General features: G+C 38.5%; 1 protein-coding gene across 2 annotated transcripts; it reads right to left on the reverse strand.

Moving 5' to 3' along the window:
- On the reverse strand, window positions 2,987–19,806 carry LOC109232311. 2 transcript variants are annotated; one of them, XM_019398038.1, is made up of 13 exons: window positions 19,502–19,806; window positions 16,840–16,935; window positions 16,551–16,637; window positions 16,231–16,277; window positions 13,540–13,597; window positions 11,275–11,388; window positions 10,998–11,114; window positions 10,176–10,287; window positions 9,690–9,751; window positions 9,126–9,233; window positions 8,696–8,907; window positions 4,140–4,326; window positions 2,987–3,805 (listed from the first exon to the last, which is right to left on the reverse strand). In XM_019398038.1, the coding sequence occupies exons 2-13, from the start codon at window positions 16,919–16,921 to the stop codon at window positions 3,744–3,746; spliced, it is 1,248 nt and encodes a 415-aa protein (XP_019253583.1). In that variant the 5' UTR covers window positions 16,922–16,935; window positions 19,502–19,806; the 3' UTR covers window positions 2,987–3,743. The 2 variants fall into 2 exon arrangements, with proteins under 2 accessions (XP_019253583.1, XP_019253582.1); XM_019398037.1 differs by having other exon boundaries at window positions 9,126–9,239.

The following is a 72,089-nucleotide window of genomic DNA, read 5'->3' on the forward strand; positions in this document are numbered from 1 at the left end:
CCATTTCTCTTTCATCCTCATTAATACATTTCCATTTCTATATTGATAAATTTAGAAATGTGCTTGACAATAGTGACGGCTAGATGACCACCATGCAGGTTTGGTTTGTATTTTAGTTCTTCTTTCTTACTATTTATAATTGGTTATTAGATAATTTTAACCAAAATGATAGTTACGATCAAAATACTGATTTTGAGTATACAATTTATATTTATTTATATTATATTAAAAGGAGAGTAGTATGCATTGTGGTTAATCCAAGTGGCAAGCTAAAATAAAGCCACTTGGCAATTTTAGGACAACATTAATAATTAGAAGTTATATATAGAAATACAATTAATGGAAGTAGTTTAATGAATCTTATACATAATCCAAATAGATCTTAGATAAATCTAATTTATATATCTACATTTATATTTATAATTATATATATTTATATTTATATTTATATTTATATTTATATATTGATCCACTCATAAATTTTCTTCTATATTAGCTAGAAATATATAGGTAAAAAGTTAATTAAGAAACTATGATAGAAAAAAATAAAAAATACAGAAAGACGTAAATTGAGATAGCATATGACAACTATGCTTTTGATTGAATTAAAATATAAAATAAAACTAAAATTTACTTCAGATATTAAAAATTTATTAACTATAAAAACTGAAAAAAATTCAAGCAGCAAAATAAAATCTTACACAAAATATATAAATTATTTATAAGATAAGAAAAAAATTAAATAATCAGTAAAAAAATTATTTTAATAACAAGAATAATAAAGTCATATTAATATTGACTAATCGGGCAAATAAATATTTTATACGTAAATATTACTACAACATTTAGTTATAATGTGTTCAATCAATTAATAAATTATTTTCTATGATTAATATTTTAATTGAGTGTAGTTAGTTTAAGTTTAAAAGTATAAAATATTTTTTTTGAAAATGAGGTCCATTTAAGAAAATAGAATGACAATAATTATTTGAATTTGAGATGAGATTCTTTTTTAAATATGATAAGAAAAATCATATTTTGGAATATGAACAATAAAGTCAAAGTTACTATTGAAATATTTTTTAAGTTTTATCTATATTATATTAGAATGAGTGCTGTAGAAATAGATATTAAATTCAAATAGGCTAATGAAAAGCCACATGACAATGTAAAAATATTAGGTACTGAATAAAATAATAGCAAAAATAAAGAATAAATAGAGAAACTTGAGATTTTTTATCATATAGAAAAAAGGGTAAAACTTCTTTAAGTTTGAGATGAGAAAGGTTTTTATATTATGCTAAGAAAAGTCACAATATGGATAAGTCAACATAACTCAAGTCTAATAGATAAAATCTAAAATTAAAAATATTAAATAATAAAAATAAATTAGAGAGAATGTGAGAATGTTTATATTCATAAGTTAAGAAAATAAAATAAAGTAAATATACAATAATTAACAATATTATTAACAAATTTAAATAATTTAAATTTTTTGAGCAATATTCTAAAACAAAATAATGTGCTCAAACAAGACAGATCACAACATGACATGTTTGTACTCTTTAATAGTGATAGCGAAGCGAAATACAAATACTTGATCAAGGGGTTATGTTGCTATAGATATAGAAAAAATAGGTTGTCGATTGCGATATTTGAACAATAATTTCATATCCTGCTTCTTAATTAATATATAATGATTGTATAATTATTATCTGGGAGGTTTAGTTTAAGGTTATCTGCACATGATTCAAACAATATACATCACATTTTGATATAAATTGTATCCGCACATCGTGCGGGTGTTAATACTAGTTGATTTAATAAGTGTATCTGATATTCCCTTCGAATTCACCCTAAATCTAATTTCTCTTGCTACTGACATTCTCCATTTTTTGAAATTCTTAACCTAATTTCTTAATCTTTATTATACCATGTATATTATTATTATACCATGAATATCTTTATTATACCATGTATATAATTACATATGCGCACATAAATAAACAAATGCGATGTACGTTATACCATTATTATAATGTGTATATAATTCTTACACACTTAACTAAAAAATAAAAATCTATAATATACCCTAAATACATGATAAAATATAATTATATATATTCATACATAACTAAATAAATACTAATTTATGATATACCATTATTATGTCGTGTATATAATTTTCTACGCATACTAAATTAACAATCACAAACCTACAATATACCCATAATATACTAATTCACTTAATTGGAAGTTCAAGGAAATGCCTTCAATGGTGCAGATTATTTTGTGTCTTCCATTGATGGTATGTCTAGTTTTGTTTGAAAAGACGGAGATCATGTATAGAAGGTTATTATTGGAGAGTTTAATTAGGAGATTTGTTGGGATTTGATTGACTACAAGATGGAAACTGCTAATATAATATTTTTGCTGCCTCATTTGTTATTCAATAAATGATGCTAAGATTCTGTAGATATTTTTTAAATATTGTCTAGTTATAAAAGTGTCTCCTATACCTTTGCACTTTCAAGTAGATACTTTCAACATTATCTACTTAAAATATCTACGGGCAGTAGTGTAGAGGAGGCCATACAAATACCTACTCCTAGGCCCTAGCAAGTAAAGGATCGTAGTGTCTTTATCTTGAGGAACGTCTTGATGTGTGCACCCTCCAATTTAATTTTGTGTGACATTATCAGACTTTAATTCAATCCATTTTCAGAGCTAACTTGGACTAACTAATTCATTTTATAAAATTAATTATTGATACTCCTGTAGATTGTAGTACACCTTATAAAATAATAATAAAAATACACTAAGAAAGTGTTGATGAAAGTTTACTTAATTTGACCGTGTCAAAAAAGATGCCACCACTCTGGAGATCAAAGATTTGTCATAAACCTTTGAGGCAACTAAACAGAAATAGAAAAAATAAAATCTGTTTTTAGGACTAGATTTTTGTACAAAAACCCAGTGCCACCACTCTAGTTTTTCTGTTTCACGTCTTTTTCACCACGGCTACAGACGCAATTCCTGGAAATGGACCTTCGGGGGCATGAACCCATCTATATCTTTAACAACTAGTATTTGAAACTCCTAATTGCATTATAAACAGAGCAAATTATGCAATCTTCCACTAGTATTTTTGTTCTTGTTTTTGACTAGCAGCACAAAGCCACTTACCACCAAACATCCGATAATAGCAATACAAATATGAGTATCCCTAGCAGCTGGATTCCAAATTGGTGCACTCATAGGCTGCCACTTATTGATTACTTAGGACAATAAAGACCAAACTTGTCAATAGCGTCAGCCAAAAAGTCCCTATCAGTGAGTTAGTATTTCCTTTTTCCAAAACAATAATGAAATATCAAGGCAATTGTAAGAGATATCATTATACTTCCCAGGATTTTCCAAGACTATGGACATTAACAAAAGTGAATATTTTAGTGATTGGCGTTCTTTGTACAAAATGATTATCCAAAAGGATATCTGAAAGTCACTAGGGTCTGCATTCTCAAGCATGTTGTATATGGAAGATTATGTACAATTGGCAGTTAGCTTTGTGAGTCAGAGAAAAAAGGAAACTTCATGTACCAAAGTCTAAATCAAAGGAAGAACGACTGTACCGTCTTCCATAAGGGAGTCAACTCTAGAATCTAGTGGAGAAGCCTAGGATGGAATAGTCCTACCATTCAGCAGAGTCAGTCAGTGGATGTATCCTACCTTACAAAGTTCCCTTAGTAATTTTGTACAACTGCGCAATTTCCCTCAGCCTGCTGCATAGGTTGTAGCTGCTTGCCTACAAAAATATGATATTTATTAGTGAAGCCAAAATAGAGGCCATAGATTTCTCTAGTCATTTCAGATAGCCGCAATAAATTACAACTCCTAACACAATGGTGTCCATACTAGAGTGTACAATTCCAGAGGGAATACAAGAGCATTTTAAGATCTCAGGGTTATCTAACCAAGCAACCTTACGACTGCATAGCAATATTCCTCTTCAACTGCAACACCACTTTTTGCTTTATCACACAATTTAAGAGGTATATCGTGGATGGAATAGAAACTCTATTATCTTGGTTATCTTTGAAACCTAATTATTGAATAAACAGACCTGGATAGACTAATACCTGGGTGGCCTGCAAATGAAGTAGAATTCGAATTATAGTCGCTGTTCGTCACGCCAATGGAGGTGATTGTTAGGACATTACTCACAGGAAACTGGGATGTGATGTTCATAGGTGGCGGACATCCTCCAGAATCAACCATTTGAAGTACATTCGGCTTTTGGACCAGTGGAAAGGAATGATCATGTGCCTGTCCCACAAGCCAACATTAGCATTTGCCGCCAGAAAAATGACCAAGATCAATATAAATCAACTATGCTTCGATAACCATCTAGTTGGGGTCAGATAACCAATATCAATCAATTCAAATCAACTACACCATAATCCCGAACTATTGAGCTATATGAATCCGCTATAGGAATACAAAGATCAGTAATATCCCAAAAAAGATATCCTTCATTATTCAGCCAAGCACCAGAAATGTAGGGTTGAGGCATTTTACTCACATATACACAGGAAAAAAGGAAGACTTTACACATGGAAGATCATACAACAACAACAACAACGACCCAATAAAATCCCACCACGGTCTAGGGAGGGTAGTGTATACGCAGACCTTACCCCTACCCCGAGAGAGTAGAGAGGTTGTTTCCGAATGACCCTCGGCTCAAGAAGACGAAAAGAAACAATATCATTACCGACAACAAATACCATAGGAATAATAACAGCATCATAAAGACCAGAAAATAGATGAAAAGCAAAAGCGATAACCAGTAAATAGACCCGGCACTATGAAAAACAAAAGAGTAATGAGAACACAACATTAACCACTAGTAGTCTAGGACAACAATCCTATCGGACTAGCCTCACATAGGTACGAAGTAGAAATAGACTCAACTACCTCCTAACCTACAGCCCTAATACTCGACCTCCGCAGCTTCTTATTAAGGGCCCCGTCCTCGGAAATCTGAAGCCATGCCATGTCCTGCCCGATCACCTCTTCCCAATACTTCTTAGGCCGCCCTCTACATCTTCTCGTGCCTTCCAAAGCCAGCCGCTCACACCTCCTTACCGGAGCATCTGGGCTTCTCCTCTGTACGTGCCCTAACCATCTGACCTTCGCTTCTCGCATCTTGTCATCAATGGGAGCCACACCCACCTTCTCCCGAATATCATCATTCCTAATCTTATCCATCCTAGTGTGCCCATCCACCTCAACATCCTCATTTCTGCTACTTTCATCTCTGGATGTGAGTTCTTAACTGGCCAACACTCAGCCCCATACATCATGGCTGGTCTAACCACTGCTCTATAGAATTTACCTTTGAGTATCGGTGGCACTTTCTTGTCACACATGGAAGACCATAAAACCAAAAAAATTAAAGATTTTAAATATGGAAGAGCTAAAAGAAAAAAGAAAAAAGAAAAAGAATCCGATAGTTTAAGAAAAGATGATCCTTTTCAATCCAAATAGTTAAGGAATTGAATTAAGGTTTTAGGTCTAGGGGATAGTTTAAATTAATACATTTTCTTGAAGGAATCAAATTTCTTTAAATCCTTTATGCAGTAAAGGATTAATACATTTTTTTTTCCATCTCAAAAAAATGTATTAATCCTTTATTTACGTTTGAAAGTTTCAAATTCACTAAAGCATTCTTGTGATTTGAGCTTTCAAACTTCACCATACTGAAAAGAAAAAGAACGGAAGCCTCATTCAAGTACGAACCAGGTAACTGACACCAACATTTTCAAAGGGTATGGGATTATCCTCAATAATGTGATTTATCAGTATCTGATTTCAGGACAAATTATCTCGGCTATGGAAAAAGAATCTCTGCAACTGTGTATTGAATATGAATAAGTCCCAACTCAACCACAAATTCTACACCAGAAGAGGGAAGAAAAAAAGACGTCGCACCCATAAGATGAGCAACGACAACAACCTCAAACATCCTGAAATGCCAAGCTAACATAGAATTGAATTAAGGTTTTAGGTCTAGGGGATAGAGCAAGGACCAGGTCAACTGGATCAGAAGCAGTATAAATGTATTACATCCTGGAATTGACAAAGACAAAATTTATTATCAGGATAAAACAACCATCACCGCAATTAAAAGAACCCAGAAAAGCTATTAGTAGAAGATTTAACTGTAACCATTTTCAACAGGCTCAATGAAGGGTTCACACCCTAATTGATGAAGAAAGAACTGAGGATGGATTTATTATACTTCAGGAAACCCACGAGAAAAAGACAAGAACACGCTGCAAAAGACAACACTACCTTCTGGCTCATTTGCTTTTTGTAACTGCATATTTACAGCCAGTTTGGTAATGAGATTCCATAGTTTTCCTCCTTTTTTTTTGTGGATCTAGTACTCTACAGTTTTCCTCCTCCTTGTTGCATCCCCAGGAAATAATTAGCAGACAATCTGACATCTAAAGATCAAGAGGTGGCATAGTCTCGCTCATTGAAGGAGCACTTGCAATGAAAAATATTGGTTGCATGCTAAATGAATATAAGTTCATCTGTCATTGCAATCTCAAATGGAGATCACAGTTCTTAAAGGCGAAAAGCAAAAAAGAACTAAAGTTTGCTTGTGTTTTAGTGCAAACCACAGTTAAATGGCCTTCTGTGAAGAAAAACACTGATGAACAGAAAATAAGGAAATAAGAATGCAAGAAAATAACTACAAAAGTAAATAATTATTTGAACAGAAGAATTTTTTTATAACCAAAAAAAATCTTCTGTTCAAGTAAATATTACTTTTGAGTTAATTGTCCCACTTGTGGGATTACACTAGGCATGTTGTTGTTGTTTTGAGTTAATTGTAAAAACGACAATTAAGTAAAATATATAAAATAGAAATCATGCAGATCAAGTTCATGACACATTTTAAATTTATCATCTAGATGTAAAAATTACCGGCTTAAGTTTTTAGTGACTAGTTTCTTTTTTACACTAAATTCTAATTCCATATACCTAATCACTAAATAGTTCATTCATAACTCTTTGTTAAAAACAAATACATCATATTGCCAGATATATATTTGTCTAATGTTGCCCCGATAAACTCACAACCCACTAGCAATTAGGAGCATGCAAAAGCAATAAAAGCACCAACTAAGCAAAGGAGAAGCTCCACTTGGGCTTTAACTAGCTTAAGAACTTAGCAACTTTTTAACACTGAAGGAGAAAAGAAGCACTAGAATATGAAATGCAATAGGCACTAGATTCTCATGATAAGCACTGTGTTTTCATTCATATTCTGTCAATGTTACAGGATTTTCTATAGGAAGTAAACTCTAGTAATAACTACTTCTATGCCTCAATCCCAAACAAGTTCGGGTTGGCTATATGAAGCCTTAGGCCTCATTTGTTTGCACTTAATGGAGGTCTGAATCTTTATCATTCAGATCTCAGACATTGAGTGCGTTTGTTTTTAAAGTTTGAATCTTAATTATTTAGATCTTAATCATTAAGTGTGTTTTTTTTTTCCAGACATTGAGTGCGTTTGTTTTTAAAGTTTGAATCTTAATTATTTAGATCTTAATCATTAAGTGTGTGTTTTTTTTTTACTTCACAACCACTTATGGGTCTGAATAGGTCTGTATGATTAAGATCTATAACAGAGACTTAATTTCATTAAGATGCTATCATCCATATTCATTATCAACTACCACCACGGCACCACCACCACCACACTACCATCATCCTCAATCGTAGCCGCCACCATTATCGACTATTACCACCCACCATCTCCACCACTCCCACCACCATCATTCTCAACCACAATCAACACTCATCCACCTCAACTACCATAACTAACCACCCCATTACCATCAACAATCACAGCGGGCACTGCCCATCATTATAACCTACTACCACCCACCACCACCTTCCTCAATCACAATTACCACCACCACCCGCCATTATTAACTATCACCATCAACTACCACCATCCTCAATCATAATCGCCACTACTACCAATCACCACTAGCTACTACCTTGAACCACCACCATCAACCAAAACTACCACCAACCACCGCCTCTAGTCGGCATCCACCTATTAGCCATCACCACCAACAACTATCATATTTTAAAAAACTATATATTTTATTGATAGAATATTTGATTAATTAGTATTTCATTTGAATTTTATGTTTATTAATTTTCAAATAAAGATAAATTTTATTCATTCAGATGGTAAATCAAACAGTCTTAATCATTTAGTATTCAGATCTTAATACACATCTTAATATTGAGATTTGTATTCAGATTCAGATGTCTTAATCTTAATACACATCTTGAGATTCAGACGTCTTAATCTTAAAAAAAACAAATGAGGCGAGGTCATCTCAATACAATAAAAAATGGAAATAAAAATTACTCGAAGTTCCCTTTAATTTCTATTGGCATATAAAGCTCCGACATGACTAAAAGATTTCTGTAAACATAGGAAGGAAGTAATCTTAGTAACTTACCACTTTTTCCAATTACAAAAATTTTGATGCATGAATTTGATGAATGGTAATTATCCGAAATAGAAATTAGCCAGGACGGCCTGAGGATGAAGCAAATATAACAACCTCTTCCGAAAGAAAAAAGAAAGAGGTCAAACCTTCTCCTGCTGGTAATCAATTTGTATATGGGAGTTGTTGCTATGATACAATATGTCAGCTGGCATAACATTACTTTTTAAGACTTTTGGACAGGCAAACTCGCTGCCACTGTCATTACATGATCCCTCATGATACAGATAGCTGAGAGCTGATTTGAGACGATGTTGTCTTTGAGAATAATACATCTTAGTTGCAAGTGGATGTGGAACATCTGGAGGTCAACAGAATACGAGCAGTACCATGTAAACATTAGCATTAGAAGTTAAGAAAAAAGACACTGTAGAAAATTACTCAAAGAAGAAATCACCATGAGCATTAGAAAAAGTGACATGGGAAATTCTTTTGATTACAGAAGTTTAGGACTTTGTCTTTCTAATATGGAAAATATGGGGTCTCTATGAGCAACTGAAGGAAAAATGTGAATACTACCTTCAGCCCTCGAACGAAATTTTTGGACTTGAGTGAGAATTTTAACTGCGATAGCAGGACTACCAGTATTGTCACTGCCTGCACTTGACCTTTCTTGATGCTCTTCACCTGAAACTTCAAAATAGAAGCTATAGATGAGCCATTTTAAACAATGAGAATAGACCCCAACACGAATGCCCTCTATTTTCTCCTAAAAGAGTATAGAGAGTTTTCCCATGTGCTAGCTAACTATGTGAATCGCCTTCAGGAGGTAAATCTGTCTTTTGCAACCCTTCACCCCAAGAATAAGGCACCCAAAGAAAACACTGAATTTGTTACAGGAAGTACTCTTGTTACCACTCAAAAAGTTCGATAATGAAATTTTGAATAAGACGTTTCACACAATATGTACGGAGTAAAGCCTAACAAGATATATCCTGGTACAACAAACAGAAGTGTGAGTGTTGAATAGAAGCAGATTTCAGATTTTTTACCTTTGCTAACGCCAAAAAATGGAAGTAACAAATATCTTCATTCCAACTATACAGGAAGTAAATATATGAATAAATATAAATCTGTCCTTACAGGGAATACCCTCTCCCGAATTTGCCGACCAACTCTTAGTAACAGTATTTGCTGCACCAAAACTACAAAATGAAGAAAAATGCCATTAATTTATGAAATCAAGAAAAAGGATATCCCAACAAAATTCAAAGAAATTAACCACTTAATTTGACATGTATATGACTTTTCCCGATGCACATATGTCTTTACAATTTAGGAACTAATCAACTGGTAAACTAAAATGACCTGAACTACCTATAAAGCAAGCATATATCTCAATCTTTAAGATGAAATAATAATATTGCATTTTCTTCAGTCATGAGGCATCATCAATAGGTTAAATGGTTTTACTGTCAAGAGACAGCACACAATATGCTCCAATTTTAACAACCATTTGATTCCAAATAATTGTAATAACTAAACATCAAAAGACAGTTGGAATTATGCATTCAGAAAGATGGAGAAGAAAATGCATGAGATTGCCTACACCAAGGGATAAGTGCATACATCTTGGAATGTTTTTCCTGGTGTGAGATTGCACCTTCTGAGCAATCTACAAGTCCAGGACTAACCATGGAACAACTTCTCATGGTGGCCGCATTTAAGTGTGATGAAATTCCTGCAGTTGTAGGGAAATGAACCAGGAAACCACCATAAGAACCATACCAAGAGGTAGCTTTTGCAAAATTACTAAATATCAAGCTCCTTGGACTGCAAGGGAACAGAGTAAGGCAATATAGAGGGACACACAGGTAACTGCATAATCATTTTCGTTTGGTGACGCACCTCCTAAGAAATAGAAGCTCCTCGAATTGAAGTTTCGCAACCCTCTCCCACCTAAATCGTAACATTAAAAAAGGGAACACTTTGTCCTAGCATTGAAAAAGAACTTCTTCCTCCGTTTCACTTTATATGATGGTGTTTGACAAGGTACGGAGTTTATGAAAGAGAGAAAGAAAGACTTCTGACACATATCAATAGTACCATTGGAACTTGTGGTCTTAAAGGATTCCACAATATTTCCATAGCTATAAGATCATGTCATCAACAGTAAAAGGGAAGTTAAAGCTTATTTTGGAACAAACTAAAAAGAAAAAAAGTGGCATATAAAATTAAATAGAGGGAGTATAAACTTTCCACTAAAAATGCGCATTTTAATTCATCAAACAGAGTGAGGAACATAATAACAGTACCAAAGAAGCGTCAAGTTGAAAGTAAGAAACCAGAGAATACAACTAAGCTAAATCCTATGAATCGTCAGTAAAATAAGGAACATGACTACTAGGATCATAAGGAGAACAAAGAACATGAGCAAAAGGAGGATGATACTTTTATCTTCAGGAAAGGAAACAGTTGAAAGATGCTCCTCTGAACAGCATGGCAATGCAGCAAAATCACTTTCTAACAATTCAAGTTTGGCTTTCTTTCTGACTGATCTAGGTTGGTCTATAGGAAATTAAAGATAGCAAATCATTATTAAGCAGCAAAAGAGAAGTTAAGTATGCCATCAGATCTAAGCTTACAGAAAACTGCAGCGATGATCTCATGAACTTTTCTTCAAGAGCATGAGACAACAAAAGACAGTGCTCATATAGGTAAAGGATACTAGAAGATGCAGTTAGTGACTTTTTTCTCTCTTTCCTTGGACGTTTCTTGTGTGCTGCACCACCATTGACCTCCAAAACAATATCTTCTGCGGAGTATAATGACTTACAAAGCTCTGAAAAGATAAAACTGTACACATTAAACATAATGAAGGATATTCATTTAAAAAATTGGAGGATAGAGAAGGCAAAAGACAGAGTAGGTTTAAGGCTGGTCATCACTTTCCAGACTAAGTTAAGACAAAACTCAGCCATGGTGATATTATCTTTTTTAACTTTTGGAGAAATTAATATGGATTGTGCAAAGACTCAGCCTACTCGGCAATTTAAGGGTCTTTCTGCGTACATCAACCACCCAAAGAACGAGGTTGATTAGTCCACGAGGAGAATAAAAAGATACTGTTTATATATCAAAGAATTTAAGGAGAAGCATCGGAGAGAAGGTACTACTACATATCAATCACAAGTTACTTAGGATTGGCAATCCTCATTATAAATTTGGCTCTGTTTGAACCCGTTTTGTTACAATATTCAATAATTTAGTGTACATCTCTAAGTCTAGAGGCCTTCCTCATTTTCTACTGATCTACTAGGGAAGGACAATGTGACATTTATTCTCAAAACACAGGCAACTGTCAAGATGGTTTTTGTCAAGCTTGAAAGCTCAAATAGAAAATCAACACATCAGCAAGAGTTTTAAGATAAAATCTAATGGAACACATTTATGTTAAAACTAGAAAAGATTGAGATGGTAAGGAGAGATGGACACAGTCCACCTTGTGCAACTAGTTAAAAAGGGAAGGGTAATAAGGATTAACTACTGTCACTTAACAGAGTACATAGTTCTTTATCTGGGGAGGGTAGTGTGTACGCTAACTTTACCCCTACCTTGTTGCTTATCAATGACGGCATTTGGTTTCTCGTCCAGTAAATTAACTTTATATGTTAACATATCCAGGGGTGTAGCCAAGTGATCAATGGAGTGGGTGTAAACCTTAGAGGCCAGGATTAAAATCCAGTAAAGAGAATATACCAGGTGATTTCTTCTCATCTGCCTAAGCCTTGGTGGGCATAGTTACCCGATACATGTGCTGGTGGGATATAACAGGTACCTGATGGAATAATTGAGGTGCATGCAAGCTGGCCCGAATACCATCATATCATAAATAAATAAACTAATTTCATGTTGACTCTCTGTATCATGTCGACAAATTATGATATCCCAGTCATCATCATGCTTCCCCCCTCTTTTTAAAATAGGTCCTAGCTAGCATGTGCTTCAACGATGAGACATTCTTTTGTCATTGTGAACAGTTACTGTAATTCATTTAGGAAATGGAACAAAATTCCAGACAAGATATGGTAGAAACATTAAAAATATGTAATTAGTTAGAGCATTCATTTGCACAAATTAATTTTGAAGAGTCTCTAAAGGGGTTTATAACTTCTGGGTACTCCACTCCCTCTTCCACCAATATCTTGCCTCCTTGTCTTTGATGCACCTCACTTGATCCAGGTCCCAAGCATTTCTCCCTCATGGAAAGAGATGGCTATAAGACTAGTGCAATCAGGTAATCGACCAAGTAATCCACATACACGATAAAAAAGTATTCCAGCCCTGGTGTACTTATCCACTGGCACTGAAGGAGAAGAATGACAAGGTCTGCTTCCACACTAAGGATTGCCGCTTAGTCCCAATCCAAGAGCAAACAAGAGACGCCAGAGAGGGAACCAAGCACGAAAGTTGGACTGTTGGAGATAGTGTTAACAGTAATAATTAAACAAATAAAAGTATCCTCTCAGACAGTTTGGAACTTCTAGATGAGATGGTTAAAGAACTCAATACAGTTGGTCACACAAGCTTTTTGAGAATATACTTGTCCCAAATTGGCTAAGGGTCTCCAACGGCTCCAGACCTCGACATACAATGAAAGGAGAATATGATCTATAAAAGAAATGAAGAATCCCAGAAAATCCATTACATTGTAATTGTGGCACTAAGAATAGCATTTTGGAGTTACTTTAAAAAATAGACATTTACGCTGTCTTAGAGAAGAAATCCTAGAGGGAGGTAATGATTTTGTGACTAGTATCCTATAGCATATCATGTATGCTGCTATTTCCAACTATGATGAGTCCATGCAAATGTAAACAGAAAGAAAAAGCATCTATTAAAGTGCAGAAATAAAACTATGCAGAGCAATTGATGTATAACTATAGCAACACTAGAACACATGATGTTTTAAATTATTAAAAACAGAAAAAACCTGCGTGGGCAACGTATTGGCTGGCCTTTATTGGCTTCTTACAAGCATTGCAGCATACCTTAAAAACAAATATTCAAGAATCAATTACTCCAAATACATGAGGCTACGACTGCAGTGCATTAGGAATTATCATCATGCAAGCAATCATGTAAGTCCTTATGAGTTTATCATCACCTGGTTATATATGTCAAATATTCTTTTTTATCAGTGTTAAATCTACTATAGGAGAAAATTCCTAACAGATGTCAACCATATGTCCTTGTACGAGTTGAGAGTAAACTCTTTGCTGCTAGACTTACAGAATATGTTTGGAAGGAGACCAAAACTAAAGCAAATACTGCCATTATGAGGACAAGCAACAAAGTGAAGGGAGATGAGAGAGTTATTGTGCACTCTTTCCATTCCAATAAGATTGGGCTACTTTTATTTTTATTTTTTTGAGTAAGAAGACTGGCCTACTTTTACTCTGCCTAAAAAAGGTTCTCCTATTTCCAGAAATGGAAAACTTTTTCCCTCCAACAATTCAAACTAATATAAACTATTACAACTCTATTATGTTAACTTTGATGCAACAACATTTTAACTAACTACTTCATTTTTTATAGTTTTCAACTACTATTTTGAATATTTCGACATCAAATTCTCCCACTTCCAACATTTTAATAGTGTTTGGAAATTAATGATATTCTTGTCCAGTAACAATGTCTAGAGACAACTTTTTACTATCATCATCACGGATCCGTTTGAACAAAATCTGATGTCCTAAACAATAAGGTTTTGAGCAAACAAAACGATGTGGAACCCACCTGTTGGGTAGAACAAAAAAGTATCACAAAGTGTTGACAAGTGTGTGTTTCGTCACATTCTGCCTTTTCAATCACCCCTCCCCCAACTTCTTCATGATCTTTGCTTTTTCTTAAAACAACTTTTTTCAACATATATGTACTATATCTCTCTCTACATACACACACACACAGCGAAAAGAAAAAACAGAAAGATATTTAGTTGGTTCTAATGAATTAATCTCATCCGTAGGAAAGCCTCAAACATGATTTATAGCTTTAATAAGAAATTCAAAAGACAAACCCAACACTAGTTCCTCCAAACAAACACAAAACCAATTCTTTCAGATCCTAACGTGCTAACTGTTCTACAAAACAAAACAATTTGGTTTCTAAAACCGAAATAAAAACCAAAGGTCTCAAATTTGAACTCCAAGTAAGTCTTTAGCAATAAAAAGTCCACTCACTTTTGCTGATAGGATTATTCATTAGGAGCCATAATTTAACTTTTCTAATCCATTATGATGATTGAAGGCGCTAAAATTGAATAAGGTAGACTTAATAAACACATGGATGAGAATTGTTAGAAATGACTTTCTCAAAAGGTGGATTAATTTAGAGTAGAAGACAAGATGGACACAAAGGATCTATATATACGATACTGGAAGTAGGAATCAGGCGTAGTTGTTAAAATTAAACTAAGTGCTTACCAAAATCCTTTTTATTCTGGTTAGAAACTTCAACATCCATGTAAGGATAAATGTGAATTTTGAGAAGGACCATAAATTTTGTATTGTGGACTCAAATAGAACATAATGGTTATGGAGGATTGATATTCTCAACCCGAATTATTTTGGGATTGAAATCTAATTGATTGACTGAATAAGAATTTTGTAACAGTTGCTATTATAACTTCATATTAACATATACCGTTGCCCCTCCCCTTTATTTAAAGGTCTAATATCTTCTAATGGCAGCACCGCAGCAGCCAAAAGAATATCTTCAATTTATTCGTAACTTCATACTTTTGAAATACTACCTTCAATTTTTAATTTAAAATTCTATAATACAGTAACACTTGAGCCAAGGGTCTATCGGAACCGGCCTCTCTACCTTCACAAGTTAAGGGTAAGTCAGCGTACATATTACCCTTCCCAGACCCCACTTGTGGGATTTCACTGGGTTTGTTGTTGGTGTTGTTGTTATAATACAGTAACTAATATCTCTTCATATGTGTGAACTCAATCAAGATATCAAAGTTCCAAAGGACTCACTTGTTCTACTATACCCACGAATATCATCACATCAAGTCCTAAGGTAATCACTTGCCAAATTATATGACCCTGCAAAACTAGCCCTTTCTACTTTAGTCCATCGATACATTTTATCAACAGAGCAAGCGCAGTTGTTGTTTTTTCCCTAACTACCTTTTTCAAGCAAAACATGAAACAGAAGTTCCTCCTAGATTCTCTTATTTTTTATTCCACATAAGATGGGTAATTTATCAGAGTAGATGCTGAAGGATGTGGTTTCTTCAGCAGTTTCTCCACAGACACATTCAGATAAAAGTCATAGCTGAGTGTTATAAGTAGCGGTACAACTACTTGTGACCCAATTTCTGCCTTAAAACATATGGCAGTCCATGCACAGCCCTGCAGATAAAGCTTATTTAGCTATATCCGAGGTTAAAGAAAACATGTATGGTACTGCATTTATATCGTTATCATTCTATTTTTCATGTTTTTAAATACTGACAGAGACAAAAAAGGCCATACTCTCTTCTAAACTGTGCGCACCAATGTGAAGCAATTATGGGATGAGAACTTGTCTAGCAATAAAATTTTACAATGATATCAACAAGTACGATGATCTTATTCCAGAACTAATAGGTGCACTTTCTGGACCTTACCAAATGCAACGGATCAGTAAGTGGCCTCAAACCAAACACGTGCATATCTGCAAAAAGAGCATGTCAATGTACTTGAAGAATAAGAGCAAACAGTAGATGAGTTAAATGGTAAACCGAATGATACACCTGAAACTTCAAAGCTTGCTGCACCGAGATTTCTTAAACTAGTATTTACCTAAGTGTTAAATTGTGAATCTAGATGAAAAAGTAGATCTTTATCAATAAAGCATGTAAATCAAGCCAAGATCACCATGAACTTTTTCTCAACTTCCCCATCAAGTATCTGGACCAGAGGTGCAAAATCTAGAGAACATAAGTACCTTCTTCATCAATCAAATTTGCTTCATCTGCCTCTCTCAATTCTCTTTGAATGTACTGAGCAGCAAATTTAAGGCGGCCTGCTTCGTCTGCCAAGGAAAGAAGGCAGTGAGAAACAGAGGAAATAATCTCAACAAACAAAAGAAAAAAAAGATTCAGTGGGAAAAGCAAATAGAAGGATATAAGACAACAAGGAGTACACTGGACCAGGTCTCTATTGCGAACATGATAGGGCACAACTAAATGCACATAGAAGCACACAAACAATCTAAATTGAGTTGTACTATTCACCTGAAGCTGCTTGTTGGATATTTCCAGCTATAAGAAGCCTTGCCAAGGCTTTCATTCTCCCACTTCCAAGAGGACATACCATCGAGCTTTGTGAATCTGCAATTTAAAAAGATAACTTTCCAGTAATTTGAAGAATTTTATGCTAGAAAACTATGTTTGATTAAGTTATGTACTAAGTGAACAACCTATAATTCTTGACTCAAAGGAAGGACAAAAAATACTACATGCAGAATAAAGAGCATAATAAGACTTCAAATAGGGGACTTCCACCTCATGGCTACAGTAAGCACTCCTAGCCTTACAACTTACAAGAGCCTTTTCAGGGGATAAGTAAATAATTCGAGCGACCATTTACAAGTTTCTTTCATCATTAATAGTTCCAGTAGTATACATACCCGCGCCATGCGCGGATAATATTCAGAAATCAACGGCAGAAAATGTTATAAGTAAAAAATAGTAAAGACATATGATACTTCTTTTAACTAGTTTTGTCTTACCATTCAAAAAACTAATTTTACAAATAGCACCGATTCTAAGATGGAACTCTGTCTATGAAAAAAAAATATTGCAATCGAATAGATAGTTTTCTAAGTAATATATCATGTATGAAAAATCAATTATATATTAATAAAATTACAAAAGTATAAACATATTTAGTAGAATTTGAACCAAGGGGAACTATATATTTTATTATCAAGGTGTAAGGACATTAATAAACAATTCTTTCTTTCTTTATCCTGTAATCTTTGTCTATTATCCATCTTTCAAATAAACCCCTATTATGCCAATCCCTAAAATTGCATGTTTTCTTCCTTCTTTCCTTTTCTCCCTCTCTTCTACGATTAACTGAAAAAGATTTTGCTCCCTTTTTGGTAGTCTACGAAGTATAAAAATATACATTATATTCCTTTCTATCTCAAGCACTGAGATATGATTACCTTTCGAGACTCTAGTAATTATTAATATTAGATATTTTTAGTGTTGTATAGACACACCAAAGCTTCTTTGATCTCATATGATTCAGAGTTAAATTATTAATAATGTTATGTGATTTAATAATCAGAACAATTTCTGTCCCAAAAAAGATGCAGTTTTGCTGCATCATTACTTGAAAAAAGATAAACTATGCTCAACCCCCTATTCTTAAAGAACGCTAGCCTTAAAGTTGTAACATCACGGAAATATAAGACAAGAAGGAAATGGGTAACAAAAAGAAGTCGTCGGGTGTGGCAAGGTCATGATAACAAGCTAACTTCTGGATTACAACAACAACAACAAACCCAGTGTAATCCCATAGGTGGGGGAGCTAACTTCGGATTATGAAAATCAAAATTTTCCTAAGAATGTAGAAGTAACCTCGACCCATAGACTCGTGTAGTGGACCCCTTTGTTAAGAAGATGTTACAAGTGCTTTGTTGTTGTTGAGTGTAAAACCTTTGATAAGAGTGTCACCCATAAAAGTAAAATAAAATTGAGGAAGTTGCCCGTATTCAATCAATCTGTTAATCAACAACTTAGTCAATCCCAAATTAGTTGAAATAGGTTATAAAATTCTCTGTATCCATTCCGCTCTGTCGAGTATTTGGAGGATTAATCATAGTTAGACCATGTTACGTTGGATATCAACCCATGGGAACCCTACCCCAAGTAATACTCTGGAAAAGCTAATGTCAGGCAAAATTAGAACTTACAGCAACAACTACTACTAATGTTACTACAACTATGCCTCAGCCCAGACAAGCTGGGGTCAGCTATATGAATCCTTACCGACCACGTTACTCCATTAAAATCATCTCATGCCAATATTATGCAAGTGCAAATAAAAGTACTAGAAGTTCTTTATATTTCGTTAATGTATAAACCTCCGAAAGGTTAAACCACTCCTAGAAAGCATAAAACCTACAGCACAATTGCTAATGTCTAAAACATATCCTCAACTAATATGTATCACCAATATAGATATTTTGCTTCCATTATACCCTATCTTTTTCCAAGTCAGCGTGGATCCCCAGAAGTTGTAGGCCCTTCGAGATAACCTCATCTTCTTTTTAACACCTTCCCTCATCATGGTTTCACACCGATGGACCGGTGCATCTGGAGGTCGACGCAGGACATGACCAAATCATGTCAAGTGACCTTCTCTTATTTTACCGTGATCTCTGCTACTTGAACCTTCTCGTGGATGTAATCATTTCTAATCTTATCTAATCTTGTATGAACAATACATCCATATTAAATTATCGACATTTTGTCCAATAAAATACCACAAGTATCCATTCTCTACAAACAAAAATATCAATGATGAAAAGTTTCACTTATCCAACCAAAGATGTGATGTTTGATAAAGGAAATCCATAATGCATGTCTATGTAGCACTGCGTGAATGAAAAAACAAAATAAAAATCAGTGAGTGTTCCCACAGAACTGGTATGTCAAGTACATTGATCATGAACTGCACATTTGGCGCAATGCCATTACTAAAGCGCCACATAAATTGTGTGAAATTGACGAAACAATTGATGAGTTATACTTCGATGAATTCATCATAAAACGCATATAGTAGAATTAAAAATAAAATTTTCTTTTCAGAAAATTAAAATCAATTTAAAAACGTAAAAAAATAAAAATAAATTGAAAGAAATGGATAACATAGCGACATTACCAGAGTTCACGTTCGGCGATCAGTTAGAATTTCTAAAGAGCAGATTCGGTGGGTAAACGATAAGAATTGAGCGAAATATAGAGCAAATTCGGAAATTCAGTTTGAAAATGCAAAAGAGGGGATAAATGAGGAGAAAAATGACAATGCTGATCATTGAAACCCTAGAATTCCATTGAACGAACTCGGCATATTTGAGTGCAGAATTCACGTAACCGATGAAAGGGGTGAAGGGAAAAAAAAAAAGAAAGAAGAGGTGGCAAGCAAGGAAGCCAAGCAGCGACGAATAAGCGAGAGCAGTTTTAAGGCATGTTGAAGTGTTTGAGTGGATAGTTGAATTACTTAAGGAAAAAATTTATTAGAATCGGGTGAAAATCATTTATTACTTTAAAAATCAAACTCCCTCTCAATTTTGAACAAGTATTATTTTTCCTCTCAATTAACTTTTTAAAATACCTATTTTAACTTCTATATTATCAATATAACTTCTATAACAATTAAATTTCATTTTCAAAACAAAAAATAAAAAATGATAATCAAGCATGTAATTTAATAATGTTGAATAACGAAAAGAACGAGCAGAATAAATATTAAAATATGATAATTTGCTCTAATCAATACCTTTATTAATAGCAATAAAATTTTAAAAATCTGCTTAAACAATCAAGAATTAAAAAAAATGGTGAGAATCTTATAATACCATTCATGTAATAGAAATTTTTTAGATTAAGTAAAAACATATTTATAACAAACTCCTAAAAGATTATATACTTACTACTGAGAAAATATAATTTAAATATATACTTAATGCGCGTTATATTATAATAAAAATCATAAAAGTATGGTAGATTTTGTGATAAATTTATAAAAGGACTATTCTAGTTATAATTTTAACAAATTTATATGTAATTATAATTTATAACAAGGTATAATATAGGTAAAATTATAGAAAATATCACATAAAATAAAAAAATAGCATTACATAGAGGAGGGAATTGAAAATGACAAGGACAAAATAGACATGGCGTAGGATAAAGGGAGAAGAATGATATTGTTCGAAGTTGTAGGGAGAAATTGACTTTTAAAACAAAGTTAGGGGCGCAAATGATTTTCACCCATTAAAATCTTATATCAATGAATAAAAAAATTAAATGATGTACAAAGTCAATAACATAAAGTTACAAAGTTTTTTAGGATTAGCATCAGCTCGTCTTTTTTTTTTTTTTTTTTATTTTTTATTTCTGTGGTTCTTCTTCTTCTAGCTTTATGGCTTATTCTAAGTTTTACAATAACAATTTTGATTTAAAAAACAGTTCTGTGAACTAAACTCCTATTATGTGCGGGGTCCGGAAAAAAATCGGACCATAATTTTTCTTTTTAATCATAGAATGATTAGTGTTCACACAACATATATGAGTAGTGGTATTAGTCTTTATTGATGGTTGGTTATCTAAAAATAACTTTGGTGCATTTCATTATAAACTTCATTTTCATTTTTAAAGCAGGTCATGTTCTTTCTTTTGGAGTCTTCAGTGAGTAAAGGATAGGACATTCATCTAAAGATGTGCTGAGCGAAGCCTCTACTGAAAATGATCTCCTAGTTGTACCTTCCTTTCCTTGTAAGGAGAGGTATAATTGTTTGTCACTTACATTTACATTTTTCAAATGTTATATTGTAAATTTAAAGTCAATATATAGTTTGAAACATTAACGACATAAGAATTTCCAAAAAGAAGACATAGGATTCCAAATGACTATTTAACCTCAATATTTTTCATTATGCAAGTCAAACATGCTTGGGACATGATTTTCACCTCAGGAACTTATCTAATATTTCACTTAAATTGAAGAAATTTATGAAAGTGTAAATAACTTATAACCAGAATGATAAATAAAAAATAAAAAAAATATACAGTGGCAAGTATATTTTTATTAATGTTAAAATGTTTATGCTACATATGATAGTTACAAAGAAGAAAACTTTAAGAAGAAAATTGTTCATCAGATGCATGAATGCTGCTGGGGCATTGGTCAGCCCAAAAGACATCGCAAGGAACTCATAATGACCATAACAGGTCCTGAAAGCTGTCTTAAGAATATCCAAGTCCTGAATCTTCAGCAGGTGATACCCAGACCTTAAATAAATCTTGGAGAACACCCTCGCTCCCCGAAGCTGGTCAAATAGATCATCAATACGCGGCAAAGGATACTTGTTCTTGATTGTGACTTTGTTCAACTGCCTATAATCAATGTACATTCTCATAGCACCATCCTTCTTCTTCACAAACAGAACAGGTGCACTACAAGGTGACACGCTAAGCCTACTAAACCCCTTATCAAGGAGTTCCTGAAGCTGCTCCTTCAACTCAGCCGGTGCCATACGGTACGGAGGGATAGAAATGGGCTGAGTGCCCGGCACCAAGTCAATACCAAAATCAATGTCCCTGTCGGGCGGCATGCCCTGCAGGTCTGCAGGAAACACATTCGGAATATCAGCACCAACATCCCTCACAAAGGCCAAATAAGATAAACAACCCTTCCCAACCATCTGCTAGGCCTTCAAATATGAGATCACCCTACTGGGAATATAGTCTAGAGAACCTCGTCACTCAATCCGTGACAACCCCGGCATCGCCAATGTCACTGTCTTAGCGTGAGAATCTAAAATAGCATGACATGGAGACAAACAATCCATACCCAAGATCACGTCGAAATCAACCATACTAAGCAACACGAGATCAACTCTAGTTTCCAATCCCCTAACCATCACTACACACGACGGATATACACAGTCCACAATAATAGTATCACCTACCGGTGTAAATACATCAACAGAAGAAGCTAACGAGTCACAGGGCATATCCAGGTAATGAGCAAAATACGATGATACATATGAATAGGTGGAACCAGGGTTAAATAATAAAGAAGCATCTCGATAACATACTGAGACAATACCTGTGATCACTGTGTCTGAAGCAATAACATCTGGTCTGGCAGGGAGTGCATAGAAATGGTCCTGGCCGCCACCTGATCGGCCTCCCCCTCTAGGGCGACCCTTAGCTGACTAAGCTCCACCCCGAGCTGGCCGGGCGGGTGGTGAAGTAACTGGTGCTGAAGTCGTAGGCTGGCTCCTCTGTTGAGCTGGACCTCCGAATAGGCGAGGACACTTCCTCCTGATATGACCAAACTCTCCACACTCGTAGCAACTCCCCGGTGTTGGTGGTGGGGAATGAAGGGAATCCTAAGCACCGAGATAACTAGTAGAAGGGCCTGACATAGATAAGCCCCGAACCGATGGAGCACGGGACGAACTCTGAGCTGGTAGGGCACTGAGAGATGACTGGACCTAATGAGAACTGTGTGACCCATGGCCAGATGATGCACCACGGTGAACTGTACGAGCCGTCTGAGCATGCCTATAGGGACGACCCCTGCCGTGGTGGAGCTGACCCTAGAAGGAACACCACTAAAACCACCCGATCCACGAGACCTCTTGGCCTCCCTCTCAACCCGCTCCTGGCTGCGGACTATCTCTATCTGCCGAGCAATGTCAAAAACCTCATCGAAAGTAGCACCAGATATCCTCTCTCTAGTCAAAAGCAACCGCAACTGAAATGTGAGGCCATCAATGAACCTCCTGATCCTCTCCCTATCAGTGGGAACCAACCAAACTGCATGACGGGCCAACTCAGAAAACCTTATCTCGTACTGCGTCACAGACATATCATCCTGACGTAACTGCTCAAACTGTCTGCGCAGCTCCTCTCTACGAGATTGCGGCATGAACTTCTCCAAGAAGAGAATGGAGAACTCCTGCCATGTAAGTGGTACTGCACCGACCGGCCTATGCCTCTCATAATCCTCTCACCAACTGAAGGCACCCCAGAGAACTGAAAAGTAGTGAACGAGACCCCACTGGTCTCCAGATACCTACTGTATGGAGAATCCTCTAACACTTGTCCAAGAAACCCTGGGCATCCTCCGCCTTTGTACCACTGAAAGATGGAGGCTGGAGTCTTCCAAACCTCTCTAATCTCCACTGCTCATCATCAGACATAATAGGAATCACATGGGCCTGAGCAGCTGCAACCGGCAGGCTGGTAGTGCCCTGGTGTCTGGAGTCCCTGCATCACCTGCTCTGGTGCGCGGGCGAAGGGAGTCTGAGTACCTCCCCCGGCCTGAGAAGTGGCTGCTGCGGTTGGAACAGAGATCGCCTGAGCAAGACTGGTGCACACGGTCAGAATCTGAGCTAAGGCCTCCTAAAAGCCTGGAATCACGATGGGCACAACTGGTGCCTGAGCTGGCCCCACTAGCTCATCCATAATGGGACCTGTTCCTGAACTGGGGCAACTGGTGGATCTGCAGGTGCTGCCCTAGCTGATGTACGAGTTGCACCTCTGCCCCTACCGCAGCCTCTACCGCGACCTCAGCCTTTCGCGGCCCTGAGTGGTGGTACTAGTGGTTGTCCATCCCGTCCAATAGTACGTGTCCTCACCATTTGTGAGAGAATAGAATAACAGAAGTTTAGTTACCAGAATCAACAGATTCGCACGACAAGAATTCAAGAATGTGAAGTTTCCTAAGGGTTCGGTAGCCTTTCTAAGATAACTACAGACGTCTCCGTACTGATCCGCAAGACTCTACTAAACCTGCTCATGACTCGTGAGACCTATGTAACCTAGGCTCTGATACCAACTTGTCACGATCCAAATCCTAACCTGTCGTGATGACGCTTATCGCGGTACTAGGCAGGCCGACATTTCCAAAATACTTCCAATATTTAATAGAAAATGAATTGAGAAATTTTAAATAACTAGAGATTCCATAAAAATGGGGTAAAACCCAAAACACAAATGCGGAAAACAGTTCCCAAATCGGGGTGTCACTGAGCTCATGAGCATCTTTATATCACCAGTCTAGAAAAGAAATGTCTACGAAAGTCTGGATCAAATACAAATAAGAAAAAGACAAGGAAGGAGAAACAAGGACTGTGAACGCCGGGCAACTACCTCGTAAATCTCCGAAGATCAACCGTGCACGATATCAACGCCCACCATGTCCGAAAACACTTTGATCTACACACGAAGTGTAGGGTGTAGCGTGAGTACAACCAACTCAGTAAGTAACAATAATAAATAAGGAGCTGAAAGATAGTGACGAGCTACACAATTGTAGTACATTTCCAGTAATCTCAACAAGAAAGTAGACATGCTTTCAAAATCCGGCAATTTAAATCAAATCAGTTTGTACGTGCCAAGTTCGAGTAAAAAAAAATCGGGATATAATGTCTCCCAGAAGTCTCAGAACATTAACATATAGCAGCTATGTACAACAACAATGAAAGCAAATACAGCCTCTCAGGGCAACAGTCACTCAATCTTTCTCAATAGCACATCACTCTGCTCTCAGCCCTCAATACTCACACTCAATAGGTACCTGCACTCACTGGGGGTGTACTGTAACGCCCCAAACTAGGGGAGGCACGACTGGCACTCGATACTGTATTCGATCGAGTTAGCCACTAAACATACAAGCTAACAGTCACGCCCCAAAATCCGAGGAGCGCGACCGGCGCTCAATCGGGTGAACCCGACGGAGCAAGCCTTACCGAGCATTTTCTACCCCAAATCAATATGGATACGGGACTCATGCCTTTGATTAATTTAGACGATAACACACGGTGTACACCACATTACTGGTTCACTTCATATCATAAAAATTTATCGTACATAAGCTAGCTTCAAGGATTCTATTAGGGTTACAGCTTAAGGAGATTACAAGGTTAGGATTACAACATATACATACAGCGGATTCCCCGGGCACCCATACATAACCCACACTAGTGTCTTTGGAGCCTCTAAGGATACAACAGATAAGCATGACTAGGCCGGCAACAAGGCCCCGGCTATACCTCAAAAGTGAAAGTTGTAATAACAAAAGATACACCATATGGCCCCATGGAAGAAAAGGGGCTCACCGAGACTTTGAGTAGAAGAAACGCTCCGCTACACACGGTCGGCACCGTCCACTATGGAGCCACCTACAATCATAACACGAATGTAGCGCCCCCCGCAAAAGGGACGTCAGTACATTTGAATTGTACTGGTATGTATAACTAAACACCATTTTACTAGAAAGAACTACCAAACAGATACAAGCAAATAATATGGGCAAATCAAAGAAGCAATTCATATAATCTTTCATACAATTTCCACAACATTGATTAGGGCATTTCTGTCACGTGTTCACCACTGTTCTCATTACCACCGCTATCCCAAGCGGAGTCCGATCACGACCCGACCGGCTAGGTCACCTCATTGGAGGCATTACTCTCAATCAATATTTCATTTCCTTTATCCAGAATCCAATATCAGCACATTACCACCATGTGTGCGGCATGGTGTCCGATCACGACCCGATCGGCTAGGTCACCTCGTTAGAGGCATTTCTCCATTCTCATTAGCCAACACTTCAAGTCTTTATTCCACACATAACATAACAATTCCTGGGGCACTCATGGCCACCATCATCACATCGTTTCCCTTTTTTTTTGATGTTCATTTTACAAGTTGTGAACATATACACATATATTGAGGATACTTCAAATTGCAATCACAGGTAAATGAGCACATAGTTAGCATGAATAATTCTTTGTTCCAATGTTGGCTTATAGCCCAAGTATTTCCATACATAACTCTACTTTCCGTCATTATCAAATTGTCAAGATTGGCACATTATTCACGTTGGGGCACATCCTTCACGAATATGTACAGATAATTGCATATCAATTAATGCGTAATAACAAGCAATATGCTAACCAATTCAACTCTTACCATGCTTTCATAAATGACAACGGAGCTCAATTTCTAATAAAAAGGGATTTTAGCCATACATACCTTTCTTAAGCTTTCCCTTAATTACTACGATATTCCGGAAATTCTAGCAACTTCAATCTATTTTGGGACATAGCAAAATTGAACACAAATTAGGAAGATAATCATAATTCTAGCTCATTTGAGCATTTTATCAAATACTAGTTGAGTATCTTGATTTCAAATCCCCTTTTCAAGATTTTCTTCATTCCTTAACCCAATCTTTACTTATTTATGTTAAACGATCTTCCCCTAAACCTAAGTTGTACATGCATGTATACATAATAGCATTACACCCAATAATCATACCTCAATACCCCATCTTATACTCCAAACTCGAAATTAAAACCTAGGGTATAGAATCTTACCTCTTAGATGAAGAACTTGTGATTGGGTTCTTTGATTCTTGAAGATTGATGCAAGGTTTGGATGATTTAAATGTTGGGTTCCTCCTTCTCTCTCTAAAATGCTCTCACCTCTCTCTAAAATCAGTAGAAAATGACCCCAAAATGAACTCTAAAGCCTATATATTAAAATGGGGTACGGGTTATAAAAAGTTAGAAAAACTTAACCTCGGATGTCANTCATGGACTCCTAGGCAGTGCTCACACTGGAGGGGCAGGACCCTAGATATCTAAGAGTAGGAGTTGAAAATAGTATATAAAAGTAGGAGGTAGTTTTAGGGAAAAAATAGTTTGGATTTTTAGAAGTGAATAGAAACAGGTCACAAGATCAAAAACTACAAACAGAACCACATTTAACAGATTGAGTCCAGACATGAATTCCAGTAGTTACAATCACCAGGAACACTGGAATCATAGACAAAACAGAGTCACAATGAAGTCAAACAAGGCTTCACATGGTTGGAATTGACATAGTCCATTAACTATTACTAGGTGAGCATATAGACATGTATTAAACAGAGAAATGTGCTGAAATCAAAATGACTAATCAAACTACCATACAGAACAGGGTGGAGCAGTGGGAATTATACATGCTAGTTTCAGAATGAGTAAACCAGTATCATGGGAAAAACAGGGACATGCTATCATATAGAACAGGACAGGACTTAAGTCATGCTGGTTAAGGGAAACATAGGGCAGAACAGAAGCATGTTGGAACACTAACCACACAGCCACATGGGACAAATAGGTAACAAGACTAAAGAATACTAGTTAAAATAAACAAGAAGCATATAATAAACGTGTACATGTTGAGGTTCCGAGTGCACTAATCATATAAGTCATAGAGAATAGGAAATGAAGCATAGTAGTTGAGAAGGAGATGGCTAGGAGACAAGTATCAAAGCAGAAGTATACTGAAACACATAGCACATAGAAGAGATTATAATAACAAAAATAGGGGCATACCAGTTAAGAGATAGCAAACAGGAAGGTGAAGGCAAGTTGAATCCAATAGTCTAACCTTGTGTCACGCCCCAAAATCCGAGGAGCGTGACCGGCGCTCAATCGGGTGAACCCGACGGAGCAAGCCTTGCCGAGCACTTTCTACCCCAAATCAATATGGATACGGGACTCATGCCTTTGATTAATTTAGACGATAACACACGGTGTACACCACATTACTGGTTCACTTCATATCATAAAAATTTACCGTACATAAGCTAGCTTCAAGGATTCTACTAGGGTTACAGCTTAAGGAGATTACAAGGTTAGGATTACAACATATACATACAGCGGATTCCCCGGGCACCCATACATAACCCACACTAGTGTCTTTGGAGCCTCTAAGGATACAACAGATAAGCATGACTAGGCCGGCAACAAGGCATCGGCTATACCTCAAAAGTGAAAGTTGTAATAACAAAAGATACACCATATGGCCCCATGGAAGAAAAGGGGCTCACCGAGACTTTGAGTAGAAGAAACGCTCCGCTACACACGGTCGGCACCGTCCACTATGGAGCCACCTACAATCATAACACGAATGTAGCGCCCCCGGCAAAAGGGACGTCAGTACATTTGAATTGTACTGGTATGTATAACTAAACACCATTTTACTAGAAAGAACTACCAAACAGATACAAGCAAACAATATGGGCAAATCAAAGAAGCAATTCATATAATCTTTCATACAATTTCCACAACATTGATTAGGGCATTTCTGTCACGTGTTCACCACTGTTCTCATTACCACCGCTATCCCAAGCGAAGTTCGATCACGACCCGACCGGCTAGGTCACCTCATTGGAGGCATTACTCTCAATCAATATTTCATTTCCTTTATCCGGAATCCAATATCAGCACATTACCACCATGTGTGCGACATGGTGTCCGATCACGACCCGATCGGCTAGGTCACCTCGTTAGAGGCATTTCTCCATTCTCATTAGCCAACACTTCAAGTCTTTATTCCACACATAACATAACAATTCCTGGGGCACTCATGGCCACCATCATTACATCGTTTCCCTTTTTTTTGATATTCATTTTACAAGTTGTAAACATATACACATATATTGAGGATACTTCAAATTGCAATCACAGGTAAATGAGCACATAGCTAGCATGAATAATTCTTTGTTCCAATGTTGGCTTATAGCCCAAGTATTTCCACACATAACTGTACTTTCCGTCATTATCCAACTGTCAAGATTGGCACATTATTCACGTTGGGGCACATCCTTCACGAATATGTACAGATAATTGCATATCAATTAATGCGTAATAACAAGCAATATGCTAACCAATTCAATCCTTACCATGCTTTCATAAATGACAACGGAGCTCAATTTCTAATAAAAAGGGATTTTAGCCATACATACCTTTCTTAAGCTTTCCCTTAATTACTACGATATTCCGGAAATTCTAGCAACTTCAATCTATTTTGGGACATAGCAAAATTGAACACAAATTAGGAAGATAATCATAATTCTAGCTCATTTGAGCATTTTATCAAATACTAGTTGAGTATCTTGATTTCAAATCCCCTTTTCAAGATTTTCTTCATTCCTTAACCCAATCTTTACTTATTTATGTTAAACGATCTTCCCCTAAACCTAAGTTGTACATGCATGTATACATAATAGCATTACACCCAATAATCATACCTCAATACCCCATCTTATACTCCAAACTCGAAATTAAAAACCTAGGGTATAGAATCTTACCTCTTAGATGAAGAACTTGTGATTGGGTTCTTTGATTCTTGAAGATTGATGCAAGGTTTGGATGATTTAAATGTTGGGTTCCTCCTTCTCTCTCTAAAATGCTCTCACCTCTCTCTAAAATCAGTAGAAAATGACCCCAAAATGAACTCTAAAGCCTATATATTAAAATGGGGTCGGGTTATAAAAATTAGAAAATTAACCCTCGGATGTCAAGTCTGCTATAGCAGAATCCACCGCAGAATGGGTATGCGGGCTGCAGTTTCGTCGCAGAACTCGTTGCCCAAAACTGGGCTGTTCTGTCTCAATCTGCGACCATTCTGCGACCGCAGAATGGTTATGCGGTCCGCAGAGTTGAATCCGCGATCGCAGATTTCACGCAGAATCGCATTTTTCCAGCTTTTGGTAATTTGATCATAACTTTGTGTAGGAAGGTCCAAATGACGAACGGTTTAAAGCGTTGGAAACTAGACTCGAAGACCTTTCATTTGATAGGTTATCCATCACCTAGAACCTAAAAGATATTTAGATATGCTCGTTCAAAGTAGGGACTAGTGCAAGATCGTTGGGAATTTTAGCCTATTATGGACTTTTTCCAATTTTTCTTAGACTTAGGCCTTTCCTTGGATCCCAAATTACTTACCGTAAGAATTATACACATATTTACCAAATCCAATGGATGTACACCATGTTAATAGCACATAAAATATTATAATAAGCCTATGTGACACCACGAAATCTTAAATTACTTAGCGAAAATTTTCGGGGCCTTACACTAACTAAACTGGGGTCCCAACAGATCGGGCAGCACACTATCTGAAATACTAAGCCTGGACCGTTAAGGTCATGACCTGAATAACAATAAGCCATATAAACAAAGGTAGACGAGCCAAAATAATAAAGTACTAGCTGGCCGACGAGGCTACGACTGGAGACATATATGCCTACACACATATATATACATGCCAAGCCTATGGGCTGGAGACTGGAAGCTGCAAAAAGAAACCTAGAATACTGTGTCCACAATAGCCTCTAAGAGTGTCATAAGCACTATCGGGATAAGTCCCCGACTATACCCAAACTGTACAACAAAAGTAACCATCCTATGAAAGCTCCAGGAAGAGGTGGAGCTTACCAACTCACAGCTGAACCCCGAAATCCTAACGGAGGGGTCGATCAGAGTCCCTACCTGGACCTGCACGCACGAAACAAAAATGCAGTGTCCCCAGGCAACGGGACATCAGTACGAATAAAAATGTATTGGTATGTAAGGCAGAAAGTAGAATCATACATAGCTGATGTAAAAAAAATAATAATAGAGATACCACCTGACACTGAAACTCTGATAGCCTCCATGGCCGACATCCGACCTCATAGTAATCAAATATGCATGGTATGCTCGTGTAATTGTATGTCGTGAATACATATATAATGATGCAAATGCATGACATACCCAACCAAATGCTAGCAATGGCGGTCTCTCCCGGTAGCTAACCGGTATCATATTGCCAACCTGTGGCCATCTGTACAATATATATAGTCTTTCGGGCAAATAGGCCCCTTACCTCCGATTATAGCTCGAAGTCCATGCATAATATGCCATGTATGATATGAACTTTGAATGCACATAATAGGCCATAACAAGAACTTAGCCAATCTTGGCTCATTGGTACACTTATTCTCATAATCTCATAATCACCTTCGTATCGCATACAATTGTCTCGTGGAACCTCATATGTTTTTTTTGAATAAGCTTGACTCGACTTTTAGAAAGATAACTTTACTCTAAAGATGTTCATAAAAAGCTTAAGGTAATTCACTTAATCCTTATACCTAATTTCTTGATGATTAGTAAAAGAAAGTATTTCAAAAATCAAGTGTTTTAGTAGTTTAAACATAAAAATTATATTTGAGATTTTTGGAAATCGACGTGTCACTTTAGAGATTTTAAAATACACTTTAACAAGGAAGAAGGACTGATCGCAAATGCTAAATGCCTTTATTTTTAAGTCACACAACCCAAAGACGAATAAGAATTCATATATATAGACATATAGTTAAGAAAACCGACAAAATGACATATATAGATGTCGAATACCCTATTTAACCGAATGAGTGGAATATCAACCTAATAGCATCATGAAAATACTTCAGCTACGATCCCAATGCCTTTCACAGAAGGTCTTTCTAGCAATAGAATAGTAAAATATCACATTTGACGTCTTAGGAATTTCCCAGAATTCGTGCTAAAAGGAAGGACAGAGCTTAGCCTTAACATACCTCTCCAACAAACGTCCGAATGCCTGTAGTTACTTCACGAAAGTTGTTCCTTACGTCCTAAGCTTCGCAAACACTATATATATGCAGCTTATACGCACCTATAAACAGTTCATAATTGAGTTTAAATAGGCAGATTTTCCATATGACCCTAACTTGACGAAACGTCCGTAGAACTTTGTAAAAACGATCATAAAAGAGTCCCAAGATGATTACCTTGGCAAACCAAGTATAAATCCTGAAGAACCAGCAAGAACAACAAATTCCTATCTTCCAAAAATAGCTCCAAACACAGCTAATAGAAGGGGGAAACGATTGCAAAGCGTAGAGATTGCATTTCTAGGCACGGGGGCAAACTTTAACGATAGAAATCGTTAAAAATGCACCTTAATCACTCAAGAACACCATGGAACCTTCTCTTCAGCTTGCTCACTGTTTTGGGACTAAAATGAAATGTTTTGAGGTCTTAAAAGTCGAATTTGCCGACTTATACTACTTGTTTGACCCGACCCAGTTCGCGACCCGGTTTTAGCCCGGACAGTCCGCGGTAAAATAGTCACAACTTTTTACTCCAATGTCGGTTTGATGTGAGGCTTTATTGGTTGCGAACTAGACTCGTAGAACTTCGATTAGGCAGGTTGTGGGTCCCATAACTCTTTATATATTGGGAGAAATGATATGATATATTTGACCCAAAGTTTAGAAAATTTATTAGAGAAATTTACGATAACTTTTGCCGACCTTTATTTCGCAACTTGCTTGACTCCAAAAAGTAACATGTGACCAGTGTGATATTATAATACCTCATAACACATTATTCTTAGCATATTAGACACTCTTAGTCTTATCCCACAGGTGCAAGTTAACTTAAACCTTCCGAACGCGCAGGGTGCTACCTGAGCCATTTCTTTAACCACGAACCTTTGTTTAAGGGATTCCTTTGACCTAAAGCTTTAGTTTAGTTCCTTGATATTACCACACATTTTCAGTCTTATTCTCCTAATGTGCTATACCCAATCATATATACCTAATATAACCACGCCACGTTACGTATATTACGTAAGAGAAGAGAGAAAAAAAAACACATGGGGTCTCACATGTACAGACTCCGGGGGGGCTCCTTCAGCCCAAGCGCTATATCGTTGCGGCGTGCAGCCCGATCCCATAATATATAATAGCCATAAGGCTCGTTGCGGCATGCAACCCGATCCATATATATATACATATAGCTCACAGCTCGGCACTCAGGCCCTAACTCAGTCACCAACCTCTCCAGTCTCTCGGGCTCTCAGAAATCATAAAAAAAAATCAGCCCAAACAGAGATAATGTAATGTATCAACAAGAAACGAGAAGAGATTGAGATATGATACGCAAAAAAAACTGTGACTGAGTACCATACATCAATTAGCAAATAATTCAACAAGTACACGACCTCTGCGGGTCCCAACAGTATCAACGCACAGGCTAAACATGATTTCTAACATGATTTGCAGTCAAATTACTTTAGCATCAACATATAGCCTAAACATAATCTCTAGCACAATTGACAGCTCAATTACTTTAGCACGTAGAGATTTCATGGTTACAGATAAGATCAGGTAACTACACAGTACCACAGAAATAACAGAGTCACAATTCACACGGTGCATCCCCCCCGCCCGTCACCTCAACACCAGTCACATAGCACGTAATTCAGGGTTTCATACCCTCAACACCAAGTTTAGAAGTGTTACTTACCTCGAACAAGCCAATTCTAATACCGAAAAGCCAAGCAATACTCCAACAATGCCATCTCGCGTGCATCGACCTCTGAACGGCTAAAAACTAGCCAAAAGCAACTCAAATACATCAAATAATGCCAAAGGAAACAAACCCATCGATAAATGTTGAATCTTTAATCAAAAGCCCAAAATCATCCAAAAGGTCCAACCCGGGGCCGCACCTCGGAACCCGACAAAACTCACAAAGTCAACAACCCATTCAATTACGAGTCCAACCATACTAGTTTCACTCAAATCCGACTCCAAATCGATGTTCAAAACTCAAAAATTCACATTATGAAACTTTAGGCTAAAACCTCCAATTTCTCTTTAAAATTCATTAACCAATTGCCAAAAACGAAGATAGATTTATGGAAGATCAAAACCAAGTGTAGAATACCTACCCCAATCCTTGTGATGAAAATTGCTCCATTCCGAAGTCCATAGTTCAATATGTGATAAAATGACCAACCCTCGAACTTATAACATTGTGCCCAGTGATTTCCGCTTTTGCGGGCACAGGAGCCGCTTCTGCTACAGGAACTCCGCTTTTGTGGTCTATTGCGCTTCTGCGACCATCTGTCCGCATCTGCGGACACGCAGGTGCGGAAAAGGCCTCGCACCTGCGACCTCTGCCAGTTCCTTTCTTGACCACTTCTGCGGTCCAATTCTCGCTTCTGCGGTGCCCACTCCGCAGGTGCGATTACACCAGCAATTGCAAATCTTCAGCAACTCTTCAATTTCAACCCTTGTTCCGAAAATCATCCGAAATTAACCCGAGGCCACCGGGACCTCATCCCAAACATACCAACAAGTCTTAAAACATCATACGAACTTATTCGAGCCCTCAAATCACCTCAACCAACATCAAAAACACGAATCGCACATAGATTCAAGCCTAATGAATTTTGAAACTTCCAAATTCCACAACCGACACCGAAACCTATTAAATCACGTCCGATTCATCCCAAATTTTGCACATAAGTCCCAAATGACATAACAAAGCTATTCTAATTCCCGGAACCACAATCCGAATCCGATATCAAAAAGTCCACTCCCAGTCAAACTTTCCAAAAATCCAACTTTCACCATTTCAAGCCAAATTCGACTATGGACCTCCAAATCACAATCCGGACACGCTCCTAAGTCCAAAATCGCCCAACGGAACCATCAAAACTCCAATCCGAGGTCAAATACTAAAAGTCAAACTTGGTCAACTCTTCCAATTTAAAGCTTCCTAGTTGAGAATCATTCTTCCAAATCAATTTCGAATAACCTGAGAACCAAAACCGACGATTCACATAAGTCATAATACATCATACGGAGATACTCATGCCCGTAGACTACCGAGCGAAGTGCAATTGCTCAAAATGACCGATCCTGTCGTTACATCCTTCCCCACTTAAACATTCGTTCGTCCCCGAACGTGCCTAGAGTTGTTACAAAGCTGCGAAACCGCCGTGTAACCTTACCATGCACATACCCGGGGGTGATCCCACGTCACCCTATCCCATATAGGTCTGATAACACAACATAACTAAAAGTTCTTAAGTCACCCTAGCCCATAAGCCTTAGAATCCAATTTCCAACATCCGAAATTTTCTATAAGATCAGAATCTCGCATCTACACACTGTATAAGTCTGAACAAGCTATATCAAGCCATATCCATAACCCAAGATGTAATCATATGATATACCGCATAACTCAAAATACTCATAGCAAGATCTCCAATCACAGTAGCCGCCCAAAACAACCAAATTTCGGTAATAAACCTCATGTTAAACAAAACCTCATTCTAAAAACCTTTGTACACTGTCGATGATGAAAGAAACACGCAGAACTCCTAACCATTTATCAGATCAAACAGTCATGGAACTCCCTTTCCTTTGACAAAAAGTATAGCTAATTTCTAAGTCGACTTTCGATATTTATCCTTCCCAATATACTGCAATCAAATCCGATAGCACCCATCCTAGATTCAACGACCTTGTCTTATCAAATGCCAACTACTCTACAGACATGCCACACCAATACAACCTTAAACCATAAACCATGCAATCCGTGCACCAACATGCAACCATTCAAATGTACTCAAACATGGAAAATGAATCAAACGAGAGAACCATCTCGCAAGCTCAACGAGTATCACCACAACTCAATGCTAAGAACCCATCACACCGCAGAACCAAACACACGAATCTAACATAAAGGATCATATCTCAACATAACCCCGCTGCTATGTGTGACCCCATACAAATACTGGTCCATACGAAATACCTCAAGCCACCCCGCTCAAGATCAATAACCACGCAAATTCGACATTAAGTACCCATAGTGCATTACCATAACTACGGAGAAGCAAATGACGCAATGCCACACAAGCTCGAAAGAACATAACCGATGCGCAATCAATCGTGGAAAACCCAAATACCCATCTCGCTCAAATTCCGCAATAAAGCCCAAATAGAACCGCACCATGTGTGCATATAACCAACAGATCACAACCCCTCGTTGCATGGAGGAGTAACACATAGAACATATCAGATATGAATAAAAATCAATTCTAATCGAATGGCACATCCGTCATAATGGCAGTATGAAGCCAACCAATCCGACCCGGTGTAGAGTACACATCCTCATTAGGCCTACCAATGGGTCCCCAAATCAACCATGGTCATCCACAAATAGATAATTAACCCGCCGAAGGTCCACAATGACCTAACCATAACATATACTATCATCTTGCTAGCCTTGGCCACATCTTCACAGTCCACAACCACGAAATAATCTGCTCCTGAAAATTCTCTGTCTCCAAATCCATAGAACACACGAATCACCATATCTGGTCTCAATTCCACCGCCCGAACATCTAACTCCTCTCTCATACACGACCATCCTACGAGGAATACTTCTATAATTCTTCTATGCCACATAGAAAAATTTGAATATCAGCAATCGATCAACCAGGCGAGTACCGCAATACCAATGAAGCATCCGTAAGTTATAACACAATGCGCCTTCCGAGATGCGCACCCTTCTCAGGGAAGACCAAGTAGTTATAGCATTCATCTAAACATCGAAAACTGTCCATGCCGTCTAAGAATTCAAGACTTTCCCTTCAAAAAATCGAATCGTGACCTTGCACATCCGAATATTAATCACACACAACACACCGCATCAATCATGCCATCATGTGAAAAACACAAGAATATCATAATCAACTCTGAGTCACAAGCGGAATACATACCCGATCAGTCAGAAACCTTCTGTTTGATCTCATCCAGGAGAAAATTCCAATACATTACATGTTCCTCATGCCAGTAGGAAAAATCCATCTCAAACCGTGGTAGAAATCATCGAGAACTCTTCGAAGCCCATTTTCACATAACCAGGCCATCAGAACTGAATCTTTCTAACTCAACCAAGCCACGTAGGTCGCCAAACCCAAGATTATTGCCACAAAACGCTTGTAGAAACTCATTATATCATAAGTACCCAAAGAACCGATCATATTCATTTCTGTGCCGATCCAATCTACTACTAACTGTCCCATTTCCCCGAGTTCCTTCCGAATTACCCTCAAGTTGACACTTCTCCTTGCCAGAACACCACGATCCTTACGTAAAACTCATCACACGAGGTCCTAAACAAAACCACATTCCCTAAAGCCCATAAGCTGCTGTATTCTCTCTTAAGCACCCCAAAAGTACCACAACCGAGATACTCACTCTGAAGAGACCTCCTGTGAATGTAGAATCCATAGTGATATAGAAATACCGCAAGTCCCGACATCATCCGATGCCAATCTCAGATTCTAGCCATATAAAAATCTGCAAAGTTCTCAATTGCTACATATAAACCTTGAATCCATTAGAACCATTATCGAGTGTCATCCACTCTACTCAAATCTCAATTTCACCACCCAAACAGGCCGAACGATCTATGCCCCATTAGCATGACAACACCCAAAGAAGTAATCCCACCTTAACACAACCAATCAAATTCCTACTCCATGCACACCACATCCTTCATGAATAAACACTCAATCATTCCATAATTTCCATATAGCCAAAGAGTGTAATACAACCCATATCTAGAAATTCCCTTACTCGAGTCATCTTCGAACTCAACCTCTGCAAGTCATAACTGATTCACAAGTATACCTCAAATCGAAGCCAATATAACACATAATCATGCAATCAACTCGTCGATAGCAAACTCCCCCACTTGGCTCAAAGCCATGGAATAAAACATCTGATAACTTACAATAACCATACCCCATTACTGCTATAATACCGCAGTGAGATTCCATTAAATCCTTCATAAGCTCATGTAACACAAACCATCTAATGCCTCAAATCATCTACAAATCTCGCATCCACTCTTGTAACAGTCAATCCAACTTCCACAAGCGATCCAAACTCAAATTGTAACACATATAATTCACTCGTAAAAGAGAACTCTATACAAAAACAACATAGGGATACACAACCTCAGGACACCCCGCAGGAGATAACCCACATGCTTTGCCTCAAACTGACATCTCTCTATACCATTCCACAGCCACATCTACTATGCCATCTTTTAATCTTCCTGAGTCTGAACTCATAACACGATGTGAAAATCTACTTCACTCCACAGTTAAACAACATAAAAGATCCTTTAACACACCCATAACTCGAGACTATACGTCAAATCAAGACAGAAATCAAGCACCCAATAGTCCCTTTTTTACATCTCAAGAAAACTCTTCTCGTCACATTCGAACAATTTGCACACTTCCCACAGTCATATCATACTCGTTATATAGCCATACAACCACTCATCGAGCCACAAATTCCACTAATAGGGACACTACCTGACTTATAAGTCCAAAAGCACATGCTCACACAACTGAAATCTCCGTGCTCAAGCCACAGTCAAAACCCGGCCTTAAGTCGTCCATACTGGACCATCATCAGCACACAGAAATCATATCTAGAACCTCATCCCTGAAATCACAAGCCGGTGATGCAGAGCTGATTACGAGCGCTCACATGCGCATACGAATGCGTGGAAGGAATTCAAAGAGTTATGCTTCAAGATGAATCAATGCCGAACAATTAGGAAAGAAAGATGGGAAGTATACCCTAAATGTCCTGTAGCCTCTCGAAGATAGGTATGGAAGTCATCATACTAATTCGCAAGACTCTACTAGACACTTGCTCATGACATGTAGAACCTATGAACCTAGAGCTCTGAAACCAATCTGTCACGACCCAAAATCCAACTAGTCGTGATGGCACCTAACCCAACCCGCTAAGTAAGCAATTTAACAACTAAACAATTCCAATAACACTTTAATAAATAAATTAAGTAAAGAAATATCTGAATCCGATACATTCCCCAAGGACTGGTAGTACAAATCATGAGCTTCTAAGAATAGAGTTTACAAAGTTGGTATAAAGTAAATACATCATCTATTTGAAAAGTAGATAAACAGAGTTTTATGAATCTAAGGCTACCAACCATGAATAAGAGGCAGCTACAACTGGAACTCAGGTACATCTTCAAATCCAGCTCCCGTCGAACATAGCAACATCAACAGTCAACATCTGCATGCAAGGTGCAGAAGTGTAATATGAGTACAACTGACCCAATGTACTCAATAAGTAACAAACCTAACCTTAGGTTGAAAGTAGTGACGAGCTGGAACAAAGGTCGGGTCCAACAACCAATAGCCAATAACGATTTATAACAACGTAAAGCAAGTAATAAAAGAAGTAACTCATGAGATAAAATTTTCAGCTTAATCATGGTTCCCGAAATTAGTTCCGCTTTTCAAGTATATAAGTGAAAACCCAAGTCTTCACTGAAATTGCCAAAAATGTGAGTAAGTTTGAAAACTGTACAAAAATTCCCAAAAAACTTTCAACAAGTAAATGTTCCATTTTCAGATAGCATGAACAAAGTACATCTCTATGCCTACATGTCAAGATAATATAAAATCATGAATGTCACCAAAACCGGGTAGCAGAAGGAAATGCATCTCTATGCATATATCTCAAGTACGCATGTCAAATGCAATGCCTCTCAGTGATGAACTCATGTACTAACACTCTCAGAGTACTCAATCTCACTGTCTCGCATTCTCTCTCACCATGCTCAATACTCAGCACGCTTAATCACTAAGCACTGTACAATACCTGCTGCGGCGTGCAATCCAATCCACATATAGCCATAACGCCCGTTGCAGCGTGCAACCCGATCCACATATATAGCCATAAGGCTCATTGCGGCGTGCAACCCGATCCACACACACACACACACACACACACACACACACATATATATATATATATATATAATATATAGAAATATATATTAATAATATATATATATATATATATATCCAATTGCGCTCACTGGGGTGTGAGCAGACTTCGGAGGGGCTCCTTCAGCCCAAGCGCTATCATAAATCAGTAAAACCCGCTGCGGAGTGCAACCCGATCCCAAAAAGGTGACTCATAATTAGGCCCTCGGCCTCACTCAGTCATCAATCTCTCTAGTCTCTCTCTCACGGGCTCACAATGTCATGAAACTAGACCAAAAATAATGATATGATGTATCAATAGATAACAACAGAGACTAAGATATGATATGTAATGAATGAATATGACTGAGTACGAATTCAAATGAAATCAATAAGTCAACAGCAAGAAACGACCACTATGGGTCCCAACAGTACCGGCATATAGCCTAAACATAATCTCTAGCATGATTGACAGTTCAATAACTTTAGTACGTAGATATTTCATGGTTACAGATAAGATCAAGCAACTACATAGTACCACAGAAATAACAGAGTCACAATTCACACGGTGCACGCCCACACGCGTGTCACCTAGCATGCGTGTCACCTCAACACCAGTCACATAGCACGTAATTCAGGGTTTCATACCCTCAGCACCAAGTTTAGAAGTGTTACTTACCTCGAACAAGCCAATTCCAATACCGAGCAAGCCAAGCGATGCTCCAACAATGCCATCTTGCGCGTACCGACCTACGAACGACTAAAAATTAGCCAAAAGCAACTCAAATACATCAAATAATGCCAAAGGAAACAAACCCATCGATAAATGTTGAATCTTTAATCAAAAGCCCAAAATTATCCAAAAAGACCAACCCGAGCCCGCACCTCGGAACCCGACAAAACTTACAAAATCGGATAACCCATTCAGTTACGAGTCCAACCATACTAGTTTCACTCAAATCTGACTCCAAATTGATGTTCAAAACTCAAAAATTCACATTATGAAACTTTAGGCTAAAACCTCCAATTTCTCTTTATAATTCATCAACCAATTGCCAAAAACATAGATTTATGGAATAAGATCAAAGCCAAGTGTAGAATACTTACCCCAATCCTTGTGATGAAAATTGCTCCATTCCAAAGTCCATAGCTCAATATTTGATAAAATGACCAACCCTCAACTTATAACATTCTGCCCAGCGATTTTCGTATTTGCGGGCACAAGAGCCGCTTCTGCGGCGTCGCTTCTTTGACAGCTTCTGTGGTCCAATTCTTGCATCTGCGGTGCCCACTCCGCAGGTGCGATTACACCAGCAATTGCAAATCTTCAGCAACTCTTCAACTTCAACCCTTGTTCCGAAAATCATCCGAAATCAACTCGAGGACCCCGGGAGCTCAACCAAACATACCAACAAGTCTTAAAACATCATACGAACTTAGTCGAGCCTTCAAATCACCTCAACCAACATCAAAAACACGAATTGCACATAGATTTAAGCATAATGAATTTTGAAACTTCTAAATTCCACAACCGATGCCGAAACTTATTAAATCACGTCCGATTGACCCCAAATTTTGAACACAAGTCCCAAATGACATAAAGAAGCTATTCCAATTCCCGGAACCACAATCCGAATCCGATATCAAAAAGTCCACTCCCGATCAAACTTTCCAAAAATCCAACTTTCACCATTTCAAGGCAAATTCGACTACGGACCTCCAAATCACAATCCAGACACGCTCCTAAGTCCAAATCACCCAACGGAGCTAATAGAACCATCAAAACTCCAATCCGAGGTCAAATACTAAAAAGTCGAGCTTGGTCAAATCTTCTAATTTAAAGCTTCCTAGTTGAGAATGACTCTTCGAAATCAATTCTGAATAACCTGAAAACCAAAACCCACGATTCACATAAGTCATAATACATCATACGGAGCTACTCATGCCCATAGACTACCGAGCAAAGTTCAATTGCTCAAAACAACCGGTCCGGTCGTTAAAATGAGTATACAATCTCTATGAATTCTCTGATTATTCTTTCCAATTGTAAATAAATTCAAGGATCTTTAAGCTTGATCTTGAATATGTAGTTGTTGCCACGAACGATAATCTTGAATTCAACAAGAACGAACTTTGATTTGAACTCGTATTTCTTGAACCTTGATTTGTTGTTCGTTCTTGAGCTTGAAATTGATTTATTCTTCGTTCTTGAGCTTGAACTTGATTTGCTTAAAATTGAACTTGATTGCTTGAAACTTGAAACTTGTGGAGGAATTTGCAGTGTTTGATCCACGAGATCTTTCTTACTTCTTGTTATAACTTTTAGTGTCTTTTCTGAGTTATGAAGACCCCTATTTATAGTTGTGGGAGGGATGATTTATGATAAGAACAAACTCTTTTCGACCAATCAAATTGAAGTGTGACAAGGCCACATTTGATTGGCCAGAACATGTTACTTGCACACTTGGCGCTATTCCATTGGCCTTTTAATGTGACTTGGCATGCTTTGTCATTTTAACACGTGCCACGATCCTATTAGCTCTTCCGCTTAACTTGGCATGCCATGTCATTTGACATGTGGCACCAAACTAGGCCACTTGGAAAATGACATCTTAGGCTTAATGAAGTGGGCTCATCACTTTAGCCCAATTAAATGGGCTAGCCCAATGGATTAAGACTTATTTATGTAATCCATATATATTGAACTTATATAATTAATTCAATTATATTAGCCCATAGTATTTATTTGGACCAATATATCTTGAATTTAAAATATAATCCAAATTATTTTATGGATTTAATTTTAATAAAATTTATATGCCTACAAATGCCCCCTACTTTAAGACTTGTCGGGGTGTAGATTTGTTGCACTTCCAAGACGAGGCTTGAAGTGTAATATCTTTCTTTCCAAGATCCCTTTTTTTTGGTCCATGCACTACTTTAGAGTAATTATTCCCAAGAGTGGTGTGACATAACTTTGTCAAGTAAGTTTGCACGAGTATCCTTGCTTATTCATGGGGATATACTGCCAAAAGAACCATTTAAGAGTTTCTTGGACCTCCTTAGCTATATTTTTAACCAAGTAGAGATCTTCTTTCTCAAATGCCTGACATTTTTCATTAAAAAAATGCCATATAATATTATGTACTCCATTCGTGTGAATACCATGAGGTATTTAATCATGAAGTGATTTTTCATGTGGAAACATTAATGGCCACAAACAAAGTGGAGTACTACTTTTCCATGCAGTCACGTGGGCCTCCACAAATTCTTTGACCATTTTGACTAAAATAAGGACTTGTGACACCTCTTCATCCTTTCAACTAGAATACCTAATCCTTCTTGGACTCCTACAACTGCCACAGTTTGTATCACATTACGACTTACAGAACCTCCAAATAAATAGGGATCCGGTAGAAGGCTTAGAGCCCAGAAACGGTGTTACAACAGGGTTTGAATCTGCCTTTGACGCTTGGAAGAGTTGAAGGTAATTTCTTCTTCTTTTCTTTTCAATTTTCGTCACCCTTTTACAGCCAGTACATCTTGTGATATAAAATTGATATCTTGCTGTAGAAAAGTCTAAATCACGATCTGTTTGATTCTATAGAACCTAGACTTTTAGTTCTATAATATATCCAAAATTTAGAATTAGAATCTTCGCGGATCACCCTAGGTAATTTTTTGAAGTTAGCTTTAATTTCTGTCATGCTTATATTTTCAGATTTGTGTGGCTTCACCAAAAGTTTTATATCTTGATGTAGAAACCTCAGAATCGTAAACCGTTTGATTTACCAGAAACTAGAGTTCAAGATCTACAACTTATCCAAAATTAAGAATTAAACACTTTCAGGGTCATTCTAGATAATTTTTTTTTGAAGTCGGCTCTACATTCTAACGCGCCAACAATTTCAGATTATCGCGGCTTCACCAAAAGTTTTATATATTGATGAGGGACCTTGGAATTGCAAACCATTTGATTTATCAGAAACTAGAGTTTAAGATCTACAACATATCCAAAATTCTGAATTAAAAACTTTTAGAATCATTCTAGATAATTTTTTAAAGTCGGCTCTATATTCTAACGCGCCAACAGTTTCAGATTATCATAGCTTCACCAAAACCTTTGTATCTCGATGTTGGGATGTCATAATTGAAAACCATTTTAATTTCTAGAAACCAGACTCAAAGAGATTTTTTCTCACAAAAAATAATGGCCCGATTCATGCCAAATACTTTAAACTCAATTTTTGAATCTGACACGCCTTGGCAGGTAACTATCTTTCTTGTACTTGTTATTTTTTGCCTTCTTTTTTGTTGTTGTAGGAAATGGAGCTACCTTCGTCAACAAGGTTGAAGACTGACGGACATGAAGACTTGAAGAGATTGAATACTTCAACTTAAAGATTGGTGGACTTCCAGACTTCAACTTGAAGGGCGGTGGACTTGCAAAATTCAAGTTGGAGAGAGACATACTAGAATATTTGGAGGGCTTATATAATTCAACTTGAAGACCAGTGAACATAAGGACTTCAAATTGACCATCGACACAATTGAAGACTTGGAGGGCTTGAATACTTCGACTTGAAGACTAGCGGACTTGCAGACTTCAACTTGAAGGGCAGTGGACTTTGAAAAATTTAACTTGAAGAGCGACATACTCGAAGATTTGGAGGGCTTATATAATTCAACTTGAAGATCGGCGAACTTGAGGACTTCAAATTGAAGATTCGGCCTTCTACTAAAAGTCTACATCCATCCATCGTAGATGCCAATTTGCTATGGAGGCTTGCCCCCATTGAACCACCAATCTTTGATAAGGCACAAAGTTCATGTAAGCCCATTTTTTAAGTTACAATCAAGTGGATTATATTCCATCATTCTTCCTTCGAACAACGATTAGGGTAATATGTATATTTTGAACTTATGCGACTGAACTTAGAATGAAACTCTAAGCTGCCTACGTACCTCGGTGAAGAGGATCAAGTTATACCGTAGTTCAGAATGGTTTTTATTTTTATTTTTTATTTTTTATTTTTTATGTCCTAACTTTTGCCTAGGCCGCCTCTTTCGAGGTTTTCAACCTAGTGGACTTTTTCATTTATTTATGTCCTAAATTTTGCCTAGGCCGCCTCTTTTGAGGTATTCAACCTAGTGGACTCATTTTTTTGGGTGGGCCATCACAGTTTTGACTCATGCGGGACAGGAGTGTAGGAACATGCAGTTTAGGCTCATGCGTCAAGGAGCATAGCGATTTGCAATTTATGCTCATTTTTTGAGGAGCTTTGTGACCTGGAGATTTTGCTCAAATTTGAAGAGCTTCATGACATGCAGTTTAGGCTCGTGCGTCCAGGAGCGTTGCAACTTCAAGGATAATACTTCTTCAAAAACATACCATTGATAGGGCCGATTCTCATGCCATCTGCATCAACCAGCTTGTAAGCCCCACTTGATTAAGCTTCTTGTATGACATATGACCCATCCCATTTTGAAGTGAACTTCCCTATAGGATTATGGGAAGTAATAATGGGTCTTCGTATGGCAAGGACTTGATTTCCTACTTGAAAGGATCTCAGGCGAACTCTTTTATTGAAGGCGCGAGACAATTGAGCTTGATAACATTCAAAACTCTGTTGAGCTTCCAACCTCTCATCAAGAGCCTCCAACTCTGCTAATCGAAGTCGAGCATTTTCTTCATTAGTGATCGCTTCTTGAATAGCTAATCGTAATGAAGGTATTTGATGCTCGAGTGGCAAGACGACTTCGACTCCATAAACAAGTGAATAAGGGGTTGCTTGTGTTGGCGTGTGGTGAGTCGTCCTATACAGAGCTTCTTCCATACGGTCATTCCAATCTCCTTTGTATTTGGAGACGGATTTCTTTAACAAGTTGCATAGAGTCTTGTTGAATGCCTCGCCTAGAGCATTGGCGGAAGCATTGTACATAGAAGAGTTACGTTGCTTGAAGCCAAAGAGTTCACAAATATTATTCATCAATCTATTGTCGAATGGCTTGCCATTATTCGTTATTATGTAATGAGAAATGCCAAAGTGATAGATTATGTTTACTCGGATGAAACTTGCAACATTTTCCTTCTTTAGAGCTTAAGAGCAAACGCTTCAGCCCATCTTGAGAAGTAGTCAGTTGCAACCAAGATATATAGGTGCCCACCAGAGGACTTTGGCAGTGGTCCAACAACATTCAATCCCTAAACGTCAAACAGCCAGCATGTAACAGTCGGGTGCAACACTTCGAGAGGTTGATGAATAAAATTTGCATGGAATTGGCAAGCCTTGCATCTTCGAGCGTAGTCCAAGCAATCTTTTACCATTGCTGGCCAATAATATCCCATCCTTTTTATATGGAAGTGGAGCTTTGGTCCAGACTGATGTGATCCAGATACCCTAGAATGCGTTTCTTGCAAAGCTTGGAGTGCTTCATCTTCCCCTAAGCATCGCAAGAGTACTCCCTCGAATGATCTTCTGTATAGGGTATCTTTGTAGTAAAGGAAGCGAGGTGAACGGCGGCGGATTTCAGTCCTTCTCCTCTAATTTTCTAGAAGTATCTCGTAGCTCAAGTAATAACGGGCGACTCTCAGCTTCAGAAACAGCGACAAGATGCTCGAGTTCATTTTCTTCATTTTCACCCTCATTTGGTGGCGGTACTACCCATTTTTGGCAGATAGTAGCGCTTGATCAGGCAAGGTTAATGATGAAGTTAGGGAAGCTAAATCATCAACTTTCTTGTTTTCTTTCCTAGACACATGTTGAATAGTCACGTCACCGACCAACCCCATTAAAATTTTAGCATAATCATGATATGGGCGGAGTTCAGGTTTCTTGACCTCCTAACTACCTCAAAGCTGGTTGATCACCAACTGAGGTCACCAAAGACTTGCAATTGCAACCACTTCATTTCGACAGCCATTTCAAGCCCAAGTATTAGTGCTTGATACTCAGCAACGTTGTTAGAGCAGAGTTGGGTCAACGTAAAAGCGTAGGGCAGAACTTCACCTTGAGAAGTGACAAATACTACACCAGCACCAGCTCCTCCGCGATATGCAGCACTATTAAAGTACATCTTCCATGCAGGTTGAACTTCAATGACCATTGCGTCCTCATTAGCTCCCAATCATCAGGTATAGGGTGATCTGCCAAGAAGTCCTCTAATGCTTGTCCTTTTATAGCCTTTTGAGGGATGTGCACAATTTCAAATTGTTGAAACCGGAGGTACCACCTTGCTAGTCGATCACTAAGGACAGGTTTTGACATCACGAACTTGATGGGATTTTCTCTAGAAACCAAACAAACGACATGAGCTTGAAAGTAGTGCTTCAACTTTTGGATTGAGAAGACTAGCGCCAAACATAACTTTTCGATTGGCAAATAATTCAGCTCATTTGATATCATCATCTTGCTCAAGTAGTAACAAGAGTTTTCTTTCCCTTCACTATTTTCTTGGGCCAACAACGCTCCAACAAATCTTTCTTGTGCTAAAATATATTGTATCAACAGCTTTCCAGGTATAGGGGCTGCCAAAACTGGAGGCTTCATCAAGTAAGTTTTGATACTTTCGAAGGCATTGCTACAAGCTTGGTCCCACTTGAAAGGAACACCTTTCTTCATGAGGCGACTGAATGGTTGGCAGGTCCAGCTAGGTTTGAGATGAATCTCCTAAGGTATGCTAGCTTTCCTTGTAGACTTTTTAATTCATGAATATCTCGAGGCTCAGGCATTTTCAAAATTGCATCTACTATGGCTTGATCAATTTCGATCCATCGATGCTGGACAATGAAACCAAGGAACTTTCCAGAAGTAACTCCAAAGGCACATTTCAATGGATTCATCCTAAGTTGGTACCTCCATAGCAATTCAAACACCATTCTTAAGTCTTTCAAGTGGTCGCTTTTCTTTCTTGATTTTACCACCAAGTCGTCAACATAGTATTTGACATTCTTGTGGAGAAGGTCATCAAAGATATTCTGCATAGCTCTTTGGTAAGTAGCACCATCATTCTTCAAGCCAAAAGGCATTACCTTGTAGCAATAAATACCTTTTGGGGTGCGGAATACAGTAAGCTCTTCATCTTTTGGTGCTATGCGAATTTGGTTATAGCCTGCCGAACCGTCCATGAAAGACATTGCCTCATAACCAGTAGTAGCATCAATCATCAACTCTGGAACAGGAAGCAGAAATTCATCTTTGGGACACGTATTGTTGAGATCCCTGAAGTCAATGCACACCCGAATCTGGCCATTCTTCTTCCTTACAGGGACAATACTTGAGACCCATGTTGGGTATTTAACTTCACGAATAAAGCCAGCTTCAATGAGTTTGTTAACTTCACTTTCAATCAAGGTAACCAAGTCCGGCTTAAAGCGCCTTTGGGCTTGCTTAACAAGACGAGCGCCATTCTTGACTGCAAGGTAATGAACTGCTACTTTAGGATCCAAGCCAGGCATCTCTTTGTAACTCCAAGCAAAGACATCCTTGAACTCCTTGAGTATCTCGATAGAAGTACTTTCTTCATCGATTTCTAGTAAAGCACTTATGTATGTGGGCCTCGGTTCTTCATCTGTGCCAAGGTTAACTTCTTTTAAGGCATCTATCATTGCCTTCACCCCTTCTTCATGTTCAGGCGGAGCATCCTTTGCGTCTTCATCTTCTTGAGGGTCCCCATCATTGAAGTATATGTGATAGCACGGTGAAACATCCTCCAATTTCTCGCCATCCTCCATTAAGACAAAATACCATGCTCGCCTTGTGCAGTAACATGATATGGAGAACCCATACTTTCTTCGTCTTCATCACGTTCTTTAGTGTAGACCACAGTGTATGGCTTCCCCTATTATACCTCATCACACGAAACCATGACTTTTATTTGTTGCCTGATTATAGAAGGAACAAGACTTTAAAATCCTTAGAGATCTTTTGAATTTTGGGCGAAGCGGGTATACTTGTATTTCGATAATTTCTCTGGAACTTATTACCCTTCTTTAATGGTCCCAATCTCTCAAACACGGAAGTCCTCACAGTTGATTTTCCAAGTCGATGAAAGACAGAAGGCTTGTTAGAAGCGGCAGATTCATCTTCTACAGTGATATAATTGCTGCTCACCCTTTTTATGGAGATGCGTACTGGTGACAGTTGCTTGTATCCCAAACCTTCACGTGGTTGCCTCGTATCATCTTCTGATGGGAGCTTCCCTAACTTTGACGGCTTATTGGGATTATATCCAGCCTTTACAAATAACTTGTAATCATTGGGATCAAAACATTCATCTGTACGCTTTGTAGGAAGCGCCACATTCTGCAAATGATTTTGGGCCACAAACCCTGGGAGCGGCATCGAGGACAACTTTACTGCCTCAATTTATTTGACCGGAAAAGTTAACCCCTTTAGCATGTTAGTTTGGAGATTAGATGATTCACCTTCATCTTTCTTCTTTTTAGGGACATATTGGAGCGCAAGAGTTACTTTCTTGCTATAAGACACAATATCCCCTCTATAAGATTTATTCGTGTTAGGTTGTACCTCCTTAGTAACAACTTTGGCTTTACCAGCAGTCACCTCAGCTCTTTTAGTTGTGGGCTCGTCATTCTTTCTTTTCATGACATCATCAACTTTTAGCTCCTTCACAATGCGGTTCTTCAAGTAGAACTTTGCATCAGCGAAGTGTGACTCAACCTCGGTGAATGGATCGTCATCAGCAACTATCTTCTTCTCGACTTCACCCTCGTAGCATTTCAAACATTGATGGTAGGTAGAGGGAACCACTTTATTCTCATGTATCCAAGGCCTTCTAAGCAAGATGTTGTATGAAGTCTTTGCATCGATCACATGCAGCAATTGATGTGCCATAGAATTGCGGCACTTTTGATACTAATTACATAGGTTGTAGCTCGTCTTTTAAAGCATTTTAAGTCAATTCTTATGTAGTTTTGGTATTTTGCAGCAAACTAGACTTCAAGAACCAAGAACAAGGAAAAGATGACAAATATCCATAGAAGGGAAGAAATGCGGCAGGTTTGCGACCACAAAAGTGATGTGCGGGACGCAAACCAACCGCAGAGTGAAGCAGATAAATACAGTTTTTTGGCATCAACTTTACGGTCAATTTGCGGTCACATAATACTTGTGCGGACCGCATAATGACCACAAAATTGCAAAGAGAATTTCTGCGAGAGCAGTTCTGCGACATCAAAGGAGATCGCAAAATCAATATGCGTACCGCAGAATGGATCTGCGATGGAGAATTGGGAAACTGGAGATTCAATTCTGCGATGAAAAGTGTAATTCTGCGGGCCGCAAAAGTGCTCTGCGGCTGTTCTGTGGTCGCATATGTGATCTGCAGGGGTATTTTTGTCACATCTTGACCCCGATTTTTAGCCCATTATAAATAGAATAACTATGATTTTTATGGGGTATCTTGTCTGAAAAAGAGTCATTGAATACACCATTGTTTTGGAAGCTTTTGAAGAAGAGAATCTTATCATCTTTGTAAGCTTTATGACTTTATTTATTGCTTTGTACTTGAATTCTAATATGGGTAGCTAGTTTTAAATACTATGGTTGTGGACCCTATATGGGTGTAATGTTAATGGGTGTTTACTATTGAATATATATATATATATATATATATATATATAATGGTTGGTTGGCATTTATTCATTTCTCATGCTTCATTTAATGTTGATGGTTGCAAACATTGACTAATACCATTTCACTCTATCTTTACTTGAAAAAGTGGGTTAGGGTTTGGTAGAATTGAATAACAAAAACTCAAGGCTTTAAACCTTGTTTAATAGAATCACTAAGGAATAAGTGGGTCTTATTTGGCATAAATTGGTTGTCCTTAATTGCAATTCTTTTATATTTGGGAAAATTATAAGAGGAAATACTACCTAACTATTGGGAAATATTGGGTAGTCATTTAGGAACCATTAGCATATCAAAGGACCTTCCCTTAGAAATATATCTTATTAACACCGATAGCATTATATTCCATTAATGGGGACACAACCTTGGTTTTCTTAACCAAATTAATTACACTCTCATAAAAAATTAGTTATCTTGTTAATTCACAATTACAACATTCTCTTTTAAGCTAACGGAGTAGAATTACTACTTAAGTCAAGTTTCACACTATTCAAGTAATCTTTTCACACCTATTCCCTGTAGGATTCGACCCTAACCTTGTTGGGTTATTATATTTGACACCGACCGCCTTACACTATTTATTTAAGTGTAATTTGAGTGTATCAAATTTTGCAGTTGCCGGGGAATACGGTTTTGAAATTACTAATTAGTGTGTGCTTTACTTTACGTCTTCTTCTATTCCATCACACCTTGCTTGATTTGCTTGGTGTCACTAGGTAAACATGGGCGAGCCGGAAGAAGAGAATATCTTTGCGGATATAGATGAGTATATTGAGGATAAAAATGCCATTGTCCCTCCAAGAGTTGATGCTGCTACCTTCAAGGTGGAACACAGTCTAATCCTAATGCTCAAGGCAGAGGGGTTTTTCCGAAATTCCACAAACGCTAATCCGACACAACATCTCAGAAATTTCTTGGGTGTGTCTGTGATGCACAAGCAGAATCACGTTTCAGATGATGCCCTAAGGTTGAGGGTGTTCAAGTACTCTCTAACTCGAGAGGCAAGACAATGGATCCAAAATCTACCACCTAATTCCATTCACACTTGGCCCGAGCTTGTCTGAGCTTTCCTAGCAAAATGGTTTTCGCAAAGCAAGAAGTCTGAGCTCCTGGATAAAGTTTTCGTTTTCAAGCAATTATCGGGAGAGCATCTACATGAGGCATAGGATCGATTCAAGCTATATTTAGAGAGGTTGCCGGATCATGTTTTCCGGATACAATCTTGTTGGAGAAATTTTACACGGGCTTGGATCCTATGAATCAATCCATAGCCAAAAAGCAGCTGGTGTATCTTTTATGGATAAATCATTTGCAAGGATCACACAAATCCTTGACAAAATGGCAAAACATAACCAAGCTTGGCACTCAGAGGACACCACGGGAGGAATTGCATATGGTACTCCTTCCTTGACAAACATAATTAAGGATAACCAAGAAAGAGATCAAGTAATTGCCGGGATTGCCACCAACGTCAATATGTTGACGAAGATGTTCACTGAAAGCCAAACAAAAAAGGTGAACGTGGTGGAAGATGTTCAATCCAGGTCAAATGAGGATTACGAGGAAGCAAATTATGTCAACAACTCTCAAGGAGGTTATCAAAGGCAACCCTACCAAGGTTCAGGACAACAAAACCAATGGAGGCCTAACCCGCAAGGGCAAGGCAACCAACAGGGGCGAAATGACCGAGGAAGTTCAAATTAAGGAAATTAGACTAACAACAACAATAATTTTCAGATCGAAGTTCGAAACCCTATGTTCCACCAAAAGGGAAATATTCAAACTCTCCACATTGGAAAGAAAGTTCTTCGAGTGAGTCCAAGTTGGAAAACATGCTTGAACGAGTATTGCAAAATCAAGATAGATCCGACAATTCAATGAAGAACATGATCGAGCTTGTGGGCCAGCAGTTCGAAAGGTTGCCCTATTCGGGAATCTCCGGATCTATGCTTATTTTCAACTCCCCGAAGACCGCATCTATTCAAAAGTTGGAGATGCAAATGAGAGATCTCTCAAGAGAGCAAAATCCGAAGCAAAAAGGCACACTCCCAAGTGACACAATTGCAAACCCAAAAGGTAGTGGGAGTGGCCCAACCTCGCATTGTATGGCAATCACAACTTGAAGTGGGAAACTACTTCAAGGAGAGAATGAACAAGTGGTTGAAGTGGAAGATTCCGAACAAGAAGTCGAAGCACAAGTTGAGGTGCCAATTGTTGTTGAGGTTGAAAGACTCCTGAAGAAGGTAAGAACTCAAGATGTGAACTATGAGGAGGTTAAGGAAAAGGTAATATAGGCACCAAAAACTCCAGCACCAATTCCTAGGCCTCCGCCTCCTTTACCTCAAAGACTTTCTAGGAGGGTTGATGATAGCAAACTCGAAAAGTTCTATGACATTCTCGAGCAATTACCGGTAAACATTCCATTTGTGGAAGCATTTCAAGAGATGCCGGGTTTTGCTAAGTACTTGAAGGACTTAATCACTAAAAAGAGAACTACCAAGAATTAAGTGGTGAATGTGACCCACCACATTAGTTCCATCATTGCAACAACCACGGTCCAAAAGAAAGAGGACCCAGGAGCTTTCACCATTCCATGCACTATTGGGTTGCGCGATTTTGCACGAGCCCTTTGTGATAATGGGGCTAGCATCAACTTAATGCCTCTTGCTATTTACAAGCAATAGGGGTTAGGTATGCCTAGGCCTACAAGTATGAGGTTGCAAATGGCCGACCGTTCAATAAAGAGACCGGTGGGAATTGTTGATGGTGTCCTTGTGAAAGTGGGGAAGTTCCTCCTCCCTGCCGACTTTGTTATCCTTGATTGTAATGTTGATAAAGAAATCCCTATCATCTTGGGGAGACCATTCCTTGATACCGGAAGAGCACTCATGGATTCAGAACAAAATGAGATCAAGTTCCGAGTAATGACGAAGAGGTTACTTTTCAAGCGAGTAAGGGTATGAAACTGCTGCATGCATACAAAAGTATCTCAATCATTGATGTTGTTGATGAGGTAGAGGACCCAGTCGGGGTAAATATGGAAGAAGAATGCCTTGGTGAGGCATTGGCGGCTATTTTGGTAAATTTTGATGGTGAAGACATGGAAGGATACATGGAATCGGTAAATGCATTGGAAGGGCTTGGGTCCTACACTTATGAACTAAAGAAACTTTCTCTTGACTTAGAGAATAGAGTCACTCCTCCCGCTAAGCCTTCGATTATCGAGCCGCCACAACTTGAACACAAGCCACTTCCACTTGCACTTAAGGTATAAATTTCTTGGCTCTAATGAAACTCTACCCATAATTGTTTCTTCTTTGTTGAATGATGTGCAGGTTGAGCAACTGTTGAATACCTTGAGGGAGCACAGGCAGGCCGTTGAGTGGACAATAGCGGACATCCGAGGAATTCCCGCTGGGATTTGTGAGCACAAGATACAATTGGAGCAAGAAAGCAAACCTAGAGTAGAGCATCAAAGAAGGTTAAACCCCCCATGCAAGAGGTGGTGAAGAAAGAAATCATAAAATGGTTTGATGCCGGGGTTGTCTACCCTATTGCCGATAGTCCTTGGGCGAGTCCAGTGCAATATGTGCTAAAGAAAGGAGGCATGACCGTGATTCAAAATGACAAAAATGAGCTCATCCCAACGAGGACGGTGACCGGGTGGAGAATTTGCATGGACTACCGGAAGCTGAATAGTGCTACTTGCAAAGACCATTTACCTATGCCTTTTATTGATCAAATTCTTGATCGGCTAGTGGGAAGATCATTTTATTGCTTCTTGTATGGTTATTGTGGATACAACCAAATCAACACCACCTTAGAAGATCAAGAGAAAATAACATTCACATGCCCGTATGGGACTTTTGCTTTTAGCCGGATGCCATTTGGGCTATGCAATGGTCCGGCTACCTTTCAACAATGCATGATGTCAATCTTCTCGGACATGGTCGAGGATTTCTTAGAGGTGTTTATGGATGACTTTTCTATGGTTGGTGATTCCTTTGAGCATTATCTTGACAACCTTCGGCAAGTGCTCAAAAGATGTGAGGAAACAAACCTTGTACTCAATTGGGAAAAATGTCACTTTATGGTGAATGAGGGTATTGTTATGGGCCACAAAATTTCCAAACAAGGCATAGAGGTTGATTGGGCAAAGATCGAGATCATTTCCTATCTTCCTCCTCCCACTTTAGTAAAAGGTGTTCGGAGCTTTTTGGGGCATGCCGGTTTTTATAGGTGATTTATCAAAGACTTCTCAAAAATTGCAAGTCCCATGTGCAAGCTCCTTGAAAAGGATGCGAAGTTTGAGTTTGATGAGAAATGCCTCAAAGCTTTTGAGGAATTGAAAGCAAGGCTCACCACGACACCTATTATTGTCACACCTGATTGGTTTCTTCCATTTGAACTCATGTGTGACGCCAGTGGTGTAGCCATTGGAGCAATACTTGGTCAACGACATAACAAGATTCTTCATCCTGTCCACTATGCAAGCAAGACACTCAATGGCGCATAAATGAATTACACTGTGACGGAGCAAGAGCTGTTTGTTATTGTCTATGCTTTTGAAAATTCCGAGCCTATTTGTTGGGTTCTAAAGTGAGAGTCTACACCGATCATGCTGCTCTCCGCTACCTTATGTGAAGAAGGATGCTAAACCAAGATCGATTAAGTGGGTTCTTTTGTTACAAGAATTTGACTTTGAAGTCAAAGATCGAAAGGAACAAAGAATCAAGTTGCGGATCACTTATCTAGGCTTGTAGAGGCAGGGAGACCAAAAGAAGATCTTGAAATTGATGATTCCTTCACAAATGAACACATATTGGCATTGTCTAGCACCTTCAGTCCTTGGTATGCCGACATCGCTAACTTCTTGGTTAGTGACCTTATCCTCGAAGGATTAGAAGCTTATCAAAAAAGGAAGTTCTTGCGGGAGTGTCGGCAATATTATTGGGAGGAACCCTTTCCGTTCCAGATTTGCGCCGACAACATCATTCGGCGTTGTGTTCCAGAAGATGAGGTAATGCAAATTCTCAAAGCATGTCATGATTCCCCAGTTGGGGGCCATCATGGTGGAAATCGTACTGCGGCAAAAGTGCTTGAATGTGGCTATTATTGGCCATCAATCTACCAAGATGCAAGCCAAATGGTCAAATCATGTGATCAATGTCAAAGACAAGGGTCAATTTCCAGGAGACATGAGATGCCTATGAATTTTGTGATGGAGGTAGAGATCTTTGATGTGTGGGGGATAGATTTTATGGGTCCCTTTGTAAGCTCTTACGGCATGACATATATCTTGGTGGCAGTAGATTATGTCTCCAAATGGGTCGAGGCGATTGCCTTACCGAACAATAAGGTAAGGAGTGTAACTGCCTTCTTGAAGAAGAACATCTTTACGCGATTTGGAACCCCAAGGGCCATCCTTAGTGATGGTGGTTCTCACTTTTGCAACAAAGCTTTTGTCGGGCTGCTTAAAAAATATGGAGTTAAGCACAAGGTGGCCACCCCTTATCATCCTTAGTGGAGCGGTCAGGAGGAAGTCTCCAAAAGGGAGATCAAAAACATCCTAGCAAAAATGTGAATGCCAACAAGACTAACTGGTCAAGGGAGCTAGATAATGCATTATGGGCATATTGAACAGCATTCAAGACTCCTATTAGCACCTCACCTTACCGATTGGTTTGTAAGGCATGTCACTTGCCAGTGGAGCTTAAACACAAAGCTACGTGGGCATTGAAAAAGTTAAACCTTGGATGGGCTGAAACTATTAATCTACGGATGACTCAACTCAACGAGATGGAAGAATTCCGTTTTCATGCCTACGAGAATGCAGCCATGTACAAGGAAAGGATGAAGTTTGTTCATGACAAGAGATTTTGAAGCGGGAATTCAAATCTTGTGACTTGGTCTTACTCTTCAACTCAAAATTGAAGCTCTTCCCAGGCAAACTAAAATCCAAATGGTCCGGCCCGTGTAAAGTTGTGAGTGTGTCTTCATATGGTACCATTGAATTGGAATCCGAGGACGAGACTTGAACCTTCAAGGTAAATGGACAAAGGGTCAAGCATACCTCAGAACCAGTGGAGAAAGGCATTTGATAGAACAATTCGCACTCAAATATGGTCCTACACCAACCCCCACCAATGCTTAACCAAAAAGGGGGCCACATCGTCGTGTCACAACGTTAAATCAAGCGCTTCTTGGGAGGCAACCCATGTGTGGTAACACTTTTTGGTTAGATTTTAATTTCGGCAAGTTTAATTGTAAGTGTTGAGCAGTTTGACGTGTGTATTAGAATGCAGGTGACCCAAAATACAATGAAACGGGATGCAAAGGCTGAGGAAAATTAAGGAAAGCATGACCTGTGTTCTGCCATAACATATGCGGCCGCATAATGGATATGCGGACCGCATAATGGTCGCAGACAAAGGCAGAAAAATATGCTATCTAAGCCTTTAAAAATGCGGTAAAAATGTGATTTTTGCAGCATGCATAACGATTGTGCGACCATAGAAGCTATTGTATAATTAGTTTACCATACTCAGTCACTAACCCATCGCATAACACATATGCGATCGCATAATGTGTTATGCGATGGGTTGCCTCACCGCGAACCTCTCAGGTATTTAGCCCTAACTCCCTCCGTCATTTTCATTGTTCTCACACACAGGCACTCAGCATAACACATAAGAAAACACAAAAAAACGATCAAAATATTGAAACCACATCACAAAACAAAAGATTCAATTAGGAATTGAAAAGGAAGGGGCTCACCTTGCTCGTGTTTCAGACCAACATCATCCATCCTCTGGTATGTTCACTTCCACCCTCTTCCTTGCTTAATCAATTAAAAATTGCCATGTGAAATTTGCCTGTGCTCTCATTGCTATCTCTCATTGCTATCTCCCTCAACTCCTTGCTGATGGTAATCAATCGAGAGTGATTCTACTGAAAAAGAGGCATTCTACTGAAAACCTAGGTTAGGGGCTTTCTATTGAAAACCTAGGTTGGGGGGTTATTGTGGGTAAATCAATGTTTGGGGATTTCAATTAGAGAGTAGGAGTAAAACATTGCGGGGGTTGAGTGTACAATAACTGAATCTAGGAAAGCCTATATACTTTAGACTGAGTGAGAGGACCTTTTTTATTGAGAACGATGACCTTTCCGGGTCGCATAACTGATTTGCGGTCCGCAGAGTTATCGCATGTTGCATCTTAAGTAGTTGCCTCAAAAGTCCATGTGCGATGGGATCCGCGATCACAGAAACATTCTGTGGACCGCAAAACGATCGCAGATAGAGGAAGACAAAATGCTAAGTTTGAAGAACAAAATGCGACCAATCTGCGTCGCAGAAGTTAGTCTGCGGCCACTTCTGCTGACTGCAAAATTTGTGTTGCTTATGAGTGTTGAATTATGCGATGGGTGCTGCGACTCGCAGAGTTGTTATGCGATCGCAGAACCAACTTTGTTTTTCATATTTGTTTCTTTCTTTTTCTTTCTAACATGTTGTCTATGCCATATCACATACTCACTCGTTGATTAATTGACAGGAATGGCACAAAAAAAAATCCTTGGCATCGCGACAACCTTCTGCTCGAGGAAAGAAACGGACTGCTGCTCTAAGCCAACAAGCACGGCAATCCAAATGCACCCGATCTGACACAGCCAAAAGGACATCTGAGCATTCCTCCCATTTTTTAAGAGGAGGAGTCACAGACTGATCTTGTGCCACCTGTTGACCTCCACGCTGAAGCACGCCGAAAAAGTAGTGAAGATCTTATGTTTGGGGTTTCCGGCTCTCGGACCCTGTATAGGGATGGCTTAGAATAGAGAAAAATCCTTGAAGAGAAGCAGCTAAGCTTGAATGGTTTAAAAGAACACTATCCCCATGTACTAGAAAACATCAAAAAGAGGGGGTGGGAGTCCTTCACTCAGGTCACAGGAGAGTACAATGAGACACTCACAAGGGAATTCTATGCTGCCTATACTGCATCCAAGAACGCAGAACAAAAGAGAATTCGTAGGTTCTTGGACTCTGTGTTAGTCCGAGGAGTTGAAGTCCTCTGTGATGCAGCATCAATCAATGATGTATATTTCGAGGATTGGGAGCTAGGTACGGCAGAACATGACGAAAAGCGTAAAAACAAGGAATCCGAGCGTGCTTGGGTAGTCTCTGTCATAGCCAAAGCAACTCCTCCTGGATTGCACCGCGCCAAACGATCTACAAAAGGGATCTTACCCAAGAAGGTCGGTATTGGCTAAGTTTTGTCTATTCCTGTCTAATGCCCTCAAGGAATGAAATAAATATAAGCATCGAGAAGGCGATCCTCATTGCATGCATCATGACAGGCATCAAGGTTGATGCGGGAGAGATTATATACCATGAGATTGGGATCCGAGCAAACCAGAAAGCAACTTCGCTCCCTTTTCCATGCCTAATCCATGCCTTGTGTAAAGTTGTGACGGTTCCTCCGGTACCCAAACATGATCTCATAGCAAAAGCTGTTCAGGCTATCGACATTACCTGGATCAATGATGCTGCAGATACAGTGGTCGACAATCCACCAGAGCCTTCACTCAATCCTCCTCCAGCCTTAGCAGCACCTGCTACCTCATCAGATACTTCTTCCGTACCAGCCACTTCCACATCCACTCCTAGACCAGCCACTGCACCACTACCTACCTCATTGCCTGCACTCTTAAAGCTTGGTCTACTGGCATAACATGCGAATGCCAAAGTAGACAAATTGATAAAAGAACTTCCATATCTCATCCGGAAAGCACTGTCCCCGATCCAAACTTCAGTCACTGCTCTTCAAAAACAACATCTATATTATGAGGATCGACTCAAGCACTTTGAAGTGCGCCTTGAGAGGGTGTTGAGAGGCGAAGTTGGGGACATGCCTCAACTTAAGAAGGAGGTAGCTAAGCTAAAGTCAGAGCTGCTCAAAATGCAAAATCTGGAGTTTGATTTTACCTCTTTTCTTCCAGAGGCAGGGGAGCAGAGCACTGGTACCTCCTAGATTCCTAGCCTTGGCCTTGAATTTAAAAACCTCATGGCAGTTGAGGTGGCCCCTGAGGTGAGCCATGGTACTAAAGTTTCACTGGGTTCGGGCCCTGTTGTGCACATAGATGGTCATTCGGAAGAGGAATCCAAAGGGTCTGAGGAGGAAACTGATGAAGAGGAAACTAATGAGGAGGGGTTACTTGAAGAGGATGATGGTCAGCGGGACAACAACAGAGGCAAGCAGATTGCTGTTTCTATTGAGACACCAAATGAGGAGGAAGCAGATGTGCAGACAGCTATTGCGAATTCCGTTGCAGATATGGTCGTAAGATACACTTCATCGACCACACAACCATCGTTGGGTGAGGGTAGCAACTCCTAGGTCCAAGACCCAGATTTGAAATTGGCAGAGCTTCCTATGTTGGTCTCAGGCAATGATGCACAGTCTGAGGTTCCACCCACTGCTTCCACAGTGTCTACCTCCAGCCCCACGGCCACTTCGGATGCTCCATCTACCGTCCAGTCAGAGGATTCACCCAATGCCTCCACAGTGTCAGCTCCCAGCTCCACAAGCGCCTAGTTCACCCCAGGAAGCCCCTAAACTTTTCTCTTACTTTCTCAATGCATTGGGGACAATGCATGATCTTTGGTTGGGGGTGGGGTAGTCAAGTATTTGTGGAACATGTATATAAACTCTTTAAGCTCTTTATCTTAATGGTGTAGATGGGTATATAGTAGAACCATGGTGGTAGCACAAAATGTTTTGACTTGTTTGGTGTTTTTGTTCTAGTTTCAAGCATGTGACAAGTTTTTGTTGAATAAATTGCACCCTTCAAATGTTGTAAATAAACGGTTAGTCATTCTTATGAAATCAAGGCTCACTCTTTGACTTTGTGATTACCTAGAATCTTAAATATCATGTGATGAAGCTTTGAGTTGCCTTGTATTCCCTTGAGGGCTGAAATTATGCCGAATCGAATAGTTCATGCATTGTGAGTGGGTGAGAATTTGTGTAAATAATGCTTATGCTTAACTTGTAATGTCTAGAACTTGCCCGATTGGTTTTTCAATGAAATTCTCAGGTTGATGATTGGGTGTTGAGATGATCTCAATCTCTCTTTGTGATTTCTAACTAAGTTTTGACCAAATGAACCTCCTTGGTAAATGAATTATCCTAGTTACCCCCGTTGAGCCTTCAATCCTTTCATTTGGCTACTATATTACAAACCATTACCCTTTTGTGAAATAATTCCCTCTTTTGAACCCGTCCCTCCTTGAACAGTTAAGAATGAGGCTAAAAGCCTAAGTTGGGGGTGTTGGTGTTAATTGGAATTGGTAAGGTTGTACATTGTGTGTAGAAATAACTACCTCAAAATTGTGTATATGAAGATATTTAAGCTCCAAAAGAAAAACAAAAGAAAAACATTTGTATAAAAAAGAAGAAGTAAATATGTGTGTTTGGAGTCTTGTGAAAACTGACGAAATAGGTTGAGGTGGCTCTATGTCGGTAACTAGAGGTCAATAAGGGCTATGTTGTAAAGAAGTAAAGTGTATTAGAGTTCAAGGAGGGTATAGCCACTATATTCCCAAATATTCATCCAATCCGTCCCGAAGCCTACATTTACCACCCGTGAAAGTCCTTTGTGATATACAATCAATCATTTCTGAGATAGTGAATTAAAATAAGGGCAAGCATATGGATTGATACTTGTAGCATTTAGCTTTCTTTCTGAGTGAAAGAGTGTTTGATTGTATCCCCTTTACATGCTTGCTGAGTGGGGGATTTCTTTGATATGAGCACGCATGAATTGCAAGATTTAGCAGAAGCTAGGTTTCTTGAAGTAGGGTACAAGTGCATACCTAGCTGTGGGTAGCACTCTGTCATTGCTTTTGAGGCTCAAAGTTTCAATTGATTATTTGAACTTCTAAATGATCTTTGCCTTTCACGAAGGGTGAATAAAAGAAATTACATGCTTGTTAGCTAACAGTCAACACCATTCATAGTCACTGCTGCTTTATGATCTATCGGAAATAGATTAGTATGTGATAGGATGACTTTGTTTTAGTTGCTTGAGGACAAACAAAATTCTAAGTTGTGGGTGTTGATGTGCCGTAGAATTGCGGCACTTTTGATACTAATTACATAGGTGGTAGCTCGTCTTTTAAAGCATTTTAGGTCAATTCTTATGTAGTTTTGGTGTTTTGCAACAAACTAGACTTCAAGAACCAAGAACACAGAAAAGATGACAAAAATCCATAGAAGGGCAGAAATTCGGCAGGTTTGCAACCACAAAAGTGATGTGCGGGCCGCAAGCCAACCGCAGAGTGAAGCAGATAAATACAGTTTTTTGGTATCAACTTTGCGGTCTATTTTGCGGTCGCATAACACTTGTTTTGACTGCATAATGACTGCAGAATTTCAAAGAGAATTTCTGCGAGAGCAGTTCTGCGACATCAAAGGAGATCGGAAAATCAATATGGTGACCGTAGAATGGATCTGCGATGGAGAATTGGGAAACTGGAGATTCACTTCTGCAATGAAAAGTGTAATTCTACGGGCCGCAAAAGTGCTCTGCGGCTGTTTTGCGGTCGCAGATGTGATCTGCAGGGGTATTTTTATCACATATGGCCCCGACTTTTAGCTCATTATAAATAGAATAACTAGGGTTTTTATAGGGTATCTTATCTGAAAAAGAGGCATTGAATACACCACTATTTTGGAAGCTTTTGAAGAAGAGAATCTTGTTATCTTTGTAAGATTTATGACTTTATTTATTGCTTTGTTCTTGGATTCTAGTATGAGTAGCTAGCTTTAAATACTAAGGTTGTGGACCCTAAATGGGTGTAATGTTAATGGGTATTTACTATTGAATATATACATATATAATGGTTGGTTGGTAGTTATTCATTTCTCATGCTTCATTTAATGTTGATGGTTGCAAACATTGACTAATGCCATTTCACTCTATCTTTACTTGGAAAAGTGGGTTAGGGTTTGGTAGAATTGAATGATAAAAACTCAAGGCTTTAAACCTTCTTTAATAGAATCACTTAGGAATAGGTGGGTCTTATTTGGCATAAATTGGTTGTCCTTAATTGCAACTCTTTTATATTTGGAAAAATTATAAAGAGGAAATACTACCTAACTATTGGGAAATATTGGGTAGTCATTTAGGAACCATTTGCATATCAAAGGACCTTCCATTAGAAATATATCATATTAACACCGATAGCATTATATTCCATTAATGGGGACACAACCTTGGTTTTCTTAACCAAATTAATTACACTCTCATAAAAAATTAGTTATCTTGTTAATTCACAATTACAACATTCTCTTTTAAGCTACCGGAGTAGAATTACGACTTAAGTCAAGTTTCACACTATTCAAGTAACCTTTTCACACCTATTCCCTGTGGGATTCGACCCCAACTTTGTTGGGTTATTATATTTGACACCTACCGCCTTACACTATTTACTTAAGTGTAATTTGAGCGTATCAGCCATGCACTTGATTGCATATCTTAAATGGTGATTCCCATCCTGATCGCACCTATGGCTCTTTGCCCCACTTGGTTGAATCCTTGGATCATCACACGACTTTCCGAGAGTTCGTTCATGGGAATACCAAGTTCTTTCAAAATTCAAATTGGCAAGATGTTCATTGAGGATCCTCCATCAACCAAGTTTTGATTTACCCTTTCATCACGCATATAGCCAACCAAGTACAACGGGCGGTTATGAAGAGTGTTACCTAGTAGAAGATCGTCATTTGTGAACATAAATTTTTTCCTCGAACGCGTTAACTTCTTGAGGAATAGACTCGATGAGCTTTTATGAAGATGGTGCCAATGGTAGGTCATCACTCTTTTCTTCTCCTTATTCAGCATTGCAACAAGAGGCCTCAATACCATCACGGGAAATCTTCATGCGGAACCCACATGGAAAGAAATCCTCCAAGGTCATTGGATGTCGTGGCTTTTAAGGATGGTGCACCTCCACTTTTGCTTTCTTCAAATGCCTAACTGGATTCTGTTTCATTGGTCTTTTTACCACTATTTTCCTTGTTGGTCGTTCTATCGATACTCTTTGTGGGCTCCTTTTATGGAGACGAGTCACCAACGTCCAACCTTCATCATCATCAGGTTGATCGACTTCAACTTTGTTGTTCTCCAGTAATTCTTCATCTTTACTTTCTTTAAAACCACATAGTTCATCCGGACTGAATGAGCCAAAGGTGATAGAGACTTGGTTTGCGCATGCTTTCTCATCTTCTAGCACGATCTTCTTTTCACGAACCAAGTCCATAACTTTGTCCTTGAAGACAAAGCACTTCTCTAGAGAGTGGCTCACAAGTCGATGGTATTTGCAGTAATTTGGGTCATTTGTTTTACCAGCTTCATTTGGTCGCTTCATCTCCAGAAGCTCAATGAGATTTAACTCGAGGAGTTCTTCAAAAATTGTTGGCACATTAGAATCCAGAAATGGGTACTCCTTCTCTTGCATTTCTCTTAGAGTCAACTTCCCACTTGGTTTGTCTTGAAAAGAAGTGGATTTCGTACTCTGCTTCTTGCTCACCTTCGTTGTGAACTTCATAGGTAATGTATTGACATTCATAGCTTCTTTGTTTTCAGACCTGGGTACAAACTTGATCCATTTCCTGACTTCTTGCTTGTCGTTCCCTTTGTGAGGCTCATAGATAGGCAACCTTTCGTTTCCAGCGGAGGCCATGCTTAACTCCATGTTATTGGCACGAGTCGCAAGTTCTTCAGATGTGTTAGGCTTGATACCTTGCAAGATGTAGCGGAGTCCCCAATGCATGCCTTGGATACACATCTCTATGCAGAAGTTTCACTAAGCCTCTCTTTGCAGTTGAGGCTTGCATTGCTCGAACGATTGATAAAGTCGATAATTGGTTCACCTTTTCGTTGACGAGTATTTGTAAGTTCTATCATACTCACAGTACGTCTCGTGCTATAAAAGCAATTAAGGAACTGTTGCTCTAATTGATCCCAGCTATCAATAGATCCAGCCTCGAGGTCTGTGTACCAGTCAAAAGCATTTCCTTTTAGCGAGCAGACAAACTGCTTGACGAGGTAATCTCCATAAGTCCCAGCATTGTTGCACGTCTCAACGAAGTGCGCCAGCTTTGGATTACCTTTACCATCAAACAGCTGAAACTTTGGAGGTTGATAGCCAGCAGGCATTTGTTGATACCCAATTTTGCCCTCATATTTTTTCAAATAGTACATATACTTTTCAAAATACCATTTTACATCATTACTTAATTTACAAGAGTTATACAAGTATTTTCTATAATTTTCTATAATTTTTAGAGTTTTAAAATTGATTTCCTTGCATTTAAATTACTTGATTATTTATTAATTATCCTTTCAAATAATTTTGGGATGACTTAATCATCTAAACTTATTATTTATATCCACATATAGTTTTCATAGTATTTTTACCTCATTTTATATAGATATATTTGAATTTTTAGGCTATTTATACAATTTTGCAATAATAGCCTATATGTTATGCATAATTATATTTTTTTCACATTATTTGTGCCAAATAGCTTTTTTTTATATTTTAAGTTATTATTTTCAATCACTTTATTGCACAAGTAATATTTTATTATCTGTTAAATATTTTCTATAAATTTTTTTATTAACCATTTTCGTATATTTAATTTATAGCCCAATTCAAGGCTAATTTAGGACCAAAGTTAATGGCCCAAACACCCCAAACCTTAGACCAATCTGCCCTGGCCCAAACCAAACGACCCTTTTTAATTATAACCCGGTCGGGACCCGTTCCACGACTCGCCCCGCTTCTCCTCTTATCCTGGCTGTTGATCTCAAATGATCAATGACCCACAGCCTCCCCCTTATTTTTATTACCCAAACCCCTGAAACCCTAACCTATTACCTCCCAAACGACTGCCCCAAAACACTCTCAAACCTCCCCTTCTCTCTTCTGAAGAAACCTAGCCTCCTCCCCTTAACTCCCTCTCCTATTCCCGTTGATAATGGGATTCTTCCATTATTTGCTCACCATATCTGGGATTCGTTGCTACTGGTCACACGGTTATGGTATTACTTAGGTATTTGCCTGATTTTGGCAAATACCATCTGTATATCGGATGAGAATCAACTCTATCTTGGAGATTTGGACAATATCTCATCCATATACACGAAGAAAAGCTTGATTTTTCATACCAGTTGGCCGATTTTGAGTTTTAAACCCTAACTAGGGTTTGGAGTTTGATTTCTTTCCTTTCTGGTTAGTTTACTGACTTGTATGCGAGATTTACTCTTTTTGTTCATGTTTACTTGATCTCTTTCCTTGTTTATTTGTATGATTCTACCACTATATAAACCCCTCCCCTAATTCCCTTTAAACGGACCTTAATCGCTAAAAGACTACTACTGTCTCTCTCATTCTTTCTTGTCTTACATTATTCTGAGGCTCAATATTTTGTCCGGCTGAAAGCCAAGGCCACCGTACTGTGTTAACCTTCCTCCAGTGCAAGCACTGCTCGGGGTTTGCTTTGAGGCTCTTGTAAACTCTAAAGCACTGGAGGTTTGGGGTTTTTCATCACTCTCCTGCAATTGCTGATATTCCTGAGATTCTGAGTTTCTCATTCTTTATTCGTTTGTTTGCAACTGGTTAGTGTCCTGTACCCTCGTAATTCTACTCCTTCTGTTTATATTTATGTTATGTGCATTAATGTTGTTTGGATTTCTCTGAGTTAAATTCGATATTATGCCATTCTTCTTATTTTAGCATTACTCTATTGTTCCATTAGCTCCAATTATGTGCAAGTCTTGATGTTAACTCGTATGTGTATAGCAAGGTCGGTTCGTGATATCTACCTGATACGTAATTGAAACCTAATTGATGAGTGTTGAACTTTGTTTGATTCCTTACACTGAAACCCCTTTGTGAGACTATATTCTTGCTCGAAATTGCTTTATTCATGTTGAATCCTTCATGCCTAATCTGCTATTTCCTACAAGTCATGCTTAGCCTAATATGTTGTTGTGTCCAACCTGAATAATCATCACGTTCACCTATTGCTTAATCTGAATTTGGTTTCTTGCCCTGTTCTGTACTATCATAACCAACTCATGTGTTCCAATACTTTAAATTTGACCAATCCCTAATTGTGTGACAGCCAATTGTGAGTTTAATGTGTGTTCCATGTTTGATTTAATCCTGAGTTTCTTGACACTACTTATAGTCTATAAGATGAAATGTAGCATCTAGCCCCTTAATGTGACAATCTAGTCTTTGCCTATTATGAATTTTGACCCTCTCAAATGTCATATGACCTTTATATTCATCATGAATGCTTTAGACTTTGAAATCTTTGTGTTGTACTCAGCATGTTAGGCTGCTTGTTGACTGTTGTAGACCATGCCTACTTGTTTGTTTATTATGTCTAATTGCCATTCTCTGACTATGAATTTATTAGACCATCATTCCAAGCTTTGAGTCTATTTTAGGCTAACTTTGGCTTATGTTTCACTATAAACTTGTTGTTTTGAAAACTATGTGTGTATATGTGCTTACAATGTCAACCTAAGTGGTGTACCTTTCCAACTCTGCTAATATTGTGCATGTTATTCTCTTTCACTTGTTATAAACTTATGTTGTTAGTTTTTCATGTCATATGGAGACTAAGTCCTACTGGTTCTCCTAGTTTTATGTTTAGTCCCCTGTTTGACCAGTCCTGTCACTCTAGCTTCCAAAATGCAAGTGCAACTATGTCTTATATGGGTCTTGCCAATGTTTCATGATTCTGTACCTATGTCCTAGTGAGAATTATTGTTAGTAGGCCTCAGAGCAGTTTTAATTGGTTATCATGTGTAGCTCATTAAATTGTGTGGTTAAGATGTCCATCTGCAAAGCAAGTGGGTCTTCTCTTTGGGCCTAATGTGGGTCCCTTGTGAATTTGAGCTGAGCGATTGACACACTCTAATGTTTGGGGGTGTATTTTGATCTGGGTCTACTATCTCTATGATGAATGATCCTGGTGAAGGCCCATGCTTTACTGGGTTAATTTCCTTTGGGCCTGTTCTGTTTATTGGGCTTGTAGTCGTTTTAGTGTGCAATGTTTGAACTTGTGCTCTTTTATTTTGGGCCTGTAATAATTTGTAAACAAACAGTTGGGGAATTAGTGAATTGGGGATCGGGTACATTCTAATGCTTGCATAAAATGGTAGAAAGTATGCCTATAGGGTCTACGTGGTATTTGCTATTTTGTTCAGCATGCCATATATGCTATTTAGTTTCATGTGTTGTACATTAATAGAAAGCATGCCTATAGGGATCACGCACACACTTCACTTCGTTTGTCAAATATGCTATATTTGTTTCCATGTCTACTGTCTAACACTCTTAGATAACATATTTATAAGATGCAACAATGTAATATCTTTACTTACCTAGATACCATGACTATAGGGTTTTAACTAATTAATCAACTACTTCGTCTGTTTTTTTTGTATTGCTTCACTTAGATAGCATGCCTATAGGGATAAAGTATCATAAAACTAATTTCAACTGCCAACTATTAGAAATCCTTCCTATAGGATAATGTCATCTACCTAAGACGCATATCTATAAAATTATCTTTAATAATTCAGAATTATGGTTGTTTTCTTTATTTTATTATGCAAACAATTATGCCTATAGGGTTTGTAATGATCTAATCTGCCAACATGTTAATCCAGAAGCTATAACACTACTTGTATAATGCTGGAATCATATAGAAATCATTCCTATAGGACTTAACAATTCTAATACGTCCTAATTTCATCTACTTCCCGACCATAAATCTTTTTGCGTGCTTTCCTGCTTATGTATGGAGGTTACTTGAGCCTTTAATTGCAATTATATGCAGTCCTATCTATTTTTGATTGTCGCCTAGTTTTATAATTTTGAGCAACTGAGTTAAATCTAGAACTACCAAATAGTAGTTCCAAAGCCTCTTGAACCCTAGGCATGGTACGGGTAGTGCACGCATAGGGTACGACTTAGAATTGAATTAGAACGCTTTTAAGTAAACAACTTCAACATAGTAATCGGGTAGCAGGAGATGATAGTCTGTGCCATTTGAATAATATGAGCAACCCCTACCTAAAGGGAGTTGCGAAGTATTATTTATGTTGCACGGGGTGATCCTTTAGGCTAAAAAACTTAGGACCCCCCTTTCCTTTTATATGCTTGCTAAAAGGACTTAGTCATTAAATATTGTACTCCTTGTGATCTTTAAAACTTGTACCAATTATTCATATAGTTTAATTCTTATGTTATTTTTCCTTACACTGGTTTATGTTATAATAGGACTTTCAACTTTCACATCTTTCATTAGTTATATGCTCACCTAGCTTAATTATCTAATCCACATAGTGTAAAATTTGGCCGGGAACCACAGTTGTGGACCTCAAAGAGTGCCTAATACCTTCTCTTTGAGGTAATTTGAGCCCTTTACCCGATCTTTGGTGGCGTTGACTAGTCAAACAGAGTTATTTGCAAATAGGTGCCCTAATGCACCTTAAAATCGTTAGGTGGCGACTCTTCTCTTTTAATACCCATTTAAAAGAGTTGTCACGTGTCAAAACCCGCTTTCGCGAGAAAACGGGGCGCGACAACATGGCGACTCTTCTGGGATACTTAGGCTCTTACCATAACGAACTTGACTTATGTGGATTACTTTCTTTTATTTTTCTTTATTTGTTTTAAAGCTTCTATTACATGCACATCCCTTCCCTTATTCACCTTTATTTGTTTAAATTTGCCATGACATGCACATCCCTTTCCTTATTCTCCTTTGTTTGCTATGACATGTATGACCGCTCTCCATCTCTTTTCATCTTAACTGCTATATTATCCCTATTTTCTTACCTGCTTCATTACGTTCTCGCACATTTTCATGAGCCAAGCTGACTTCTTTCTTTTGTCTTTCTTCTTTTCATGTTTACTTTTGCTATTCTATTTACTGCTTTTACGTATTTTTATCATGCAAATACTTGGCAATGTGTTATTATTTCTACATAAAGCATGCTCTAAATCATACTCCACTCGTGCCAATTATCAACGTAGCGGCGCTTGATGAGTGTCCGCGCTTTCCTGAAATTACCCTTTTAAATTAGAAAGGCTTACTTGCGGTAGACTAGTCGATCAGCGGTGCAATCGACGCTCTCGTGCCTTTCCCTCTCAAGTTGTCCACTTGGGAGTACCAGTCTAGACCATTCTAGAGACCCTACTCCAATTTAAAATGTACATGCATCATGCTAAACCTAGTACGGGTTGAAGCGTTATTAACGTAACAACCCGCTAAGATGAACCTTATCCAAAGTCCAACGGAATTTCCACAATCCCAATGGACACTATCATATAATGTGCATTACTTGGAGAAAATATACCAACATGTTGTATTGCGTAAGTAGTCAAATCTGGAGGGGAAAAGGGCTAAACTTTGTTTATTGCAGAAAATGAAGCACGAAATCCCCAGGTTTGGTATGGTCCAAAACATCCCACCTTTGCTACTCGACTGGTGGAAACATCTTGCACCTTGCGACAAAAATCATGTGAGAAGAGTACTTGGTAACCTGCCATCCTTGCTAAACATTCGACCAAAATAGGGAATTGATTGAAGCCGCTACCATGTTCTGGGATGAGAAAAGAGCTGTTTTCCGCTTTGGCAATATATAAATGACTCCTCTCTTAGAAGAAATTGGAGGCTTCGCCAAGTTTCCATGGGATAGTCCAGGATTACTAGTACCAGAGAATCGCACACCCCGCGGTTTTCTGAAAATGTTGGGTTGTAAGAAGAATGATGAACTGCTCTGTCTAAAGAAATCATACATCCCTTTTGAATTTCTTTACGAGCGTTATGGGCATAGCAAGTCGTATCGTCTTCACCATGATGAACTCACCATTACATCCTTGGGTTGGGTGCACTGCCGGGTTTATGTGTTCATCATCTGCTTCTTAGGGTTGTTGATATTTCCAATGAAGGGAGGAAGGATTCATACTCGAATAGCCATGGTCGCCAGGACTTTGATGGATGGCATCGAAGGGAAAACTTATACTATCATCCCTATGATCTTAGCTGAGATGTACCGCGCTCTAGATCGGTGTAAGCAAGGATTTGGAGACTTTGAGGGTTGTAATCTATTGCTACAAGTGTGGCTGCTGGAACACTTTCAGAGAAGAGAGTATCGTTAAGAGCCTCTGCGAAGGCCACGGAATGACTACATAGCCAACCATCACCCAAAGAAAATGACCCGGATAGGTTTGCACAACTTGGAAATGCTGTAAGTTGGGTGCATTTCTTCAGTAATCTGATAGACGAGCAGGTGCATTTGATGTTTGAATGGTTTCCTAGTAGTGAGTTCATCATCAGTTCAAGGGGGACTACTCATTTGGTATTAATCAGGTTGCGAGGCATCTAACCTTACGCTCCCATAAGGGTAATGAGGCAAGCAGGAAGAAAATAGGTCATACCTCGGGTTTCCAACATGGTCTAGTACAAGGTAGATTTCAAAGGAGATATCATTCCATTTAAGTTCGAGGCGCAACATACGTGGAACCAAAAAATCATTGTGGAAGGATAAACTATCGAGCTAGACAGGTATCACGCTGTTCATATGTACTACTATCTATCATGGCTGGAAGATGACGTAGCCGGGGACGTTAATCCAGGAGTCAGTTTGAAGGATAGGATCATAGATGAAGTGGTTGAGGCACAAGTTAAGTACAAGAGGCTATACAAAAGGGTGTTCGAGTCCGAAGCTAAGCATCTGGAGCAGCACAAAGTGAACATGGAGGTGATAAGGGAATGGAAGGAGATTGCCACTAAGTCAACAGAAAGATTGGAATACCTGGAACAAGGATTGATGGAGCTAGAGGGGAAGATGAGAAAGAGACTCTCGGATTGCCAAGGCATGGATGACGATGAAGGAGGAAATCTGGCAAAAGCTTACTTACTGTTGGATATGCGCGATCTGGGAAACCTGATTGATGAGGTCAAAAGAGCCACCAAATCCTTTTGCACCACATTACTATCATAATCCCGCACTTCCCTAGAACCTTAAACCACCACCAGTGCCGACCCCTCAACAACAACACCATAATCCAACTCAATACCCGCAAACCACTACTTATAACACCCTTCAACATGCACCACAACCCACTCCCGATCCCCAAAACTCAACCAATGACCACCCATATGCCCAAGTTCCGGGACTCATCAAAGAAACTCGATATATGTTGAAAGCTTTGAAAGTACAAGGGGGGGTGAATTGTAGATAATTAAAGTTAATCGTTAACAAGTTGAATTAAAACTTAAGTAGTCGACTAAATATGGCAATCTTGCAGATATAGTAATTCGAGGTAATAAGCAGAAAGTAAATGCAAAATTTAACGACACCAGGAATTTTTATACCGGTTCGGATTCAATGTGAATCCTAATCCAGTCCCCTTGGGTTGCAAGGGATTTCTCTTCAAGTGAATAAGTTTTCTTTCGAGTACAGATTTGATGTATGTCGCTCAGTTTCTCTAGCACTCGTTTGATACAATGC

The sequence above is a fragment of the Nicotiana attenuata genome, chromosome 9 (genome assembly GCF_001879085.1).
Source record: "Nicotiana attenuata strain UT chromosome 9, NIATTr2, whole genome shotgun sequence".
Lineage (NCBI taxonomy): Eukaryota > Viridiplantae > Streptophyta > Magnoliopsida > Solanales > Solanaceae > Nicotiana > Nicotiana attenuata.

What these genes read in the sequence shown, in the direction of transcription:
- LOC109232311 (XM_019398037.1), bottom strand. Translation starts at nt 16,921, where the DNA reads ATGGTATGTCCTCTTGGAAGTGGGAGAATGAAAGCCTTGGCAAGGCTT. An exon ending in TTACTGATCCGTTGCATTTG is followed by an intron (nt 13,598 to 16,230) that starts GTAAGGTCCAGA and finishes TTTGTTTTTAAG; the next exon opens with GTATGCTGCAATGCTTGTAA. An exon ending in ATTTCGTTCGAGGGCTGAAG is followed by an intron (nt 8,908 to 9,125) that starts GTAGTATTCACA and finishes GTTGACCTCCAG; the next exon opens with ATGTTCCACATCCACTTGCA.